This window comes from Ovis canadensis, chromosome 26 (assembly GCF_042477335.2).
Source record: "Ovis canadensis isolate MfBH-ARS-UI-01 breed Bighorn chromosome 26, ARS-UI_OviCan_v2, whole genome shotgun sequence".
NCBI lineage: Eukaryota > Metazoa > Chordata > Mammalia > Artiodactyla > Bovidae > Ovis > Ovis canadensis.
In genome coordinates, this window is record NC_091270.1 from 24102464 (window position 1) to 24174552 (window position 72089).

The 72089-nt window shown below is 41.6% G+C and overlaps 1 protein-coding gene and 1 pseudogene across 1 annotated transcript; both read right to left on the minus strand.

Annotated features, from left to right (window-relative positions):
• Window positions 1-3418: 3418 nt before the first annotated feature.
• On the minus strand, window positions 3419-15761 carry AGA (aspartylglucosaminidase). The gene is made up of 9 exons (XM_069573058.1): window positions 15521-15761; window positions 11971-12124; window positions 10820-10932; window positions 9815-9927; window positions 8251-8365; window positions 7545-7620; window positions 6620-6727; window positions 5779-5912; window positions 3419-4442 (listed from the first exon to the last, which is right to left on the minus strand). Exons 1-9 carry the CDS (start codon window positions 15645-15647, stop codon window positions 4342-4344), a joined length of 1041 nt encoding a protein of 346 aa, XP_069429159.1. The 5' UTR covers window positions 15648-15761; the 3' UTR covers window positions 3419-4341.
• Window positions 15762-26104: 10343 nt separating this feature from the next.
• Window positions 26105-26961, minus strand: LOC138431159 (ribonuclease H1 pseudogene; annotated as a pseudogene).
• Window positions 26962-72089: the final 45128 nt, after the last annotated feature.

The window sequence follows — 72089 nt, forward strand, 5'->3', positions numbered from 1 at the left end:
TGAGGGATATAGCATATCAAAGCTTGGAGTAACTCCATTTGCTGCCACTGATAACTATTTAGTTCTTAGTATATGATGTTACTTTTGCAAGATTTGATCATTTATGTTTATTTTCTTCAGTTGGGGGGAGTGGCAGTGGGAAATGAGGTCTGTGACGGGAATTGAGATCCATAGAATCACAGGATATTGGTGCTGCTGGAGAGAGTGGGCAAGGGCCAGGAATTAAAAGATGTTCCGTTTCTGTTGTATGCCAGACACTGTGGTAGATGTGTCATGATTTATGAGCAGCACATGTATTGATAGACGTAATTTGACAGATGTGGAAAAAGACTCGTCAAGGAATTTCTCCAGTAGACAATGTGGTGGCAGAAAAACAATTCCAGTTTTGTTGTTGTTGTTTAGTCCCATTTAGGGCTATCAAACCCCAGCATCGTGCTCTTTCTGATTCACAAGGCTAACTCCTCCAGGAGGAAACTTGGCATCCTCTGGCTCAGCGCTGCTAAATTCTAAATTGATATGAGTCAGTGAAGGTCTTGAGAGAATGTGGATTCTGAATCAGTAGGCCTGGGGTGGGGTCTGAGAACCTGCATTTTTAATTAGCTCCCAGATACAGCTGATAGCACTGGTTTGGCTTCCTGGTAAAAGGGTCTCCAATACAACACTGCTTTAGCATCATTAGAATCATTGTCTGACATTGTCAGACATTGCTGTCTGACATTTATTCTGAACTCTGGTTTAATTTTTAATCAGTCTTTATTACAATAAATGGAACAAGAGAGCAAGACAAGTGACACTGGTTTTATTTAGGAATGCAAAGAAGCCTTTTGACATTTTTGCACAAGTTAGAAAGAAATGGAGACAGATAGCTAGCAATTGAAAGGAACTTTGTTTTTCCACATCTACTGTAATATCTGATTTTCTCATAATATCATGTGTTGTCATCCACATTCTAGAAACCAAATTTTAATTAAAGAGAATACATGAACAACCACATCTAATGCACAGCATAGAAAGGTCACAAGTTTAAATCAGCTGACCAGTGCTTTAGTGCACTCTCCAGGCATTAGAATTGTATGACTTCCTGTCCCTTTAACTCAGATACAAATAGGTTGATAATGGCAGTTTTAACTTTCCCCATTATATCCAAGTTGAATGTGGCAGTGATTTTATCCTTCAAGTGGCTATGCTTTTTCAAAAACTGAAATATGGCATTTCTTTACTGGCTGACCCTGGATTGTGTAAGAAAAGATTTATCTTATAGCACCTATGGGGCACAGGCAATTCATAGACATGCAATTTTCATGGGCCGTGTCATCCTTTTAAGTTCCTAAGGGTCAAATATATACACATAAATAGCATAATACTCAAGAAAACAAGCAAAAAATTTAAATGTCTTTTTAGAAGCACTTTTAAAGGTCTAGGAATCTTTTTCAAAAAGACCAATAAAATGACATAAATAGGTCTTAATCTGTTTTCATAATTAGCATCCAATTAAGATATGTCATCAGTTTTTATTCAAATGAAGTTAATTAAATTATTAAGATACTGAGTTCAATTATGTCCTTAGCTCCAAATTCAGTCACCAAGTATCAGATATAATGACACTTTAATAAAAAGAACTTCTGCTTTTGAACTGTGGTGTTGGAGAGGACTCTTGAGAGTCCCTTGAACTGCAAGGAGATCCAACCAGTCCATCCTAAAGGAAATCAGTCCTAAATATTCATTGGAAGGACTGATGCTGAAGCTGAAACTGTAATACTTTGGCCATCTGATGTGAAGAGCTGACTCATTCGAAAAGACCCTGATGCTGGGAAAGATTGAGGGCAGGAGGAAAATGAGACAACAGAGGATGAGATGGTTGGATGGCATCACTGATTCAATGGACATGGGTTTGGGTGAACTCTGGGAGTTGATGATGGACAAGGAGGCCTGGCATGCTGCGGTTCATGGGGTCACAAAGAGTTGGACACGGCTGAGCGACTGAACTGAAAAAGAACTTCAACAATTAAAAATTATGAGCTTTAAAAGTATGTTACAGTCTATGTCAAGGCTATGGTTTTTCCAGTAGTCATGTATGGATGTGAGAGTTGGACTGTGAAGAAAGCTGAGCACCGAAGAATTGATGCTTTTGAACTGTGGTGTTGGAGAAGACTCCAACCAGTCCATTCTGAAGGAGATCAACCCTGGCATTTCTTTGGAAGGAATGATGCTAAAGCTGAAACTCCAGTACTTTGGCCACCTCATGCAAAGAGTTGACTCTGGAAAAGACTCTGATGCTGGGAGGGATTGGGGGCAGGAGGAGAAGGGGATGACAGGATGAGATGGCTGGATGGCATCACTGACTTGATGGACGTGAGTCTGAGTGAACTCCGGGAGTTGGTGATGGCAAGGGAGGCCTGGCGTGCTGCGATTCATGGGGTCACAAAGAGTCGGACATGATTGAGCGACTGAACTGACAGTCTATGTATGATATCTCAATTTAAAATGTCTTATACTTATTATTTGTCTTTTGAAACCAAAAGGAATAATTTGAGTGCTGGTATTAGAAATAGATCCCTTTTTATGTGCATATAGTGTACATATTGGAGAAGGCAATGGCACCCCACTCTAGTACTCTTGCCTGGAAAGTCCCATGGACGGAGGAGCCTGGCAGGCTGCAGTCCATGGTGTCGCAAGAGTCAGACATGACTGAGCGGCTTCACTTTCACTTTTTACTTTCATGCATTGGAGAAAGAAATGGCAACCCGCTTGTGTTCTTGCCTGGAGAATCCCAGGGACGGGGGAGCCTGTTGGGCTGCCGTCTATGGGGTCACAGTTGGACACGACTGAAGCGACTTAGCAGCAGTAGCCACAGCAGTGTACATGTACCTCTCTAACAACTTCAGGTCAGAGTTCTACAAGAGTAAATCAGGGTCAACTAATTTGCTAGGGAGTGACAGGCTGTGAAGATTTTCAAATATATTTTTCTGGTGGTACACGGTTACCTAACATGTTAACAGACGGCAAATAAGAAACACAGGCATTTCACCTTGATATAAACTCTGAGTTTCAATCTGGCTTCTTTCTCCCTGTTCCACAGTCCAGTAGATTTCAGCAAGCCATCACACGTCATGGGAACCCACAAAAGTAAGATTTTCCCTGCTGCTCTGAGTGTGAGGCTGCAGGATTATTTCCTTACTGGTTTTCAGGCCTCCATCAGCAGCTGCTGAGACCAGCTTTCAAGTTCCTCTTTGTGAAGACTGACTGGATCGGCCAGAGAGGGCGTCTGTAAGGAGGCACCCCAGTCATGATACGTGGTGAGGTCTGAGCACAGGTGACCCGAGAGCATTCTCCAAACTACAGCTTTCCCGCCCTAACTTACAAAGACCATGAAATATTAAGATGAGGGTAGGAAATAAACAGGGCAGATACACTGAAGGTGGGGACAATATTGTACATGCAGCTTTATTAATGACTCCTGATGTACAAGGTCATGAAGGCAGAGATGCTAATGAGCACACACATGTACATTTCAGGACGGCTGTCCACAGACGGCTGACTGAGTGCTCAGGAAAGCAAGGCGGACAAGAGGCACTGACTCACTGCTAGTCTCTGTACAGGAGATTCATAAAACCACAGTACAGATCAAGTTCTCTAAATCAACTTGCAGAAAAAATTATCAGTACTAAATACTTATAGCTAAAAATTTAGAGATTTTTGTGGCTAACAAACCTTCACAGGTTGAGAGCTCCATTAGATGAAAAAATCCAAGAAAATCAACACGGCTGCTCACCAGAAGATGCCCACATTTTCTAATATGTGCAAAACACAATGGACCTGTAATATTAACAGCATTCTTTCCTCTTCAGGCTAGAAGACCATACTATGTATAACTGATAATAAGTCATTAAGAGACATACTACTGTAAAGGTACTGAAATTCAGTTAAAGCGTATCATGGTGGGACTCATCATTATTCTTCCTTTGGGTCTAAATATCTTGGCTACTCTACCTATTTAAGTATCCAAATACAGATTTGTTTTGTGCCTTTACTATATTACTATGGAAATAAATCCCCAAAGTAGAAATTTCTTGAAACACTGAACAGAAATCCAGAGATCACTTAAAATTAAACATATACAAAATACACACATATTCATTTTCAGGGGATACATAAAGCTTAAGTAAAAACAAAAATTTTTTTTCCATATATAGAAAATGAAAATGCTGTTTCAGCATAAAATTTATTTTTGTGCTTATTTTACAGAGTTTAGAATACAGTAGGCACATTATTCGATGACAGTGAGTAGACTTTTCAGCTTCTGTTTCTTCTTTAAATATAGATGCTGACAGAAAAGATGGATTAGATGCAGTCTACTTTTTCCTCAGTTGGCTCACTTTTTAGAGGATTATAAACCATGAACTGAAACTGAGTAAATCTTGAAAGTTTATTGCAAGCAGCACCTGGGGCCAAGAAGAGAGAAAGCCGTTTGGTTAAATGTAGAATGCATGTATTTACAACCAGTACAGACACCGCTTCGGACAGTGGCCAATGTGTGCCTGCTGTTCAGGCAGGCCATACCAGTGTGAGTGTGTCTACCTTAGTACCCATCAGCTGACAGCCCATGAGACCTCATAATAAAGGCTGATGCTTTGCTCCTATACATATGCGGTCATTGCTACCATTATTTTAAAGTTTTCATACCCTTTTTGTAGCAGAAAATTTTCAGGTATGTTTCCTAGTCACTGGGCCATTCCCTGTATCCATCCATAATCTTCCCCTCCCCAGGCTCCCTGTTTGTTTCTACTCTTCTATGCCCATGGGTGGGGAGGCTAATTTGTCAAGATGGTCTCTGTCAGACAGAGACAATTTTTCCCCGGCTCAGACACCTGGAGGGCATCCTTTTATTGCCACTACTTTCAGCGTAAGGAGCTGGTCAATTTTAAATTCATCTACAATTATATAATTATCATTTTTACATCCTGTTAAGTGCAACTTTGAGCTTTCTAAGACTTATTTCCTAAGAGGGAATCGATGAAACAGACTTATTTTAGACATAAAGCCTTTTCCCCCATAACTTATATTGACTTTTGCATTTTTAGTACTTAAAAAAGCGTAAGGAATTCCTCCACCAAGTTTTCAAATACCAAACTGTGGGAAGTAAGAGATCAAAGCACAATAATAAGCAGTCTAACCTAATAAGTTGTATTGATCAGTAGGCCATGTATCTTCCCCATCTGAAATCTCACTAATGAGGAGCGGCCGTGGTTGATCTTGAAGTGCTTTGAAACTGTGATAGGTTCACATGAAAAGTAAATGAAGCAAATGATATGCCTCAAATACAGTGCAAAAATAATTCTGCTAACGCCTTTAGTTTACTAATTGGTAATACATTTTGTACCTGGGAACCCTGAGATCTAAATGACTGAGGCCTTTAAATAATGAATGGACAAGAAGCAGGGAAGATCATTTATCCCTAACTACTAACAAATAAAGGCATTTGACTTGATTAGCCCATCTCAGCATGCACTTGAGCTGAGGCTAAACTTTCCTTTGGACAGATGTCAAGGCTACAAGCTAAAAACCAAGGACTGGATCCTACCCACTGCCAGTCAACCAAGGAGGGTTTCAGGTGCATTTTTAACCCATTGGGGGTCTTGACACATCAGCAGTGAACATCTACTCAGTATAGCCCTGGTTTCTGCTGCAGAGGAATAAAATTTCTCACGGCATTTAAAAGTCTCTGTCCTCAGCAACATTTGCAGGTCCACACAAATATGAATTTCAAATCAAACCCACCATAACTTCCAGTCACGTTGGCACATATCACAGCCCCAAAGAATTTGGGAAAGTACTTCTGGATTCTTGAGATCACTTTTTCACACGCTGTGGTTGGATTTTCTCCTCTTCTCATATATTCTACAGCTTGATAGCTGATTTAAACAGAGGCAAAACTTTAGTATCACAGAATACACAAACTCCAAAGTTTGGTTACTTGAGGTTCCATGTGTAAAACCAACAAAATTGTCACATTTAATACAGTGCAGATAGGTGAACAGAGGCCCCTAACTTCTGTGGCAATATCAACAGAAAAGGAAGTAATTTGGGTGCCATTTCTGTCTTTTCAGCTCACCCACCCACTCATTTCAGATAAGAAGTAATGTTTTGGCTTTGGCTGAATAACTGTTATTTAGTAATATCAGCCTAAAGTCAGAAAGTATATAGTTTCTTTAAATAAGAAACAAGGCTACTGTCAATGGGGAGAAACACTAGGCATGAACAAAACAGCCACCTGTAAGGGTTATCTTTCGGTCATTAATGGTATATAGTGACTCCATTTTCTACTTTTGTTGTCAGTTTTCACGTTCTCTCCGTGGCCTTACACTTTATTTAAATAGATCCTAGGTATTTTCATCTGTGTAGCGCAGTGAGCGGCATTATTCCATTTCAGAGGACTATGACTGCTTCACTTGAAGGATTGTGACTGTTAAAGTGATGCTGTGAACAGCTGGTAGGCAAGGTTTCTAAAACGTTCTGCCACACACAGGTTCAGGTCACGTGGCACAGATGATTATGTTATCCTGACACACGGCATGGCCACCTGACTCTCTGGAGTCACAGAGGGAGGAGGGGGACACACCTTGGGACGAAGCGCATCAGGATGTCCCCGTCGCCTGTGGCTGCCGCGGCCCCCACCATGTCGTCAGCATAGGCCCCAGACCCAGGTATCGGTGAGTCTCCTATTCGGCTTTGGGAGGGCACAGCATGGTCATTCAGGGTGCAGAAAACTCTCTTAGATGTTTTTGCTTAGTCACTGATTATCATTTCAAGTAAATTCTTCATCGGAATACAGACAAGCAAGATTTTCCTTAGTTTTTCCACTTGGGTTTTCACAACCCTGCACTCCTTACAGGGAGATCAGCCAGCAGCCCGTCACACGCAGGGGGACCGCACAGGTTCACAGCGCCTGTCCCGACACCACCACCTGCATCGTCTTACGCGGGCTCGTCTCAACAGGTCCCAACCGCTTTTCCTCATCTCCAATCTGTTCCTGCTTTCCAGCTCACATGCCAGCATTTCAGCACGCTTTTCCTTGTGCTAATGATAAACCTTCCACGCTTTTCTGCTACTTTGAAATAAAAGTCCAGGAATCCTTAAAGACTCCCTCAAGTCCGGCTCTGGCCTTCCTTCCCTGCCCTTGACAGATGTGCAGTTCTGCTCTGGCCATCCTGAGCCCTGAACCCGGGCGTGTACTGCTTCGGGTTGGCTCGGGCCATGGCCTGGACATTCCCGTTCCCTAGCTCAGGCTCAGGGTCAGTGCCCGGCCTCGCTCTCTGGCCTCCCTGACTATCCTGGCCTAATCTGATCACCCCTGAACTCTGCAGCCCTGGATGAGACCCCTTCTCCTTTGTACTTAGCAGCTACTCATGTATGTTCTTTCACAGTGAACTCAGCTATGAGGGCAGGGCTGTGCTCTTAACGCTCTTCATCCCCCAAGGCACCTAGGACATATTGGCTGACACTCAATACATATTTTTGAGATCTGTTCTTTTAGAAACACTAACCCAGGTATTTTGAATTTTATACCATTTGTAGATGTACCAGCAGCAATATTTCCCATCTTATGGATGACAACCATGCCTAGAAATTTAAAAAAGAATATATCATTGTAGGTATCAACTCTAAAGTGTACCTCAAATAAAACCAAATAATTGAGCAATTGGCAATATAAACATCCTCTTCCATTAATTTCAGGTAGAAGACAATAGGAATCTTGGGGATTCTGAAAATTACACCAGTGGTATATAATCTGTGTGTTTTAATGACCTGGTTTCATGGCATCATTTTGTAGGCATCCCATTTCCTCACTTCAGACTGCTCACTTTTCAGTGCCGCTTCAACTGTTATGCCAAAGAGAATCACTGCTAGAGACTAATGGAAACTTCCAACATCACTGGAAATGACTGGATAGATCATTTGAATGTGGCAAACATAAAATTATTAAAGAACTAAATATCAAACAAAGATTTAAAAATCATCACGTGAATGATCATCAGATTTTTGTATAGGGTAATTGACCAAAATGTATACAGATGATATAAAAAGAATGTGTGTGTATACATATGTGTATATGTATGTTTTTTTCCTTAATTGGCAGTTAATCAAAATCACCTTCTGGTTCATGAATAAGAATAAAGAAATTTAAAACTACAAGGAAGCAATTAAAAATGGCTGGCTATAAGCATAAATACTGTAGAGAAGACAAATTACCAATAGTATCATGACTGTAACTGTGTGCTGGATCTTTGTAGGCGATACCATCTCGTTTTAAGATAGTAGGTGGTTTGTAGGGTCCACAGTATTTTGAAGAATCTGGTATAACATTCTGTAAATAATATTTAAGTTTTATTTTTTTTTAGAAAGGGTGATTTTAGAAATCAGCAAGTGGTTATGAATAATTACTAAACATTAGCAAGAAACCAAAAGGACATCTGGTAACTGAAAGGTAAGAATTAAAAGCCAAAGGTTAGCTAAGTCTTATGTGAACAGATGGATATAATTTTGCTAAATACCTAGTCGAATCTCAGAATTAACCCATATGGACTAGACAGCTATAATATCTGGAAGAGATCCCCACTTTTTCTCTGTATATGCCAAAATGTCTCAGCACAATGGCAAATATAAAGATTTTCTTTTTTAGATTAGATATGATTTTTAAGATTAGATTTTCTTTTTTTTTTTTTGATTCCTTAAAGAAATCAGATATACAACCTGATTTTTTCAATTTTAGAATCTGTTCCCTGGCCAAGGAAGAGTTATTCTGAGATTTAAAGCAAAATCTATTTTAAAACCTTCCAATTTTCAAAGCTAGGTTCATGTGAGCATATTCTAAGTTGTACTTTCAGGTTCTTTTATGAATCTGAGAGGCTTAAGAAAATAATCCAAATTCATAAATTCAGCTTGTGGACTTGGATTAGTATTAAAGCAAGAAGCCTACAACTCATGTCTTATCCATTTGTGCACAGGGTGCCTTCCATGACCTGGTGTCAAGCAGTGGTCTCTTTCAAGAGACTCCCTGGTTACTCAAAGGTAATTAGAATTTGGTGAAGAAGTGGATAAGAGATCAAGGTACTCCAGAGAAGGACTCTGCTGGGAACGAAAAACCGATTTAGGCTAAAGTCCTGGTGGCTCAGACTGTAAAGAATCCGCCTGCAAAGCAGGAGACCCAGGTTCAATCATCCCCTACAGAAGGGAATGGCTACCCACTCCAGTAATTCTGCCTGGAGAACCACATAGACGAGGAGCCCAGTGGGCTACAATCCATGGGGTCACTAGGAGTCGGACACGACTGAGGATTAACACTTTCTTTGCTTTTCCATTGATTTACAGACAAATTATCTTTCTAGTAACAGACACCTAATAGTATAAATCTTCAAGGTGAATAAGGGCAAAATATAGAGTATACTTCACATAGATAAACTATTAAGAAATACTTTAGATTAATGGTTTCCAAACTTTGGGTTTTTAACACATGGAACCTTTTGCTACAAAGAAACAGAGAAAGCAGTTGCAGTGAGGCAGCCCCTTACCCTACAGCAGAAACCTTTTAAGTCTGAAGCCACTGCCAGGGGCCAGGAGCTCCCCAACGGGGATGTGGATTGGATGCAGCTAGGGAGCTTTCGAGACCACCTGTGCCCAGAGCTGGCTTCAATCGCTGGTTCCAACGAGCAACCAGGGTTGCTAACTGATGCTGCAGGCAACAGGTGGATGACCGAAAGGGGAAGGACTGTCACTCAATATTTTCAAATAACTTTTAAAAATCATGCATACGTACCTTCCAGTAATTTGGTTGGCAATTCCGAGCAAGCCAGTCTGAATGAAGAGCCTGAGAAACGTTGGTGGATAAATCCTCATTGATAAAGCCCATGCTTTCAGCAAACTTAGTGGCTGGAGATTGGGAACAAAAATGTAAATGAGTTAAGTGTCTTCTTTTAAATAAAATGTATGTATAGGAAATGCTGTGGGTCAGCTGTCTCCTTTGTGGAGCACGAGGTGGGAAACACAGACGGTCCAGGGAGTGTTCAGACTCAAGGAGTGCTGTGGGCATCGGTTTCCAGGTCTCCGCTTCCCTACGCCCTTCCTGACGCTCCTCTACTGACACCCTGGTGTTGTGTGTGAGGACAGTTCTCCTTTCCCTCCAGATCTTGCTCCTTCTGCTTTACAAAAGGAAAGGGACACCCTGCAACAACAGTGACTCTGTGGCTCTAACTGGGGTGCAGTGCCTAGCATGTAAAGAAATGCTAAGACACCCAATAAAGGCACCACTGATTCCAAGAAGAGTAACAGCTCCTGGCTTTGTCGTCAAGAAAACTGAAGGATGCCTCCTGGAGTTGTTCACTACATCATTAAACGATGTAGCAAATGTGGTTTTTGACTATAGATTGCAGTATGATTTTGAGTATATACCTAGGAAGGTGTTCAAGGAAGTACCACTGTTGTAGCAAAACCCCTTCTGTTCCCACCTTCTCTCATCATATGTCTCTCAGGTCTTATACCCATATAAACGTAACACAAGAAGGGAAATGATGCTGAATCCTTGTTCTCCTTCAGTAATTACTCATTTATTGATAATAAACTGATTTCTAAAATATCCTCCATTAAAGATAAAGAAAGTGTGGTTTAGAAGTCAAGGAACTTGTCTGAAGTTAAACAGATGTTATGTGAAACAGCTGGACTTTGAACTTAGGTCTGCTTTCATGCACTATTTTACACTGAGCCCTTTTTTCAGAGTGAAGACTAGAGCCAAAAGACAGCATGATGGAGCACAGCTGCAACACACCTGCCTCGCCTGCTAACAGCGTGTGCGTCGTGTGTTCCAGGACTTTGCGTGCCACGCCAATGGCGTTTTTAATTCGTCTAAGATCTCCTACTGCTCCCACGTTCATGGTAGTGCTGCCAGAAACAAGCACGGTCAGATAGATTAATTCAGGTATTTTTATATGTTCACAAATTTTTTACTTCAACCTATAGTGTTTTGTAGGATTAAACTCCACCGTCTTACCACAGAAGTGACAACACGTTCACAAAGTTCATACAAATTCCCACATTCAGACATTTAAGGAAAAAAACCAGAAAATCAATTAGCCATGTACTCCCACAGCACTGGCCTTCTCAGTTTCCCACTGCTCTGGCTTTTGAAAGGGCCTTTAAGGCTTCAGGTCAGGGAAACCACAGGGTTCGTGGCTGGCAGGTAAACAATGGTTTCCCAGGTACACGTTTTTGTACTTTAAGGTTCTTTCTATTCTAAGGAGACCTACCTACCTCCATGTGATATTTCTGTTATGATAATGATTTTTCCTTTCAAAAAAATCTTAAATTAAGGTGTAGTTAATTTACAATGTTGCGTTAGTTTCAGGTGTACAACAAAGTGATTTGGATTCTTTTCCATTATAGGTTATTACAAGATATTGAGTATAGGTTATATTAAAATATATCAAAACTTATACATTGTGGGGAGATTGAGACTGACACATACACACTACTGTATATAAAATAAACAGCAAGGACCTACTGTACCGCACAGGGAACTCTACTGGATAGTCGGCAATGGGCTAAATGGGAAAAGAATACAAAGCAAAGTGTGTGACTGATCCGCTTTGCAGCACACCTGAAGCTAACACTACACTGCACATCAACTACACTCCAATAAAAAAATCAGAAAAACCACCGTATGTATTTGTGCATCTTGCTCTGGATATAAGACTGCTGCTGCTGCTGCTGCTAAGTCGCTTCAGTCGTGTCCAACTCTGTGCAGTCCCATAGATGGCAGCCCATCAGGCTCCTCCGTCCATGGGAGTTGCCAGGCAAAAGAGTACTGGAGCGGGTCGCCAGCGCCTTCTCCGGGGTATAAGACTAACCAACTGCAAATGTAACTCCACCTGCAGCAGAGCCGCGCAGAGAAGCACGGCTCTGTGTGCAGGGCGTCCCTACCCGTCCATGATCATGGCATCCAGCGTGGTCTCCCCCGACTCGTCCGGGCTGCCCCCGAAGCCCACGCTGCCGTCGCACTGCTGCTGCTCGCACGTCGCGCAGCCGCTCTCAACTGCGTCCAGGGCCGAACCTCCAGCCGCCAACGTCTTCCACGCTGGGAATCAAACCCAATAGTGGTGTAGATACTGATTTCCTTTTCCGTGCCAAAGGCAACAGACCAAAAATGGCACAAAAACGCCTATTTTAAAAATTGTTTGCACATTTACTCCAGTTAAGTTGAAATCTTCGTTTATCAAGTGCTACAAAGAAGTCAGAATGATATAGGCAGAATTATGTAAGACAGGTACTTACCATGAAGAATCCAAAGGCTTCGGCTATTGATGCAAAGTGAGGGTTTTTTCACTTGTATTAGTACCCATTTCTACTACGTGTGTGAAAAAAGAATACTTCTGTGATTCTGGGCCGTGTGACCCTGAGCTAACAACTTAACCTCTCGGCATCTGTTTCCTGCTATTTAAAATGGGGATACTAATTACACAATACCTGAATTAATAAATTAATCCACCTGAGCCCACATTGGAATTATCTGCTGTTATGGTACTGTTATGGACACTTGCTGTGATAGAGGCTACTTCAGTAGGTATATTTTAAATAATCTGATGTAGAAAAAAATCTTATGATGCTATATCATGAATTTTCAATTTGTCTTTTAGTAGCTTCAGTTGTAAGTTTTAAAACTGGAGAGAAACACCATATTAAATACTTATTTTGGTTCCAGTGGCCATGCTTTTAACACTAAACTATGTTCTCCAGAGGCCCACACATGGCAAAGGGGAGGAAGAAAAAAGGTCTTCAGCAGTCAGTTTCTTTACTAATAAAAACAGAATTCCTTGACGGGTTGGTGCTACTATTTGTAAATAATTTAAGTATTACTACTGAAAGAACAGGCTTCAAAGTACATTTAGAGAAGTTTCCCCCTTGAATTCAGGCAACACAGAGAACTGTTTCCTGCCTGGGGCCCTGAACTTTCTTTTCTGTCTCCTTGTAGCTGGCAATTTCTTGTAGCCTGTTTACACATTCTCTGAATCATATGTACTGCCTGTAACATACAAACTTAAGGCCATCAAATGCTAAAGCCAGTTCAGCACCAGAAAATTCTATTAGTAGCCCTAAATGGGGGAGAGGAGTAGGAGTAGAAGAAACTCCTCGGGCAGTACAAGTTGAAATGAATGGAACACAGTAAGAAAATGACAGAGCCATGATAGGTACAGGATGCTACAGGAGCACATAAGACAGGCACCTGACTGAGACTGGGTCTGAGGGTGCTAAATGAGGGAAAGCTTCCTAGAGGAGGTGATATCTTAGTCATTCTCAGTCCCAGATGGCTGCAAATCAACATCACTTAAGCAACTTGGAAAAAAGAAAGTCTCATTCAAGCAGTGGAATGAAAACCTCAAGAGTTGGGCCCAGGCATGTGTATTTTTTTAGAAGTTCTGAGGCAATTGCACTCATCTCACACACTAGTAAAGTAATGCTTAAAATTCTCCAAGCCAGGCTTCAGCAATACATGAACCATGAACTTCCAGATGTTCAAGCTAGTTTTACAAAAGGCAGAGGAACCAGAGATCCAGCTGCCAACATCTGCTGGATCATCGAAAAAGCAAGAGAGTTCCAGAAAAATATCTATTTCTGCTTTATTGAGTATGCCAAAGCCTTTGACTGTGTGGATCACAACAAACTGTGGAAAATTCTGAAAGAGATGGGAATACCAGACCACCTGACCTACCTCTTGAAAAACCTGTATGCAGGTCAGGAAGCAACAGTTAGAACTGGACATGGAACAACAGACTGGTTCCAAATAGCAAAAGGAGTAGGTCAAGGCTGTGCACTGTCACCCTGATTATTTAACTTATATGCAGAGTGCATCATGAAAAACGCTGGGCTGGATGAAGCACAAGCTGGAATCAAGATTGCCGGGAGAAATATCAATAACCTCAGATATGCAGATGCCACCACCCTTATGGCAGAAAGTGAAGAACTAAAGAGCCTCTTGATGAAAGTGAAAGAAGAGAGTGAAAAAGTTGGCTTAAAGCTCAACATTTAGAAAACTAAGATCATGGCATCCGGTCCCATGACTTCATGACAAATAGATGGGGAAACAGTGGAAACAGTAGCTGATTTTAGTTTTCTGGGCTCCAAAATCACCGTAAATGGTGATTGCAGCCATGAAATTAAAAGACGCTTATTCCTTGGAAGGAAAGTTATGACCAACCTAGACAGCATATTAAAAAGCAGAGACATTACTTTGCCAACAAAGTTCCATCTAGTCAAGGCAATGGTTTTTCCAGTGGTGATGTATGGATGTGAGAGTTAGACTATAAAAGCTGAGCACCGAAGAACTGATGCTTTTGAACTGTGGTGTTGCAGAAGACTGTTGAGAGTCCCTTGGACTGCAAGGAGATCCAACCAGTCCATCCTAGAGGAGATCAGTCCTGGGTGTTCATTGGAAGGACTGATGCTGAAGCTGAAACTCCAATACTTTGGCCACCTGATGCAAAGAGCTGACTCATTTGAAAAGACCCTGATGCTGGGAAACACTGAAGGGAGGAAAAGAGGACAACAGAAGATGAGATGGTTGGATGGCATCACCTACTCTATGGACATGGGTTTGGTCAGACTCTTCAGTCGTGTCCGACTCTGTGCGACCCCCATAGACGGCAGCCCACCAGGCTCTGCCGTCCCTGGGATTCTCCAGGCAAGGACACTGGAGTGGGTTGCCATTTCCTTCTCCAATGCGTGAAAGTGAAGTCGCTCAGTCGTGTCCAACTCTTTGTGACCCCATGGACTGTAGCCTACCAGGCCCCTACGTCCATGGGATTTTCCAGGCAAGACTACTGGAGTCGGGTGCCATTGCCTTCTCCGATTGGTTAGACTCGGGAGTTGGTAATGGACAGGGAGGCCTGGCGTGCTGCGGTTCATGGGGTTGCAGAGTCGGACACGACTGAGCGACTGAACTGAACTGAGGATGATGATAATGTATAATCAAGACTAGAACGGCGTATTTCTGATGACAGTTACGGCATGTCAGCATGTAGCACAGAAAATAAAGGTGAATAGATGATGCTTTATTTGGGAATTTGGTCGTTTGCCAAGCTTAAGTAGAGAGTTACTGCGGATACTTCAGGGGTTAGAAAGCAGAGGTGCTGAGGCAGACAAGGGACACAAGCCCAGAAAAAACAATAAAAGGCAAAAGAAGGTGCAGGGGCCCCTGGAAGTCTGGGCAGAGGCCATAAGTGCCGTAGGTCAGGGTGGAAAATAGTGACCGGCGTCCGAACAGGAGTCACCCCGCCGCTGAGGACCTAAAAATGCAGCTGTGGCGGGGAAAGGGGTGCGGCGCGGGAGACGCCGCGGCGCGGGGGGAGCGGGAGAGGCCGGAGGGGCGGCTGCGGAAGGTCTGCCAGCTCCCGGCTCCTGGCCCCCGGCCCCGGGTCAGCGGCGGCCCGCCCGCCCCGCCAGCTCGCGCAGCGCAGCCCCCGGCTCGGCCCCGCACCTGCCATGGTTGCATTCTTGAAAGGCCAAGTGTTGAGGATCAAGGGCAGCTGGCCGAAGCTGCGCGCCGGGGCTGGGCCGAGCAGCAACAGCAGCAACGGCAGGAGGAGGCCCGGCTTCCGTGGCATAGCTGCGCGCCCAGACCGACGCCAGAGGTCACTGCCTCTGCGGACCTGCGGCCCGTGAACCCGGAACTCGTGGTCCCGGCGCCCCGCCCATCGTCTCGCCCCGCCCACCCCTTTGGGCCTAGGGCCCAGCTCCTCAATTCTCGCGAGACGTGGTTTCCGCGGCCCCCTGGGAGTTTTCAGGTCACCGCGGTGTTGTCGGTTGGTGCCAGCGTCCTTCTGAGGTCTTATTTTTCTTTTTGTAAACTATTCAACCAAAAATTAGTATGAAATTGTTCGGCTTTGGCTTACACGATCCTGGGGACTTTTAAATTTGATTTCATTAGTCGAAGTTGGTCAGTTTGTGAAATTTACAGTGTGCTCCGTGCGGTTCCTTGACGCAGATACGGGGATGGTTATTGAGTGTTAGGTGAGCCGTGCTCGCCTATAAACCAGGTTTATTTTAGATTTCTCTCACCCTACCTGCAGTCGTCTCTCCGCTGCAGTGTTTGTAGGACGTCCTCTGGTTATAAATCCCTGAGCTGAAAGAAATGGGAGAAACTGGAGAAGCGGAAATTAACAACTGTCTACACAGCTCGCTGAGGTGTGCTTTGTTGTACTTCTAGGGCGAAAAGCTACCTCTATTCATTTCTGAATGTGTTTTACTTGTGCCTGGCAACATTAAGTGCTTAATAAATGTTTGAATACAAGCAGAATGGAGACTTTACTTTGTTGAAAGATGAGCTGAAGCGTATTAAAGATTCTGGGAACTATTTCTAAGTAGACCTACCGTAAAACATTCTCATTGAGCGTTCATGTAAAACCTTTTATTTATGTGTATCTAATTTACTTGTTCGTAACAATTAGATTTGCTTTTGGAAATTTCATGAAACATTAAACAGCTAATCATTTTAAGTTATGTTTCTTGCTGACAAATTCTGCAACTGAGGGAAGGAGCTTCTTTGACTTTGTAAACCGAGGTAGAATTAAAAATACTCTGTTTAATGCTAATAGCTTCAAAGATTGACCTGTTCTAATTAAGTAAACAGACAAATTAGGTTTTATTTATGAAGATTATCCTAGATCACATGAACTTGAAAAACAGTTTAGTTTCTATATTTCTGTGAGTATATTTTATTTACCGTTTGCCTTTAAACCAATTAAAATAGAGCTCTTTACAAATTAATAGTGCCAATACTACTGGGAAGCTTAAAAAATCATAACACATAGATACTATAAACGGACAGACGGATGCAAACAGTTTTTATAGCTTTTGTTTTAAAATTTTAGGCATGAGACGGGTATGATAATGCAAAACCCACTAGCTTATAAAAGATCATTGTGTCTCTGGCAGATGGAACAAATTAAGGTTACCTCTTCAGATAGCTTTTTACTAATATTTATGAAAGAGACTTTAGATTTTTTCATAGGCCTGGATTGCAAAATAGCCTTTTCTCTCTCTCTCTCTCCTGATAAGAATTACCTTGGTTTCTAGAGAAGACCAAATAGAACAGTTACATCTCAAAAGACAGTGAAAGAGTGCAAGTTCCACCAAGAAGGATACCGGTTTGTAAGTCCAAATAATTTACGAAATCTGAAAACATTTTGAGATGAATTGGGGAGGTTTGGGGATTGGTTAAAAAAAGAAAAAGGAAAAAAAGCAAAGGAATGAGTGTGCTGTGAATTGTTTCTAGAGGCATTTCTGTTCTTGTAAAGACTCTATCTGTAATACAAGTAAAATGTTTTTAATTCCTCAAATAATTGGACTGCAACCTGAATATTAAGAGACTGACTCAACTATCCAACCACTTATCCTCAATGTGTTTCTTTATGCCAGGGAGAAGATCTTCCACTAAGGTAAAAATCAGAAGATTTTATTGTTTCAGACTTAGAGTTCTGTGTCTTTGGAATATTTTAGTATATCCTTCCACAAAGGCTTCCTAATGTGTTTCTTTCCTTCTGGGTACAAAGTTTTAATTTTAGTTTAGAGGACAAAAGCTAAAAAAATCATTGCTCTCAGCCTTTTAAAATCAGCTTCCAATTTGACCAACTTCTAATAATAGAGCTACTTTAATATAAGTTTTAAAAAATCCTCTCAAATACTTTGTCAGGTTTCAGCTGTAACAGACAGTAAATATTCCTGACTATTAAACAACCCCATGGATGCAAAGGCTTCCCTTGTGTCTCAGCTGGTAAAGAATCTGCCTGCAATGTGGAAGACCTGGGTTCGATCCCTGGTTTGGGAAGATCTGGAGAAGGGAAATGCTACCCATTCCAGTATTCCGGCCTGGAGAATTCCGTAGACTGTATAGTCCATGGGGTTGCAAAGAGTCGGACATGACTGAGCCAGTTTCACTGGATGCAAGGGGCATTTCCCCAGGAGGGTACAAAAGATCCCGCTCCCCCAAGATCTGGCATCACCCGCAAGACAGCCAAAGCAAAGACTCAAGAGTTCTCCCAAGATCTGGCAGTCTCAGTGGGTTGCAACCCACGTGTCTTCCAGGCTATATTTGCAGACTCCAACCTGAGAACTGTCAAGCCAAGTTCTCAGTTCACAAATGAGACAAACCAGCAGGCATAGCTGTCCCTGGGAGAGAGAGTCACCACCAGTGAGCATCTAGAAATCTAAGTCATAAGTCACAACCCGAAGATCTAATTCTCACAAATGGGATTTGGAAACTGTTCTTCCTCTTGGCCAAGCCCCACAGTAGAGATCTGGGAGAGCTGCTGCTGCTGCTGCTAAGTCGCTTCAGTCGTGTCCGACTCTGTGCGACCCCATAGATGGCAGCACACCAGGCTACCCCGTCCCTGGGATTCTCCAGGCAAGAACACTGGAGTGGGTTGCCATTTCCTTCTCCAATGCGTGAAAAGTAAAAGTGAAGTCGCTCAGTTGTGTCGGACTCTTCACGACCCCATGGACTGCAGCCTACCAGGCTCCTCTGCCCATGGGATTTCCCAGGCAAGAGTACTGGAGTGGGGTGCCATTGCCTTCTCCGGCTGGGAGAGCTGACTTTGGTCAAAACCCCCACCCTTTGCCGGGTTCGCCAGTTTCCCCAGGATCCTGGCTGCAGGCCCTGGAGCTGGTAGGGTGTCCCAGCAGGTCTCATCCAGGTCCCCAGAGACTGTAGAGAAGGAAAGATAATGTTCCCTCTATCCTTTCTGGTGAGTGCTTGTCTGAGACCCTTTTTCTCTAGGGCACCTCCTGAGTGGTGGTGAAAAGCCCTCTATTAATGGCCTCAGTAGTTCAGGTTATCTTTGTGAGTTGAGTCTGCCTGTTGAGCCTAATAACAAAACTTGATTCACCTGTGGTGCCAGGCAGAGCCCGGTCCAGCTTACGGCAGTCCCCATCCACCCCAGACCCAGGCTGGCTTCTGTGCCAGATCCAGCCGGACTCCAGCCAGTTTCAGGACCCAGCACAGACAAAGGAATGCTCAGTTGAAGTCTGAAAGCTCAGACTAGGTTCCGGGGGGACTCATGACCTCCGGAGCCGGCAAGAAACTGTGAGCTTGGGGCACAGCAGGTACTTGCATTTGCTTGCTCTTTGCTGTTGTGTGTGGGGGTGGGGTGGGGTTTATTTCACTCTCTCTTCTGATGCTGGCACTGTTAAAGGATAAACTGAGTCATATTTATTTATTTGAGCAGAAATCAATTTGAATCATGTAGTAGCCAATGTAGAAAGTAGCAGCTTGAAGGAGCTGTACAAAATGAAAGATTTTGACAGGAGGAAGGGAATGCAAACAAGGTGGTTACACCAGCATCACCGTCCGCCCCCCCCCCCCAAAAAAAAGGCAGATTGGTTGGTTGAAGATTACTTTCCTTTAGGGCAACAGGGACCGTTTTTGTGCAAGACAATCTTTCCACGGACTGGGGGTGGGGTTTCGGGATGAGTCAAGCGCATTATATTTACTGTGCAGTTTATTTCTAATCTAATGCCACCACTGATCTGGCAGGAGATACCAGTCAGCGACTCACAGCTTGGAGACCCCTGCTTTAGGGGAGGACAGAGGGCTTCGTGAGCAGATTATCTAACTAGTACTGATCAGATGGTTCCTGATTGACTGGCTTACCTTTCCATTTCTGGAAGAACCAAAACTATTCTTGTAAGTCTTAGTTTGATGATGTGGAGCTAAATGATTCCATTTTGAGGGCTGTCCTCTTGTTTTCAACCATATGCATGGCTCGTTTTATTTAGCTCAGTTGTCTGGGGAGATGGCAGAGCATGAACCTTCAGGGGCTGGAATGCCTGCCTGATTGGGAAGGGAAGCCACATCACCAGATGATACAGAGGAGTGTCTACAAATCTGTCCAGACTTTTAAAATATTAACTTAGTAGCAGTTGTAAGGTTTACAGAAACTTCAAGGCTCTCACTGCTATGAAGTTAAGTATAGTTTAAACAGCCTAAGATAGCCTGGAAGAATTATCCTAAGATAAAGAAATGCTATTAAAAAGTTAGATGTAATTGAAGAGAAGTGTTACAAATTTCTGTTCAGGGTTTTTGGAGGAGGAATGAGTCATTTGTGCTCGGGTAATCAGGATAAATTAATGCCAGCTGAAATTTAGAAGAGGCGAAACAGGTTGAGAAAGCAAGGAAAACGTGCACTGTCTTTTCAATTAATTTTTGTTAGCACCTGCACTGAGCCTTCGTGTTCTTGATACACCCTTGGGGGCCAGGCCAAGCCTTCAGGAAAATAAGAAGCTGTATGTATGATACAGTACATGAAAAAACTGGTCTCTCTGCGCATTGCCCTCTATAGCTATCTCTGGTTCTTCTGTCTAAAAGAACAGAACTTTGTTGTGCATGCTCAATTGCTTCAGTCATGTCCAGCTCTTTGCAACCCCATGGACTGTAGCCCACCAGGCTCCTCTGTCCATGGAATTCTTCAGTCAAGATTACTAGAGTGAGTTGCCATTTCCTCCTCTAGGGAATCTTCCTGACCCAGGACTCAAACCCACATCTCCCTGTGTAATACTATGATAAGTCAAGACAGTTATATGTTGTTTTTATTTAAATTTAGAGTGCATTACACAGTTTTCTTTGGTCAAAAGCTTATTTTTCTAAATGGAACTTACTTGTGACTAGCAATACTGTGGGAGAGTTCTCAAGTTCCAGATTTTAAAACGTTTAGTTGATCAGTTGTGTCTGACTCTTACAACCCCTATGGACTGTAGCCCACCAGGCTCCTCTGTCTATAGGATTTCTCAGGCAAGAATACTGGAGTGGTTTGCCATTTTCTTCCTCCAGGGGAATCTTTCAGACCCAGGAATTGAATCCTCATTCCTGCATTGACAGGCAGATTCTTTACCGCGGAGTAACCAGGGAAGCCCCTTTTAAAACATAAGGCGACAACCTATCGGCATGATTAATTCATATAATCTTCCCTTGGCACACTTTTCATCTGTAAGATGGAGGAAAAAGAGTGTTATTTTTTATCTTAGAAAGTTTGGGGAATAAGTTAGGAGATGTGAGAGAATGGTAAAGTACTACGAGAATTCAGTTGTTTAATTGGCATTTGCCAAGCAATTGATGTCAGCGAGGAGGCAGCCCAGAAATCAGCAAAAAGAAATTTTGCCATTCAGAATTTTCTATAGGACTAATAAAGAGTTGGCTGGATACCTAGAAGGCATTCTGTAAAGTAAGCACTTTGATTTTCTTGACTGTCTTAAACGAGAATTAAAAAGAATGTTTTCCATTCTCTAAAATTTGGTTTAAATTCTTAAAAAGATGGTCCGTGGCAGGATTGTGAGATTTCCGGAATGTCTGAAAAGCAGCACCCTCCAGCCTTCCCCATGGAAGCTTAAACGATGTTACCAATAGAGCCTTCCTGTGTTGGGTGAGGAGGGGGCACAGGTGGCTGTAGGCGCCCCTCTTTGGCTCTAAACTTTACGGCTTTCAATTTATCAGTCTCCGAAGGATGACGAGTTGAGTCTCTCCTGATAGCATTTGAAGCTGTGGTTCCACAGAGGATTTAACGCTGTAGTTGCAGGGAGTCTGGGTATTTCAAATCTGAGGCTTAAAAAACTAAGCCATCCCCTCCGGCTTTTGCACTGATGCTGTGAAATCCATTTGAGAAACATGCTCGTGTTTTGCTACTCGTTCAAAGCTGTAAGCGTGACTTGGCATTGAAATAATAATTTCTTTTTTCAAAAGCTCCCTGCTGAACTACTACCAGGGTTATCTAAATATAGGTTATTTATTTGATTGGCATATGCTCTTGTCAGTTTTGCAGACAGTAAGTAGTGATGGCGGCTAATGTTACGACATTGTGGTACCGCGTTTCTCATTTCTGTCCAATTTTACACTCATCCTGGGACACCTGATGGTTCTACCTGATTGAATATTCTAGATGTAATTAGAGTCATTATATAGAAATGTGTTATCTTATTATTCTCTAAATGAGAAACCAAAGAATTCTTCCTTTCTGAAATATTTTTTCTGGTTCACGCCCTTGAACCCATTTGTCAAATCATAGGAGATTAAAATCCCGAACTTTTTTTTTTTTAACTTTTTAACCTTTAAAAATCATCTTGGTGACTTACAGGACCAAGATTGTGTAGTAGAAGATGGCCTGATTAAGTGACTTCAAGGTAAGTTATGGGAATGTGCTACAATAAAATTATAATAAGGATATAGTAGACGACTTTACGTAGTGGAATCTACTTTTATGACACTTGTTTACCCTGTTGTGATGTCTTCATGAACGTGATTCTTTACAGTAATAAAGGAGGGCACAGCAGAGCAAACTTCGTGGTATCTTCCTGTCAGTTTAAACATCACCTGGCACCACTAACTGGTGTCACAATTGGTTTTAATGAAGAAGTTTAACAATAAAAGCAAAATCATAAGAAAAAAATCAGTGATTCACAGGATTATGCTCACCATTTAAAATAATGCTCATCCAATGATCATGATTTAAGGAGAAAAATATTCTAATATGAACAAATGTATCCAAATAGTCTGTTCTTTCCCTATGGTTCATATAAACTTTGAAAAGGAAGGGTTATTATATACGTGACTTAGTGTTCATTTCTTAGAAACACATATGTGGTCAACAGTCTGTCAGTTACCAGTACTCTAGCCCTTATTGAAGATAAGGCATTCATATTTTGGTACACATCTGTTTGGTGAAAAATCTTGACAGTACATGCGCTGGTGTGTAAAGATATCTGCCTTTTAAGATACATGCCTTTTAAAGATATCTTTAGCCTCTTTGCATGTCACTAATATTCTTTTAGTCTTTTTGATTGTGAAATATAATGCAAATATAGAAAAGGACGTAAAGCAAAAAGATACAAAGAATTTTGCATAAAATGAACACTCATGTAATCACCACCCATGTCAACAAACAGAATATTTTGAGCACCCTAGAAAACCCTTAACCATTCATTCAACATGCTTTTCCTGGAAGTATGACATTCATTTATGTCTGACAGAGGTTTACTGCTTTCAACTGTCTTTTACATAGTGTAGATTTGGCCAGGAAGTTTGTTCAGGGTTTTTCTACATGCAAGAACCCCAAACAAACTTTTTGGCCAACCTAATAGGTGAGAGTGAAAGTCACTCAGTCGTGTCCAACTCTTTGCAACCCCATGGACTATACAGTCCATGGAATTCTCCAGGCTGGAATACTGGAGTCGCTAGCCATTGCCATCTCCAGGGGGTCTTCCCAAGCCAGGGATCGAACCCAGGTCTCCCACATTGCAAGTGGATTCTTTACCAGCTGAGCCACCAGGGAAACCCAAGAATACTGGAGTGGGTAGCCTATCCCTTTCCCAGTGGATCTTCCTGACCCAGGAATCAAACTGGGGTCTCCTGCATTGCAGGCGGATTCTTTACCAACTGAGCTATCAGGGAAGCTCAACCTAATAGGTATTTGTATATAAATCATTTTTCAGAATTAGCCTGTCAGTTAGTACACTGAACTTATATGATAGACTGTAGCAATTAAAATAGTATCATGCTAGCTCATGGGTGAAGGTCAACACCAGGAATTCAGGGCCCTTACATGGCTCAGGTGGGTGGGCAGTGTCTATTATTAATGGGTTTCTGAAGAGTCAGGACAGATTTGGAGTTTAGGCAGCTCTCCAAATTCAGGGCAGATTCAGAGAGTCAGGTGGCTAGAGGAAATGAGTTCTCATTCTGAGGAAGGGGCTTTTCTACCCATCTACCATCTTTATCATTTTCTCATCTCTTTCCACACCATCTTAGGGAGCTGTGAACTGGATAATTTTAATTACATCCCAAGGCCCTGATGGCATTCAGTAGTTTAGGTGCCCTAATTACCAGGCAGCCTTAACAGTAAACATTTAGGTCACACATATTTAAACTGTTTGAATTTCACAGGTTTAGGATTATGATGACTGTGATTTTGAAATTTTGTATTGGCATTAAGTGCTCTCAGTATCAAATAACAGAAAACTCAGTGAAGTTTTAAAGCGAAAAGGAATTTACTTTGTTGCACAAAACAAGAAGTAAAAAGGTGCTGGCCTTGGCTCAGTAGCTGGAAAATGGTAAAGCGTCTGCTTATAATGTGGGAGACCTGGGTTCGATTTTTGGGTGGGAAAGATCCTCTGGAAAAGGTAATGGCAACCCACTCTAGTACTCTTGCCTGGAAAATCCCATGGGCAGAGGAGTCTGGCGAGCTACAGTCCATGGGGTCGCAGAGTCGGACACAACTGAGACGACTTCACTTTCACTTTACTTGTCTTATAGTCACAAGAGAGCTACTGTTGCTCCACATATTGCATCTGCATTCAAACAATGGGGTGGAAGAAGGATCTGGTATTAGCCACACTGTCTTTGCCTTTGTATCAGGAAGGCAAAAGCATTCTCAGATGCACCCAGCAGAAACCACTTCATTCTCGTTGGTCAGAATGGTGTCACTTGGCCTTTTCAGTAAAAACCTTCATTCCATACTCACAACATTTTCTTTTTCTTTCCTTCTTTTTAAGGAAGAGTCTGGATGTCACTTTTGTGTCAGTGTAATACATAATAGGAAGAACATATACAGAAAGAGGTCAGATACTGAGGGGACCTTGAGAACTCAAGACTTTTGTAAGTTTCTGAAGTCTTTTTGAAAGATTTTTGGACTTCATCAGAGTATAAATTTGGAGTCTGAGCCCCTGTTATTTAGATCTCAGGGATCAGAAGAACCTGATTCAAAATCAGAATGATGACCTTGGTGCTCAGGTTGAAAGGAACAGGGCCATTCTCCCTCTGCAATAGAAAGATGATAAGATGATTATTTTTGAGAATAAGAGATTAAAGGAAAACAGGGGACTTTGTACCTGATAATCTTGATCTTCTCTGGGAGTCATAAAAATGGCCTGCCAAGATTATAGTGAGTGTGAAATGGTGACTAGAAACTGGTGAGGGATTTTAGAAGTTTCATTATTTCAAGTATTCATAAAGGTGGGCAGTAATTGAACAGAACAGATGGTGGAGCAGGAAGGCAGATCCCCATTTGACATCAAGTTGCCTGATGTTGCCGAATCCTAAATAATCACCGTCTTTGCTTTTCTCCAGTATCATTTTAAGTGACCTGACTTATAATGTAAAAAGTGATAATCATCCTGTACTTGGTTGGTGGGAAGTTTGTTGGTTTTGCTCATAGTGGCAACATCCAGACTGAATGGTGTGTGTGTGTATGTGTGTTTAATGAAGAGTCAGTAGCCCGGGGAATAGAGAGCCGGAGAGCGAGGTGGCTGTGATAAACAGCAACAGCCCTCTTCACCTATGAGGACTGCTGTGTCCTAGGCTTCAGAGTCTGTCCTCAAATTGAGGAGGAGGAGTCTTGCCCTGTGGGCTGGACTTTGCCTTAAAAACCGCAGGAGCCATTTTGCTTTTCTTCATCCCTTACCTCCTCTCTCTCTAGCCCTTCCTCCTCCACCTTCTTCCTGCCCTCCCGTCTTCTCTCCTGGTCCTCTCCTCTCCTTCTTCCCTTTCTTCTTTTCAAAAGTAGTTTATTGGTTGCTCATTACGTGTCAGGGATATTTTTATGTGGTATAGATACAGCGGTGACCAAATCAGAGAAATTCCTACCTGATGGAGCTGATCTAAACCTCTGAAATAGGTAGTATATTAGGGAGCAGTGGGAGCCCGGGAGGAAGGTGAGGCGGCAGGAGGGGGCTGCCTGCCGTGGATGCTTCTGGTGCCGGTGACGAGAGATGGCAAGATTCTAGCTGGGTTTTTTTTTTTTTAATGTTAAAAGTTTTTAATTTTCAAGGTGCTTTTAACAAAAATAACCAGACACTTTTACAGCATTCATTTACAACCGCAGTCTTCAGACGCCGGTGACTGCTGCTATCTGGTGGGCATGCAGCCGGGACTGCCAGGGCCAGGCGCCCCGCCTTGTGCCCAGCGGGTGCAGCCACGTCCCCCCGGCTAAGCATGGGTCCTGGGTAGGGGTGGGGGGCGCACCTTCCTCCAACCCCGCGAAGGCACTGGTCCACCTGAGAGTCCTGCCTCCATCCTGCCAACTGCTCAGCCTGCGGGCTGCTTCGCACCTTCTCTCGCTAGTCTGTCCCCCTCTTCGTTGCCTCTAAATCCCGAATGGCCAGGAGCATGCATCCACTGAATGTCCATGCCCCGCGCCAGCCGCTCCAGCTCCGCAAAGTCCTCCTTATTGGTCACCTCCTCCGGGTGCTGGTCCTCCAGCCATTCTGCTTCCAGCCCTTCACCCAGGTGGTGATGCCATTGATGGTAAACATGCTGTCCGTGTAAAGAACCAGCTTAGTGATGTCCTGAGCCTTAGCTTGCTCGATGGCTTTGCAGGCTGCATGAATCTCCGCCCTTTGGTTTGTTTGTTGCCCAGGAAGTCTAATTCCTACATTTAAGGGATGGCCTGGTCTCCAGTACACGCTGATTCCTGCGCGAGCCCTCTTGCGCCCGTTACTGGAGCAGCAGCCGTCAGTGTAGACAACCACAGAGTCCCCCATGTAAGAAGAGGTGTCTTTGCTAACTGGAGGTGGTGGCTCTGTGCTCTGTCTCACGTGCTTTGCACACAGCTCTGCATTTTCACCCTCATCCAAGGGCTCACGGAGTCGCTTGCTTGCTTTCACTTGTGGTTCTTCTACGTGTTTAGTTTTTTGCCCTTCTGAATGACTGGGGCTTGCAGCCCTGCTGACAGAGGCCCAGGCTTCCTCCTCTGTGGCACACTTCTTAAATCTGGCTGCAGGAAACCGGTGCCCCTGCGCTCTGCATTCATCTCACGTCCGGAAGACCCCGGTCTTGCGGCCCCTCCTCACGGCATAGAACATGGCAAGGCTGCGGCAGCTCGGGCTATTGCAGCTCACAGTGGCCAAAGCCACTCTGTGCCCCACGCCCAGAAGCCGGGTCATCGCTCACTCCCGGCCGCCGCCGAGCACCTCAGCTCCCGGCCGAGGGCCGCCGTCACAGAGCCCCTCCAGCTGGGTTTTAAAGGAAAGGCCTGTAGACTCCCTGATGGCTAGGACGCGGGGTGTAAGAGGCCCAGGTGAAGGAGACAACTCGGGACGTGAGTAGACACAACCCAGGACGAGACATGGGACAAAGAGTAAATTTTCGGCTTTGGGAATGGAGTGAGCTTGGCGATGATTTCAGTAGTGTCCTGCTCTGACAGGTTTCTGCGTCTTAGGAGGGCAGAGACTGTGTTTCTTGCAGTGGCCTCAGCGGGTGCTCACTGGAGCGCTCACCAGGCTTGAGGGAGGTGCTTCCTCCGGCGAGTCACTGCAGGACTCGCCTGCTGACTGTAGCGCCTTTTCTCAAAGAGGGGAGTCGCTCGGAAAGGCAGGCCCAGGCTCTCTCCTGTTTCGTTCGACTCCTTCTCCAGTTCAGGCTGGTAGTGAGCCCTTGGCCTTTCCAGTCTGGGCTCTGTGTGATAAGTCAGGGAAGATGACACTGAGCGGACTCACCGTGACGTCTGAAGCCGAAGCTCCCCACAGGGACGGACTCACCACCCTGCCCTGCGCTCTGTGTTCCTGACCCAGGGAAGCTGGCTGGTTCTGGGTCTCGTGGGATGAAGACCATCTGCTTGGTGGTGAAGTGCTGTCCTCCGACTCGACCTTGGTTTTTTCTGAAAGTGCTCATCAGACCTCGGTTTGTCCCTCCTGTATTCTGTCTTGCAGTTTACTCATAACCCTGGCTCAGGAAAGGCCTCCTGAGGGTGGAATCCCCTGGGGAGATACAGCTGCGTTGGTCACGTCGCCTTCCGCCTTCCATTTTTCACAGTGATTTACAGACATAGTCCCATGCACATCATCTGTGGCTCCCACTGTGCACGTGGAGGGATGGGAGTTTTTAGCAGGTCATTGACACAACCAAAGTCATTGTTACCAAGAGTAGCAGCGAGATGCTATATCTAGGTCTCCTCAGTACTAAACATAATGTTTTTCCCCTTATATCCATGATGACTTTGGACATATATTAAGGGTGAGTTTTCTTTGAGTCCTTGGGGGTGATGTGCACATTCATCAAAGTCTGAGCAGCAGCATAGGGAACCTCTGTAAAAAGCGTGAAAATAGAAAACTCTCCACTATATATTTTATTAGTCAAAACCCTGTACATTTGTTCATCCATCTCCTGTTTGAAGTATGTCAAATTTTTCATTCGAACCTGAAATGTATCCAAATATATTTTCTTTGAGAGTTGCCTTTCATAGTTTTTTTTTTTTTAAGTGCTGAATTTTTGTATAAATTTTGTTATGTTTTTTGATCGGGTGGTATTTGTGACTGTATTGGGAAATGAAGAATAACATCCCCAAACTGTCGAAGAATTTCTATAATAGCTGCTTTCTCCTGAGTACTTCTGAATGCTACCATCTTGGCAGAATGCAATATCTATTAATTATCGCAAAATCTTAAAAGTCTCCAGCTTCAAAATGGAAACTATGTTGCACTTATTTTTATGGGAAAGAAAATCTATCATGGTGTGTGCCCAGGAGAGTTATGACGGCAGATAAAGCATGATGCAAATGGCACTGGGCAGGTTCCAGGTGGCAGTAACTCTTATCCACAGCCAAGACCATCAGCACAAATAGGACGAATGTGGGAATCGGCCACCGAGGCAGTGTGTTTACTTCCAAGAGCAACTGTGCCATCTCATTTCCAAGACCTGAGCCACCCAAACACATTGTTCTGTGTTACATAATGCTACCATTTAAACGCTGTCATTCCAACATGAAGACCAGCTGTGCACATCAGGGCCCAGCTGCGGGGTTGAGGTACCGATGAGCCATCTGGCTCCTGGTTCTGGGTGGTTAAATTCCAGCCGGGCTTTTCACTCCATATCCAGCTGTGATAAAGTCAATTGAAGGCTGCATATTATTCCTCAGAAATCACTCCTCGGGGACATTCCTCAGAAATAAATTTCCACCAGAGGTGTCATTGATTGGTTCTATACTTTCAATGACAGCATTTGCCAAAATAAAACCAAACAGAGAATCATTCGGTCATTTTACTGTCTTTGTGTGAAACAAAGCAGTTAAAGAGAATGAAGCTTTTCGGTCATTCTGCAGATTATTTGTGTACAGGGGCAACCTGCAGTATAGCTGCCTGGCTTCCCTCATCTCTCTGAGAGGAACAGTCAGGTGCTCCATAAAGGCTCAAACAGCAAAGGCGATAATTAGCCTGATTTCCAGAATCATTCTGTCCGCAGGTATGTGAGACAGCAGACTTGCCTCTCCCTCAATACCAAATGTTCTCAAGGGAAGGATCTGAAAATGCTGCCTTAAGGTTTTATACTCGGAGAGAAAGAGACCTTGAAAAATTAGACTTAACATTTCAGCATTTTCGGTAATTTCTGTTGCGTTACTGAAACCATGCACCTCAGATTTGAACTTGAACCCACCGTCTTTTCACTGAGATCACACACCTGGTCTTAGGACTTAGTGAGGCTCAAGCGCTTGATGTCTCACTGCAGAAAAAAATCAGTGAGAGAAAGAGCGATAGGTAAGAAGTGGATTTTTATTTAGAAACACACTATGAGACAGAGTGTGGACCATCTGAGGAGGCGAGAGCGACCCCAGGGTACGAGGTGGTCAGTTTTTATAGGGATCGGTCATTTCCTAGGCTGATGTGTGGAGGAGTCGCCCAGCTCTTTTGGGGAAGTGGTGGGGGTTTCCCGGGACTGGGCCACAGCCCACTTTTTGGCCTTGGAACTGTCCTGGAGACCATGGCTGTGTCATTTAGTGTGCTGATGTGTTAGGAGAGAAGGCTGAGGCTCAGGTTCTAGTGGGAGTCAACGTGGATCTGTTTGGTTCCAATCAGTTCATGTCAGGTCCTCAGGCTGTGTCATTCTTTCAAAGGTTGTGCCCTGCACCCTTCCTTCCTGTTTTATAAGGATATGGAACTATGGACTTAATCTTTATTATGTTTTAGCGTCTTCAAAGGAGCCGACTTTTCTTATAACTTATTACAATGTTTCACTTAGTGATGCTCTAAAGAGAATTTTAGCTTAAGCAAACAGCCCTAGGATATATTAATTACTGAGAATAGAGTTATGCTATATATTAGTGTATGTTAGCTGTCAAATACAGTGAGCTTGAAATAAAATAGTTTTCTTTTTCCTTAAAATTAAATTTACTTTGTTCTGTGATTTCTGATTGGAAAAGCTAACCATTTATCCCTAGATGGAACCTTCTTTTGGGAGCTGCAATTGCTAATTTAAACACACAAAAAGTGAATATATGTGCAGAGAAAGTATTCAGTAAAGATAAATAAATTATCTTTTCGGAGTGTTTAGAGAAACTCTTGTGTGGGGATTATATGAGTAACCAAAACACAGATAAGCACAGTAATGCAAACTTCCAATGCATGTGTATCAGGGTTCCCCAGAGAAGCAGAGTCAATAGCATCCATATAAATAGGTAGATATAAGAGGAGATTTATTAGAGGAATTGTCTCATGAGGCTGTGGGCGCTGAGAAGTCCCACAGTTTCTTGTCTGAAAGCTGGAGAATGAGACAGTCCAGTGGTGTAATTCAGTCTAAATCTGAAGGTCTGAAAGCCAGAAGCTCTGAGGTCAGAGGCAGGAGAAATTGGGTATCCCAGCTGAAGGAGAGAGAGAATTTGCCGTTCCCCTACCTTTGTGTTCCACCTGGGCCTTCAAGGGATGGGATAGTACCACCCGCATAGGTGAGGGTCTCCTGAATCAAATGCTGGTCTCTTCCAGACACACCAGCACAATAGGCCCAGAAGTAATGTTTTACCAGCATCTGGGCATCCTTGAGGCCAGTCAAGGTGACACAGAGAATTTACCACCACAGAGTACATTCAAGTTGGGTGGTTTGTTTTCTTTTCAATTCTAAATGCAGAAATTCTTAAGGAACACTTTCACTTTTATTACTATGGGTTTAAGTTCAGGGCTTGTTTCTCAGCTTCTGAGTGGTCTAAATTAAACCAGTGAGTGTATTATGACAATTTATAGTCTCTTTGCATATGTTTGAAAGAGAATTTAAACAGAGAAGATTTTTAGAGTTGATACCAGGGTTACATATGCATTGTAATTTCTCCAAAATATATATTTTAGAACCCCACTAATACTTTGAATACAAAATAGAGAAGTCTAACCCTTACACTTTATAGGTGCCCATATCCTACACCCGAATCCCAGGACTGACTGGAGCTTATAGTCATAGTTGGAGTAACTCCACAGAGCACGAAGGGGCAGGCCTTGAGGTCATAGAAATCACGAGACAAAACTAAGAGACAGCAAGGAAAAACAAAAGACGTTAACAAAATTTTTAAATTTACAAAGATTTGAAACATGCACTGCACCTCTTATTTTCAGATTTAAACTTCGGACTGTTGTTAAATTTTAGACTAATTTACTTTTTGTTCTTTTTGTTTTAAATACCTTAAAAGTTTTATTACATGCTTTTGTACCTCAAAGTGTAGACAAGCAAAAAACTGAAAATTACTGCTATTTGATGTTAGAAGTTCCATTATTTGACTTAGAAAATTGATTTTATCGAAGTCACCAGACTGCCCATCCGTGGTAGCAAGCATTCTTTCTTTACAACAAGAAGATGACAGACAGGTGGGAAAAGTGTAAGGGAAACTCACTTGCAGTGACTTTGGCTCTTTACCTTATGTGAATTATTTCTTTTGAAAATGAGAGATGGGAAGGCATCTCCTAATCAGTGAATTTTAAAAATACTTGCAATAATAATGGATATTTATATAATCCCTGTGTTATATTGTGAAACAAAGGAACTGGTAAATTACCCAAGTAAATCTGATATTACTATGAAGGGACAGGTTGTAAAGTCAGACCTTCTACCAAAGAAGGGATTTGTGGTGTTTGCAGTGTTTCCTGTGTGTGCACGCTAAGTTTCTCAGCTGTGTCTGACTCTTTGCTACCCTATAGACTGTGTAGCCTACCAGTTTCCTCTGTCCAAGGGCTTCTCCAGGCAAGAATACTGGAGTGGGTTGTCATGGCCTCCTCCAGGGTATCTTCCCAACCCAGGGATTGAACCCAAGTCTCTTACATGTCCTACATTTCCAGGTGGATTCTTTAGCACTAGTGCCACTGGGAATGGTTTCCAATCAGGAAATGACTCGGAGCTGTGATAACGATGGTGCACAAATATATCGATATGTTACTTTATGTATGCGAAAATGACCGTGATGATCAGCAGCCACCATTTGTTATACATTTCCTATTAGCCTAGCACTGTTATAAATGCTTCATGTGCTAATTTATTGAATCTTCTCAACACTATTATTATCCAAACACTGTATAGGTAAGTTCTGAGTTTAACCAGAGACATTAAAAAACTTGTCCAAATCCTTGAAGCTTGTAAAAGGTAAAGCCAGAATCCAAATTCGTAATATGTGACTACAGAAACCACATTCTTTTATGGTAAATGATACTGCCTCCAAAGTATTAGCTTGTGTTAGGGCATTTTATATAATAATATCTGATTGTGATCATGTAAACAACCAGGACTCAGAATGTACAAACACACATAACACATACACATGTGGACTCTTTTCCTCTCAAACAACCAACCAAAGAAATGTTTGTTTAGAATATGTTAAATATGCTAAAATAATTAATTCTCTAGTTGCTTTCAAATCAAAGCCTGTTACATTTTGCAAATAATTTGAGGAGAGCAATTTGGAAGAAAAAGATAACAGGATCACTTAGCTATGAACATGGGCAATGGAATTCAGAGTACAGAAGTGGCTTTGATTGGAGGAAGGTTACCTAAATGAAACTCAAATACATTAAAAATAATTCCTCAATAAAGAAGGACAGCCTCCACATCTTTATATACCCTGAAGACAGGGTATAAAAGACATAAAAGAAAATGGATTTTGCTCACAGAAAGGCAGGCTTGGATTAGACTTGAATAAACCTTTCCAAGATGATTTGAAAAAAACTGGTCATAGGGACTAACTTGGTTCTGCTCATGATGACTCATGTACATATGTTACTGGATTACTAAAATTCCTTATACCTCTATGAATGAATCTGTTGAACTTGACCAAGTTCAGTTCAGTTCAGTCTCTCAGTCATGTCTGACTCTGTGACCCCATGAACTGCCGCACGCCAGGCTTCCCTGTCCATCACCAACACCCAGAGCTGACTCAAACTCATGTCCATCAAGATGATGATGCCATCAAACCATCTCATCTTCTGTCGTCCCCGTCTCCTCCTGCCTTCAATCTTTCCAGCAACAGGACTTTTCCAAAGAGTCAGTTCTTTGCATCAGGTGGCCTAAGTATTGGAATTTCAGCTTCAGCATCAGTCCTTCCAATGAAAATTCAGGACTGATTTCCTTTAGAATGGACTGGTTGGATCTCCTTGCAGTCCAAGGGACTCTCAAGAGTCTTCTTCAGCAGCACAGTTCAAAAGCATTATGCTCAACTTTCTTTATATTCCAACTCTCACATCCATGCATGACTACTGAAAAAAACCATAGCTTTGACTAGACAGACTTTTGTTGGCAAAGTAATGACTCTGCTTTTTAATATGCTGTCTAGGTTTGTCATAGCTTTTCTTCCAAGGACTAAGCATCTTTTAATTTCATGGCTGCAGTCACCATTTGCAGTGATTTTAGAGCTTCCCCCCCCCCCGCCCCCGCCCAAAATAAAGTCTCTTACTGTTTCCATTGTTTCCTCATCTATTTGACATGAAGTGATGGGACCAGATGCCATGATCTTAGTTTTCTAAATGTCGTGTTTTAAGCCGACTTTTTCACTCTCTTCTTTCACTTTCATCAAGAGGCTCTTTAGTTCTTCACTTTCTGCCATAAGGGTGGTGTCATCTGCATATCTGAGGTTATTGATATTTCTCCCAGCAATCTTGATTCCAGCTTGTGCTTCCTCCAGCCTGATGTTTTCCATGATGTACTTTGCATATAAGTTAAATAAACAGGGTGACAATGTACAGCCTTGATGTACTCCTTTCCCGATTTGGAACCAGTCTGTTGTTCCATGTCCAGTTCTAACTGTTGCTTCTTGACCTGAAACAGATTTCGCAGGAAGCAGGTCAGGTGGTCTGGTATTCCCATCTCTTTCAGAATTTTCCATAGTTTGTTGTGATTCACACAGTCAAAGGTTTAGCATAGTCAATAAAGCAGAAGTAGATGTTTTTCTGGAACTCTTGTGTTTTTTGATAATCCAACAGATGTTGGTAATTTGATCTCTGGTTCCTCTGCCTTTTCTAAAATCAGCTTGAACATCTACAACTTCACAATTCACATACTATTAAAGGCTGGCTTGGAGAAATTTGAGCATTACTTTACTAGCGTGTGAGATGAGTGCAATTGTGCGGTAGTTTGAGCATTCTTTGGCATTGCCTTTCTTTGGGATTGGAATGAAAACTGACCTTTTCCAGGCCTGTGGCCACTGCTGAGTTTTCCAAATTTGCTGGCACCTTGAGTGCAGCATTTTCACAGCATCATCTTTTAGGATTTGAAATAGCTCAATTGGAATTCCATCACCTCCACTAGCTTTGTTTCTAGTGATGCTTCCTAAGGCCCACTTGACTTCACATTCCAGGATGTCTGGCTCTAGGTGAGTGATCACACCATCATTGTTATCTGGCTCATGAAAAGTTTTTTTGTGTAGTTCTTCTGTGTATTCTTGCCACCTCTTCTTAATATCTTCTACTTCTGTTAGGTCCATATCATTTCTGTCCTTAATTGTGCCCATCTTTGCATGAATTGTTCCCTTGGTATCTCTAATTTTCTTGAAGAAATCTCTAGCTTTTCCCATTCTATTGTTTTCCTCTATTTCTTTGTATTGATCACTTAGGAAGCCTTTCTTATCTCTCCTTGTTCTTCTTTGGAACTCTGCATTCAAATGGGTATATTTTTCCTTTTTTCCTTTGCCTTTTGCTTCTCTTCCATTTTGCCTTTCTGCAGTTCTTTCCTTGGGAATGGTCTTGATCACTGCCTCCTGTACAATGTCAGGTACCTCTGTCCATAGTTCTTCAGGCACTCTATCAGATCTAATCCCTTGAATCTACTTGTCACTTCCACTGTATAATCATAAGGAATTTGATATAGGTCATACCACAATGGTCTAGTGATTTTCTCTACTTTCTTCATATTAAGTCTGAATTTAGCAATAAGGAGTTCATTATCTGAGCCACAGTCAGCTCCAAGTCTTGTTTTTACTGACCGTATAGAGCTTCTCCATCTTTGGCTGCAGAGAATATAATCAGTCTGATTTCAGTATTGATCATCTGGTGATGTCCATGTGTAGAGTCTTCTCTTGTGTTGTTGGAAGAGGGTGTTTGCTATGACCAGTGCGTTCTCTTGGCAAAAGTCTGTTAGCATTTGCCCTGCTTCATTTTGTACTCCAAGGCCAAATTTGCTTGTTACTCCAGGTATTTCTTGACTTCCTACTTTTGTATTCCAGTCCCATATAATGAAAAGGATATATTTTTGGGGTGTTAGTTCTAGAAGGTTTTGTAGGTCTTCATAGAACTGTTCAACTTCAGCTTCTTCAGCATTATTGGTCAGGGCATAGACTTGGATTGTTGTAATATTGAATGGTTTGCCTTGGAAATGAACAGAGATAATTCTGTCATTTTTGAGATTGCATCCAAGTATCACGTTTTGGACTCTTTTGTTGACTGTGATGGCTACTCCATTTCTTCTAAAGAATTCTTGCCCACAGTAGTAGATATAATGATCATCTGAGTTAAATTCACCCATTCCAGTCCATTTTAGTTCACTGATTCCTGAAATGTTGACGTTCACTCTTGCCATCTTCTGTTTGACCACTTCCAATTTGCCTTGATTTATGGACCTAACATTTCAGGTTCCTGTGCAATATTGTTCTGTACAGCATTAGACTTTACTTCCGTTACCAGTCACATCCACAACTGGGTGTTGTTTTTGCTTTGACTCTGTCTCTTCATTCTTTCTGGAGTTGTTTCTCTACTGATCTCCAGTAGCATATTGGGCACCTACTGACCTGGGGAGTTCATCTTTCAGTGTCCTATATTCTTGCCTTTTCATACTGTTCATGGGGTTCTCAAGGCAAGAATGCTGAAGTGATTTGCCATTCCCTTTCCCAGTGGACCACATTTTGTCAGAACTCTCCACCATGACCTATTTGTCTTGGGTGGCCCTACCCAAGGGCCATGGCTTGGCTCATCGTTTCATTGAGTTAGACAAGGCTGTCATCCATGTTATCAGTTTGATTAGTTTTCTGTGATTGTGGTTTTTCATTCTATTGGCCCACTGATGAATAAGGGTAAGAAGCTTCCTGATGGGAATGACTGACTGAAGGGGAAACTGGGAGGTTGACCAAGGGTAGTGCCATATTTCTTTACCACCTCACTAACTTGATTGTAAAGGTTGTGATTATTGTTGTTCAGTTGCTAAGTTGTGTCTGACTCTTTCTGACCACATAGACTGTAGTGTGCCAGGCTCCCCTGTCCTTCTCTATCTGTCAGAGTTTGCTCAAATTCATGTGCATTGAGTTGGTGATGCCATCCAACCATCTCATCTTCTGCCACCATCTTCTCATTTGCTTTTAATCTTTCCCAGTATCAGGACACAGCCTTGTTGGGGCAAAGGGGCTTTTGTAACTGAGTGAAGCTATGAGACATACTGTTCAGGGCTACTTGAAACGGTTGGGTCATAGTGAAGAATTCTGAAAAAATATGGTCCACTGGAGGAGGAAATGGCAACCCACTCCAGTATTCTTGCCTCCAGAGCCCCATGAACAGTATTAAAATGGCTGTGATATGTATAAATAGAAACTAAAGTTTACTGCATAGTTATTCGGAAAATGTAAAAATAACAGTATTATTACCAAACTATAAGAGTTCCAAAGAATAGCAAGGAGAGATAAGAAAGCCTTCCTCAGCAATCAATGCAAAGAAATAAGGAAAACAATAGAATGGGAAAGACTAGAGATCTTTTCAAGAAAATTAGAAATACCAAGGGAACATTTCATGCAAAGACGGGCTCGGTAAAGGACAGAAATGGTATGAACCTAACAGAAGCAGAAGATATTAAGAAGAGGTGGCAAGAATACACAGAAGAACTGTACAAAAAAGATCTTCACCACCAAGATAATCATGATGGTGTGATCACTCACCTAGAGCCAGACATCCTGGAATGTGAAGTCAAGTGGGCCTTAGAAAGCATCCCTACGAACAAAGCTAGTGGAGGTGATGGAATTCCAGTAGAGCTATTTCAAATCCTGAAATATGATGCTGTGAAAGTGCTGCACTCAAGATGCCAACAAATTTGGAAAACTCAGCAGTGGCCACAGGCCTGGAAAAGGTCAGTTTTCATTCCAATCCCAAAGAAAGGCAATGCCAAAGAATGCTCAAACTACTGCAAAATTGCATTCATCTCACATACTAGTAAAGTAATGCTCAAAATTCTCCAAGCCAGGCATCAGCAATACATGAACCACGAACTTCCAGATGTTCAAGCTGGTATTAGAAAAGGTAGAGGAACCAGAGATCAAATTGCCAACATCCGCTGGATCATCAAAAAAGGAAGTGAGTTCCAGAAAACCATCTATTTTTCCTTTATTGACTATGCCAAAGCCTTTGACTGTGTGGATCACAATAAACTGTGGAAGATTCTGAAAGAGATGGGAATACCAGACCACCTGACCTGCCTCTTGAGAAACCTATATGCAGGTCAGGAAACAACAGTTAGAACTGGACATGGAACAACAGACTGGTTCCAAACAGGAAAAGGAGTATGTCAAGGCTGTATATTGTCACCCTGCTTATTTAACTCATATGCAGAGTACATTATGAAAAACACTGGGCTGGAAGAAGCACAAGCTGGAATCAAGATTGCCAGAAGAAATATCAATAACCTCAGATATGCAGATGATACCACTCTTGTGGCAGAAAGTGAAGAAGAACTAAAAAGTCTCCTGATGAAAGTGAAAGAGGAGAGTGAAAAAGCTGGCTTAAAGCTCAATATTCAGAAAACTGTGATCATGGCATCTGGTCCCATCACTTCATGGGAAATAGATGGGGAAACAGTGGAAACAGTGTCAGACTTTATATTTTTGGGCTCCAAAATCACTGCAGATGGCGACTGCAGCCATGAAATTAAAAGATGCTTAGTCCTTGGAAGGAAAGTTATGACTGACATAGACAGCATATTCAAAAGCAGAGACATTACTTTGCCAACAAACTTCCGTCTAGTCAAGGCTATGGTTTTTCCTGTGGTCATGTATTGATGTGAGAGTTGGACTGTGAAGAAAGCTGAGCACTGAAGAATTGATGCTTTTGAACTCTGGTGTTGGAGAAGACTGTCGAGAGTCCCTTGGACTGCAGGGAGATCCCACCAGTCCATTTTAAAGGAGATCAGTCCTGGGTGTTCATTGGAAGGACTGATGCTGAAGCTGAAACTCCAATACTTTGACCACCTCATGGGAAGAGTTGATTCATTGGAAAAGACTGATGCTGGGAGGGGTTGGGGGCAGGAGGAGAAGGGGACGACAGAGGATGAGATGGCTGAATAGCATCACTGACTCAATGGGCATGAGTTTGGGTGAACTCCAGGAGATGGTGATGGACAGGGAGGCCTGGCGTGCTGTGATTCATGGGGTCGCAAAGAGGAGGACACGACTGAGCAACTGAACTGAACTGAACTGAAGTTATTCATGAGTTAGAAACCTCTAGCCAAGTTTGTCATTTAGGTTAAGTAAAAACACTTATTCTTCCCAGGAAAGATTGTAATCACCAAGATTATAACCTAAGAAAAGACATAATCTCCTATGAAGTAAAGATTTTAAGCTAGAAATTTTTAATACAAAATACAGGCAGTCATTTCACCAGATTTAGTTTTTTGGAAGAATCACAACAGAAAATTTTCTTTGGGAGCAATACTAAATTATCTTAAATTGTTATTTGACCTTACTACCAATAATATGTTTCAGGGAGCATTCATTAAACTTAGAAGTGACAGTATATGTTTTACTAATCTTATAAGCATCATAATTGGGCTTCTCAGGTGGCTCACTGGTAGAAAAGTCTGCCTGCAAAGCAGGAGACACAGATTTGATGCTGGGGTTGGGAAGATCCCCTGGAAAAGAAAATGGCTAGCCACTCCAGTATTCTTGCCGGGAAAATCCCATGGGCAGAGGAGCCTGGGTACAGTCCATGGGGTTGCAGAGAGTTGGGTATTACTTAGTGACTAAACAACAATAATTATCATAATACTGTTATCAGAACTAGCCACATTTTCTAGGCCACTGTTAGTTTTGAGACCACCACTATTGGTTAACTAAGGCTCTGAGGAGCATAAAGGATTTTTGTTCCTCATTTTGCTTATTTTTTTAAAATATAAAGATATGGATTTGCAACACTATGATCTCTGTTCTATCAGGTTATAATCTTACATGTATACAACTTGTTCAGTCTTAAATTTTTAAAAAATGTTCTCATATCTTCACTAATTTATTCTAGGTCACTGGAATAAATTTCATCCCATCTTCCAAAGTCTTTCACCCCTTTAAACAGCTTTGGTGACATTTCAAGGTCTGTAACTATTGAGGATAAATTGAAAGAAAATCCAGTTAAGATGAGGCCTAAAGGATTAGGTTATTTAAACATAAGACATTTCTTGACAATGAGGTTATTAGATATTAAAATAGAAATTACCCTCTTTGGTCTGTTGGCTATAAACATTCTCATTTATTTGACAGGAAGTAAATGTAATAATTTCAGAAGTCTTGGGAACAGAAAAGATGGCCTTAAAAACTCATTCCGTGAATATAGGTGTGACATGTATGATATTGAGCATGAAGTAATTAAATGGTATCTATTCCCAGGGTGGAAGAGATTGTGTGATGATGACAAATAGGAAGTGTCATGACATCCCAAGTCTGTCCAGTGGAAGAGTTGTAGGTGATGCTTCCTATCAGAGTGATTTTAACAGCCTAAATATCCCATCATTCCATCCAGAAAAGTGCAGTGCCTTCCCTGGTGGCTCAGATGGTGAAGAATCTGCCTGCAGTGTAGCAGACCGGGTTCAATCCCTGAATCTGGACGATCCCCTGGAGAAGGAAATGGCAATCCACTCCAGTATCCTTGCCTTGAAAGTCCTGTGAACAGATGAGCCTGGCAGGCTACAGTCCATGGGGTCACAAAAGAGTCAGACATGACTGAGTGACTAATACTTTTTCACTTGAGAAATTGAAGGCATGCAGGACTAAGGCTGGAAATACAGAGCTGAAGAACGCTGTGCTCACACCCAGAGCCTATTAGAAACACAAAGCTTTTATGCATATTTGCTGATTTAGATTCATGCTTAAAAAATCCATTTTGAGCAAGTGCCAGCCGAGGCTAAGGGTGACCCAGATTCTTATTCCTGGTATCATGATGCATCAGAAGCACAAACGAGTGGCTAAGATTTTGGGTTGTGGAGTCAGCCTACGTGTAAATGAACCCACTATACAAGCTTTGTGGTTTGTTATGTAAAACTACATATTACTGATTGTAGATTGCATTTCTGCGGAGGAGCTCCATCTTTTTTAGTGGATCCTTTTATCATCTTCGTGAAAGGCAGAGTAGACGCTTCGGGCAGGCATTTCTCTCATAATAACTGCTGTTCGTTCTGAATAGTCCAGGTATCCATTCTGATTAACGAGTGCTGATGCATCAGAATTAAATAGCTTGAGTACAACTCCTGGGGCTAAAGATTATTGTGTAGGCATTTGGATTTGGTTCATATATGTCTATGATGAGAGATTATCAGGAAAATGTACATGGAACCAGAACTTCCTGGCCCTGGCTTTATAAATAGCTTTTCTTCTAATAAGAACTTGGTTCCTCATGGCCATTATAATTATTTTCAGTTTATTTACTCTTATTGAGGTATGTAAAGTGCACTCTATCCGTACAGCTATTTCTGGTGAAGATATTTAAGTATATCTTGCATGTGTATGTGTAAATGCACAAATATTAGTTAAATAACTTGATGGATTTTTTACATATAGAAATATTTCCACAGCACCACCACCCATAGAGCAAGATTCGGAACTTTTCCAACAGCTGTACTTAGCTGTTTTCCATCCCATTCCAAAAATAAGCCCTAATGTGACCTTTATTACTGTAGAATAGTTTGCTTGTTCTTGAACTTTATATAAATGAAGCCAAATAGTTCATATCTTTTATGTCCAGCTAGTTTTTCCCCCAATACTGTGTGTTTGACATTCATTTACATCATTGCATAGAACCATGGTTCTTTCTTTGTCACTGGTGCATAACATACTGTTCTACAATTTATTTACCCACTGTAGCATTAATTGAATGCATTGTGCCCAGTTTGGAACCTATACGCTTATATATGTTCTTGGGTAGACTTCAGCACTTATTTCTGTAGTGTGACTTTGTTGCTCTTAAGCAAGGTATGCCAAAGAAGTAGCTTTCTCACTATAGACATCTGCCTGAAGGGAGATTAACTAGCATTAGAAAATCATCCACTTCAAGTCTCTTTGTGTAGGAATTCTATTTCATCGTTCATCTGATATGTTACTTTATCTCCGCAATAAAGCCTCCATCTTACCAAGAAAGCAAAACCAAGTTGTAGAGATGGCCCATGCGTTGGTCTCCAATGAGACTTACTCAAGACGACTATCAGTATTATGCCATTGACAGAGATTATGAAAAAAAAAAAAAAAAGAAAATCACAAAGCTCCCAGCTCAGCCTGAATGGCGCTGATCCAAAAAATGTAATACAAATAGTTCAGAATCTCTCTGACATAACTTGCAGCAAATTCCAGCCCTTCCCTGCAAAAAAAACCCTGAGCAGTGTGCAAATCTTCTTTGTCATACAACAGTCTTGATCACTGAGAGAGACCACAGCTCTGTTCTGGGTCTCAGGATCTTTATCTGCAGGCAGAGGAAGCAAACACAGTGGCAATTACGTCTCCATAAGCTGAGGAATATCACTGGGCGCATAATGAGGTAGAAACATTTTTTGTTGTTGCTGTTTGGTCTCAGACTCAGAATTAATCTAGCTCCACATGTAGAAGACCCTGAAACCAGACTCTGTGACACCATCTTTCTCCAGCTGCTCAGACTAGAAACCTCGAATTCACCCTTGATTTTCTTTCCTCAGGTCCATCTCCAATCCATCATCAGCAAATCCTACTGAGTCTTAATAAAACCATCCAAGTGCAAACAGTTCTCTGCTTCCCAGTGCCTCTCTCTCAGCTAGGCTACAGCAGCCCACCCTCAGACACCTCTGTGTCCACACGGGCTTTGCTGTTTTGACCTGTTCCTACAGTCTACTGTCCCTGCTGCAAATAGCATTTTTGTTTGTTTGTTTGGGTTTTTGTTTGTTTACAAATATAAGCAAGATAATGACATTCCACTGTTAAAAGAACAAAAACAAAACAAAACAAGAACTTCCTCTGACTTCCCATCACACTTGGACCAAAATCCTTTTTGGCCAAGAAAGCTCTAGAATCTTAAACTTGACCGCACATTGAGAACCACCTGGAAAGGTTAAGAATACTAACTGAGCTGTGTCCGTGGTATCTGACGGCCTCTGGGCATGCCAGGTTCACCCTGCTTCTCTATGGTCCCTCCTCCCAGTCTGCTTTCCCTGTCTTTCTGCACTCCAACCCCAAGTGCCTTCTTGCAGTTTTTAAAAAATATTCTCAGCTCATTTCTATCCCCAAGCATGGGTTGCTCTTCTCTCAGATCTTCAGCTAATCTGTTCTTCCACAGATATCCATTTCTGTTCACATGTTAACTTTATTAAAACATTTTCCTTGACAAACCTACTTAACCACCCCTATTTCTTTACCCTGTGTGTTTTCAGCATTTATGGGAAATTGCTGTTTTCTTCCTTTCCTGTTTATGACTGATGTTCCTCATGAGAGGAGAGGCTTCAGGAAGAGGGCCATTCTGTCTTATTTACTAAAATCTCTTAAGCCTGGTATATATTATGCGTGCATGCTTAATTGTGCCTAACCCTTTGTGACCCCATGGACTGCAGCCTGCCAGCCTCCTTTGTCCATGGGATTTTTCAGACAAGAATACTGTCCGAAGTGTCTGGAGTGGGTTGCATTTGCAGGCAGAGTCTTTTACCACTGAGCCACCTGGGAAGCCTTAGTATATATTATGCCTGGTACTTATTCTGTAATTCCTCCATTTTGAGTGGAGAAAAGGATTAATCAGGATTCTGGGATCAAGAGTTGCTATGACTAGGCAATGGTGGCGTATGGAATTCTTTATTCAGAAGACTTAGGCTGTTGTTTTACTTACAGTCTTAGACTTTCCTTCTGGAAATAGTCAAGGAGATCGTTGCTCGTATTTGCTTGACTGTGTTGCTTGGTTTTTATGTTCCACTTCCTTCCTGACATACAGACTGTCTGGCTGGACTCTGCAGTGAGTTGGGTGCTCCCAGATTGGGAATCTTGGCTCCATTCCTCTCTGTTGAAGGCGTGAGATCCACCTCTCCTCTTGGGAGATGCTATGGGTGGGAAACCCTACCCTTATGCTGAAGGTGTCAACACGCTTTGTCTTTATTCACGTGTCCCCCTTTCACCTTTTGATGAAACAGTCCCCTCCCTGACACAGTGGGATACATCTCCAGGGGACGGAAACCTCCTTGCATCTGCAGCCCATGACCTGGGTCTGGGGTCCTGGTTGCTCACAAAGAGTCTTATGTTGGCTGCATCTCCAAGGCAGACGCTTCCAGTCTCTGTCCCGAGTCAGAACTTGAATGACAGCCTTCAGGGATGTGTGGCTTGTCAGGAGGAGCCTGAAGTATATACTAGTTATTTGACCGCAAAGCAGTGCACTCTGTATTTTACATTGTTTTGCAAAGATTGAGATAGAATATACTAGGAGACTGAGAGAGCTGAGAGGAACCTGGAGAAACTCTAAAACCAAGAGGAAGAAAGAATAAAAAGCAGAGAGAGAGGGGGAGAGATTTTCTTTTGGGTTGGTGAAGAGAACCCAATCTATTTTAAGTGGAAGGGTAGTTAATATAGTAAATTAAGTGCCAATAAAGGCATAGATCGGGCTTCCCTGGTGACTCAGTGATAAAGGACTTCCCTGTCAATGCAGGAGATGCAGATTTGATCCCTGGGTCAGGAAAATCCCCTGGAGAAGGAAATGGCAACCCATGCCATATTTTTCTCTGGAAAACTCCATGGACAGAGGAACTTGGTAGGCTGCAATCCATAGGGTCACAAAGAGTCAGACATGAGTGGGCGACTAAACCACCACCTCCACCACCAGAACATAGGTATGATGACAAAGAAAGTGGGAACAATAATTTTCTTTAAAAAAATTGAAAGTGATGAGAAAAAACAGAGATGTACTGAGCTTATGTTGGCAACATACTTTTTTGGTAAGAATGGTTCTGAGACACAAAATGTGAATTCAGTGACATATAAACAACAGAGAATAGGAAAACGATTGAGAAAGGAAAACAGCAAAGACAAAAACAGAACACCTTGACCATGTATCATGTATAGAAACTCAACATGAAATGAGGTCATGCATATAAAGTTCTTAGAACAGTTTCTGCATGTAGTGAACAGTCAGTAAGTACTAGCTCAGACAAACCAGAGACTGACCATCATGTTGAAGGTGCCGAGTAACAAAATTTATGTTGCAAGATGCAGGGAGCTCACTATTTTCAAAACGCATTCTGTTCTTCCACCGTCCAAGCCAGTGGCAAGACAGCTGACCGTGGAGGTCACCAGAATCTACATTTGGTGTGATTCTGAGAACATCTGAAAGGTGTTAAGGTTGGTGGTGCCTACCTCAGCAGATTCTCTGTTTTTCCTCCATTGCTGCTACTGCTGCTACTAAGTCACTTCAGTCATGTCCGACTCTGTGCGACCCCATAGACGGCAGCCCACCAGGCTCCCCCGTCCCTGGGATTCTCCAGGCAAGAACACTGGAGTGGGTTGCCATTTCCTTCTCCAATGCGTGAAAAGTGAAAGTGAAGTCGCTCAGTCGTGTCCGACTCTTAGCGACCCCAATGGCACCCCACTCCAGTACTCTTGCCTGGAAAATCCCATGGACGGAGGAGCCTGGTAGGCTGCAGTCCATGGGGTTGCTAGGAGTTGGACACATCTGAGCGACTTCACTTTGACTTTTCACTTTCATGCATTGGAGAAGGAAATGGCAACCCACTCCAGCCTGGTGGGCTGCTGTCTATGGGGTTGCACAGAGTCGGACATGACTGGAGCGACTTAGCAGCGGCAGCAGCAGACTGCAGCCCACCAGGCTCCTCCATCCATGGGATTTTCAGGCAAGAGTACTGGAGTGGGTTGCCATTGCCATTAGATACCCTTAAAAAAAAATCGCAAAAGTGACATATACACGTGATATCACATCAAACAACAGAATGGTATAAAGTTGAGAAAAGCAGGTGGCTCAGATGGTAAAGCATCTGTCTAAAATGCAGGAGACCTGGGTTCTATCCCTGGGTTGGGAAGATCCCCTGGAGAAGGAAATGGCAATCCACTCCAGTACTATTGCCTAGAAAATCTCATGAACAGAGGAGCTTAGTAGGCTACAGTCCATGGGGTCACAAATAGTCGGACATGACTGAGCGACTTCACTGAATTTCCCTAACTCTGTTAACCAATGTTAATGGCACTGCTATGTCAATCAACACATTTTAAATTCAGATAATATTTGTTTATTTTGGGGAAAAGTTATGAAGTAGAAACTGAAGTAGAATAGCATGCTTTCAAAAGAAGGTCATTTCAGAGGATTATTGGGGGAAATACAAAGAAAGTAAACTTAAATCCTTAATGGAGTTATGAACAAAAGAATTTGGAGCAACCAAGTTACCTTTTTGATATTTTGTTAGTTAATTCTAAAACTAAATTCTTACTGGTATTATTCTGGGGGAAAAATGCTTATTAAGCAAGACTGTGAGCTCCTTAAGGATTAGTATTATCACAAAACCCTGCAAAGAACCTCACACGTGGTGAATGTTTTCTAAGTGTTAAAATAGGAAAAAAGAACATATAGCTCTTTAAAAATGTGAGGTCTCTTTTTCATAATACCAACAGAGTTCTCATTTTACCCATCATAATAATCACTTTTCTCCACTACAATCATTCAAATAACACATAAAATGTTTATATTCAATTTATTAATTTGCTTCATTTAATTATGACTATTACACGATTTAGGAAAAAGCCTACACATTTAAGAGCTTAATATATTTTCTCTTTGTTTTATTTTGTGATGATTGAATAGTTTTTAAAATGTGTTTTGCTAACCTCCAATATTCCTTTCATATCATAGTTTTCATTAGCTTGTAGCTGGTTTTTTATTAGCTGGTTTCCTCCTTCTTGCTGTCTTTTCTTTCCTCTTAGGAGAACTTTAGTCCTTGTGTTCATCAGAAAATCAAGGCCCTCTGTGAGAGGGCTGGGGTATAGTTAGTGAGATGGGGTATCCACCCTACTCCTTATGGAGCCTATGACTTAAATAATGACCAAATCCACAGCTCAAGGGGTTGCAAAGAGTCAGACACAACTGAGCACCTGAACTGAACTGAACTGAACTGAACTGAAGGAATAGGATTCTTGTGCATCATTAGCTATGGAAAGGTTAGGGAAGAGAAACTGGGAAGTGAGAGTTAAAAGATATGTAAGATTGAAATCTTCTCCTGTTGCTTTCTAAAAGAGAGTTTGTTAGTAACAAGAAAGAGCTAAATTATCTTGATCTGAAAACTAGAGCTTTAGTTAAAGAACGTTACTTTCTTGTCCTGGAAGAAAATAAAACCATGTCATTGAATACTGTCTTACATGAATGGGTTGAGAGGCTGTAATAAAGATTGGCATATTACTAACACTTCCTTTTTGTATTCATTAAAAAAGTAAAACTGATGGATTGTAGTTATTGTAACATACTACTAAATATATCAATAATATACATTTTTATTGGCTGCTCTCTAGTGAATGCTGCATGACATATAACATGCTTCTAATTAGATTAATTTATTTAGGGGGAAATGGACCTCATTAGCCAATTTTTCTAATGTTTCAATGACATTTCTTATTTTTTTTTTAGTTTTATGAACTAGAAATTTATTGTCAATGTTTGGTAAATAGCACTATGAATTAACACTTGCAAGAGATGACAGTGAATAGTGACTGCCTGAGTCAAGTCCTAAAGTTGCCACTTCTTTAATGTGTGACTTTAGGCAAATTGTTTGACTTTTCTTTCCTTTCTGTAAAGTGTCTCTGTTTACACTAAATCAGCAGTAAGAATAATTTTTTCTGAGGACTGAGTTAACTCCTATATAGCATTTATAACTCAAAACGTGTAACAGGGGTGTTTATTTTTCTGCTCAACAGAAGTGATATATACTTTGAGCCAGTCCTTTTCCCGAGCAGACATAGTCAATCAAACCGGAAACTCCTCCCGCCTGCACCCAAGGGTAGAGTGTATATTCTGGGAACTCGGAGAATAACAGGGCTTTGGAGGGGCGCTGAGGCCACAGATCCGACCCAGGGTCTTTGCTCACACCCTTGTCTGCCGAGAATAGCTATCATCACCCTGCGCAGGCTTCCCCATTCAGCTCACTTCTGATCCACGTCCGATATGCCCACTTTCCACCTGGTCACAGAGAAACTGCAGCGCTGTCTCAGCCCTGTCTGCCCAGGCTCTCTGTGCCGTGGTTCCTGACCTTCTAGCGCCCTGGACTCTCCCTTGGGTGTGGACCTCAGGCTTCCAGCCTTCTCTGACTCCACAGAGCTATCTGACAGTTTGCATGTGTAGATAAGAGGAACTCTGGGAAAAATTTAGAAGCACAGAAACATAAGTATCTACGAGATTTATAAAATTATTATTATTCTTCAAAGTTCCATTTTTCTTTTTCCTTTTGAAGGGAGAAAGAGGATTAGAGACAGTAGTTAGAATGTGCAGAGACATTACCAAGGATTCTGGGCTCTCACTCCCACTGAGCTCTGGCCAGGGGACTCCCCTGGACTCTTGATCAGTTGACATTCTGACCATTAAACTCGAGAAGCCGGTGTAAAAAGTGGTGACTCTAAGGAGGGAGTTTGTACAGTCACGGTTTGGTACAGTAACAGAGTGTTAGGAGGGACAGGTCAGTTCTGGTTAGTGACTCACAGAAAGGGGAGAGTACGGAGGAGAAGGTATTTGATTCAGGTCTGGGAAGATACGTGGGCTGTTAAGCCAAAATATATGTTGCAGAGAAAACCTGTTCTTGCCCTTTTGTTCCCAAAGCTTATATTTTTTCATCCTCCAGTTTAATGTGTAGAAGAGTGTTTTGTGGAGGAAAGCATGTAGACTTTGGAGCCGTCGGGCTCAGCGGTGTCACTAAGTAGCTGGATGACCTGGGAAAATCAATGGCTGAGTGTCTGTACGATGACCATGACCTCGTCCTTCCAGGCAGAGGGAATTAAGTGCTGAAACATACATGGCACACCCAAGTTCCAGGCCCAGCTCCTGTAACAGCTCAACAAATACCGTTTCTTTCCCCGCTTTTGACTCCAGAGGTTTAGTGTAAACTTTATTTAGTGTGTACTAGGAACTTGGGCAAAACTCCCTTTAGGAACTGTGTTCCGTAAATAAGTATTTATAGTCATGGTCTATTTTCTCCTGGGAGGATCTGTAAAATGCTAGGTATCATTGATACCTAGCCCCAATTTTTATAATCATAAAATGGAGCAAAACAATGGGTGATATACAGAGCGTAAAGTGAGAGATTGACTTGATTTATACATTTTTTAGCTACTAAATTCTACAGAGAGCTATTTTAAAAGGAAATACATCTGAAAAGCTAACATACAAAATTTTACAAGTAGTTGTATTTAGCAGAAAACATGTTTTTCTGCCAGTTGATCCCTTGAGAATTACGTCACCGGGTATACTCTGTTCCTCCTAATTGGACTTTGATAACATCTAATTGGACAAGTCTGTTTCTTTGTTAGATCTTTTTGGTCTTACTATATAGAAGTTTATCCCAACTCAAGAAGATTATGGCAGCTACCCTAGAGTGCAGCAGGAGGCCTCACAGGTTTGAGCAATGGGGAAGGGAACCAAGAACTAGCTTTCTCAGCTAAGTAGGCTAAACTTGAAGGTACAGATTCACAAATATCCAAATAAAATTTCTTTATTGACATAGAGGAGAATTTCCAGCCTTTGTACTGCTGGGTGTGGGTTTGGGGAGCGGAAAATGAAAGAAAACCCAACTATAAATGGAGATGAAATCAAAATACTAGTCTATGAAAAGTCTGGTTTTAATTTGCACTAAGGTAAAGCCCTTTATAAGCTTCCCTGGTAGCTCGGCTGGAAAAGAATCCACCAGCAATGCAGGAGACCCCCGTTCGATTCCTGGGTCAGGAAGATCTCCTGGAGGAGGGCATGGCAATCCACTCCAGTATTCTTACCTGAAGAATCCCCATGGACAGAGGAGCCTGGCAGGATACAGTCCACGGGGTCACAAAGAGTTAGACATGACTGAGCAACTAAGCACAGCACAAAACCCTTTATAATTATTCTATGCAACCACACGCTTGAAGTGTTTGAAAACACAAAATGGCAAAATTTATGAGTGAAAATAATCTTATATTAGTCCTAAATAGGGATATTCTAATAGAGCAAATAATCCATCTGAAAAAACTACTCATTATTCATGTCTGCACAGCACAGCAGAATATCAGCAAAAATAGGTATGTCTCAGAAAGAAAACTGTGGGTATACTGACATTTGACTTAGCTGCTATCTTGAAGAATTCAAATCCATTCTCTTCTGCAGGATTCCTCTGGGCAGCATCAGCCATCCAGCTCACTCTGTGCTGTCTGACCTGGCTCCTGTCTCGTGCGTTTTTGTGTGACTGAAGTTTTTTGCTTAAACCTGCCACGTGTGGTATTTGGTGGAAGCTATAGGTGCTCTCTTGCCTGGAAAATCCCATGGACAGAGGAGCCTGATAGGCTACAGTCCATGGGGGTTGCAAAGAGTTGGACATGACTGAGCGACTTCACTCACTCACTCACTCATAGGTGCGTCCTGATAGTTTGTAGATTACAAAACAATTTATGAGTACCACTGAGAGTCAGTCCATTCATTTTGGTGTGAACGTTTTTTCCACTGGTTTGCCTTTCATTTTGCCAACATCAGTTACTCCGACACTACTATAATATCCACTGCTTGCTGAGAGCAGTGGGCTCAGGCATCGTCTCCTGTGATGCTGTAGATTTCATTTGGTGTCCTGCTCTGTCTGCTTCCTCTTCTTTGTCATGACATTTTTTTTCTTTTGTTTTCATATTTGGCCGGCAGTTTCTGGTACTCGTAGAATTTTACCAGAACTTTAGTTGTTTAATAGTGGTTTTAAAGGCAGCACACCACTTTTGTGCTTACAATAAATTCATAAAAGAAATGTCACTATTAGAATTTTTCCTGAAAAAATTTTCAATTGTTAATAAATGGCATTTGGTAAGAAAAATACATGAACACTGCAACTTGCTCTTAGTTGCCAGGAAACTATTTTATCTAGTAAGTGTATGTTTAGGGCCTATTGGTGATGAGAAAATAGGCCTTCTCCCCTCTTCTTCCTCCCACCACACCTACTATAAATAGCTTGAGAATAACTCTCTAAATATATACAGGAAATAAAACATGCTGCAAGTGTGGCCCCAGATGCTCTAAGAATCCAGAGTGGAAGGAAATTTCAGTCTGTGTGGGATAATCATTGGGGAGTTAGCAGATGAATGGGTTCTTGGGAGACTTGTGATGGGTAAAGATTGAGGATGAGCAATTCAAGGAGAAAGAATGGCAGGACTAAGTCCACAATAGCAGCAGATATGAGATGTTTTTAGAGAATGATAACACTTTATCAAAGAAAAAATTATAAAGTGGAGTAAAGGGAGTAAGTCTCCAAGTTTAAATAAAACTGCATTGCAGATAGCCTGAAATAAAGTTCACGTGGTGTATTTTGTTGTTTAAAATCTGTTCGGATTCAATGTGGAGTGAATGTAAAGCACTAAAATAAAAATTCACAGCAATTCTCATATGAAATACACCCAAACTCCATTAAGCATCAGTACTTAAAGTGTGGTGACCTGCACATTCTCCGTAGGCCTGTTGGTGGCATTTCCTGGGCTGGGGAGACGTTCTGTTAGCCAGAGTGTATCATCATGGTGCTGCCGCAGCTCTCAGTGTCTTGGCCAAAGAACAGGAACGTGAGGAGTCCAGGCCTTCATCTGGGTGGTTAGAAGGAAATGTCCCTTTACAGAAGGTGCAAAGCATGCGTCTCTAAGGCTTGTTATCACTCGCCCAATTTGGTCATTGATTATAATTGTCATTTTCTAGTCATGGATTAATTGGCATATACACACTGTGCTGTGCCAGGCAAGAATACTGGAGTGGATTGCCATGCCCTCCTCCAGGACATCTTCCAAGCCCAGGAATCAAACCCAGGGCTCCTGTCTTGCACTAGTGTGTATAAAATGGATAACTAATGAGAACCTTGGAGTAGGAAATAGCAACCCACTCCAGTATTCTTGCCTGGAAATTTCCACGGACAGAGGAGTCTGGTGGGCTACCGGAGTCGCAAAGAGTGAGCACGCATACAATGAGAGCCTGCCGTATAGTACAGGGAGCTGTGCTCAGTGTACTGCGGTGACCGAAATGGGAAGGAAATCTAAAAACAGAGGATATAGGCACATGCAGGCGACTCACTTTGCTCTACTGCAGAAATGAACACAACACTGTAAAGCAGCTATACTCCAATTAAAGAAATAGGGATTTTGGAAAAAACACATTAGATTTAGTGATATAACGGCAAACTACCTAGTTTGAATTAGACTAGATTTATATGTCTCAAAAATTTCATAAATAAGATATGAGTTGATAAAACAGAAAAAAATAATACATATATACAACATTAATTTGAGGATTTCTGAAGCCAGAAGAGCAAACACTTTGGAGCAGAGACTTAGATATCAGCATTATATTACACTCATTATCCGTCATTATCAAATTTCAAATGATCAAATCCATCAAATTTATTTTTATAATATTATAAAATAATCTTTTTTGTACATAGGATTCTCCAAAGCTCAGTCTGCAATCACCAAGATAGCTTGTACCTTTATGAAATAGTAACTTCTTTTGCTCTGGGGTGATGATAAAATTGGAAAGGTTTTGTCATAATAAAGAAAAAAAAGAGGAAAGAAATATTACCTATGCAGCATCATTTAGGCAATGACATGTTTAGTCAATTTTAGAAAAGCAAAGCTGTACTGAAGACAAAAAGTGCTTATCAGGTTACTTTTATGGGAAAAATTTAAATTTTCTGAGTAGTTGGGTCAAATCCCAAAATACCATACGACTTTGTAACACAAAAATGAAAAGCATCTATTGTATTCAAACCATGTGTTCAGGCTAAAAGGTAACGTTAACTGGATTTCCCAAATCCAGCCTGGAAACTTTGATATCCTTCTGGGCCACGTGGGGCTTAGAAGCCTCTGCCTATGGAGGATCAGACTGTCTTTTATCAGCCTGTCTGCCCCTGATCCAGTCATGTTTCTATTAAGTTCTGCTGTAACCCCTCCTGGTACAGGGACGGAAGTTGGCCATTCTTTTCTTTCTCTTTTTTTACAGCAATGTGACTCAATCTGTGCCTGAGCTTTTCAGGAATAAGTAGATATTATGAACTAAGAAAAGAATAAGAACAGTAGTGAAGTTGACCAAACTATTAGAGAATATTTTCCCTATTGAACACCGGCTTCAATCTCGTAGGATATTGGAGGCCGAGCTTTGGGGTCTTCAGACATCCTGAAATATTATTCAGATAATATGAAAAAGATACAGACGAAAGCTCCTGAAACTCAGTGCCTGCAGATTTTCATCTCTTCCTGTTACAAAGCGAAAACGATCACCGTTCTCTTACCTGGGCACCAGGCGTGAACATTAACTGATGGCTGTTCTTCCTGAATTACATTTGGTCTGTTGGGGAAAACCCATAAGTAATCAGTTTAGAAATACAGTGAGTTTAAATATAATGTCACAGATGGGCAGTGAAACTTTAATTCATGCTTTTATGATCTCCAACTTGGATTACAGTCATTCTCTGCCTCCAGGTCTCCTTCAGGGGTCCCACCGGACAAAGACAAGATAGCTTGTACAAGTATGTGGCCCCAGAGATTTTAATCATGCAGAGTCTGGTCAATGTGTATGTCTGTCTGGAGAGCTGGGTTCTGGCTGCTGGTTTGCCCGATTGATGGTAAGAGGTCCTGGGGATGTGTTTTTGAAACACGGTGTGAATCCAAATGAGTTTCAGGTTCCCTATTGTCCAAGCCCAATTTTGCTCAACTGTGAAAACGTGGGGTTTTCATTTCTTCAGAAACGCTGTTATAAATCATGATGCCCCATAGCTTTTTCAAGTAGTTGTGGAATATATTTTTCCCAGACAGATTCAGAATATCAGACCTGTCGTCGAATTTAGGTCAAAGCTAAAGTGACTTGTTTAATTTTCTTTTATTTTTCTTTTTTTCCCAACAGTACAGTATTCTTTCTGTGCCTTCCATGTAGATTTGCCATAATTTTTAAAAATTCCTCTAAGATCTTAGCATTGTAATACTTACCATGTTTAAAATAAACACCATTGAAATCTTATTTTAAAATATGCTCATGTACAACAAACATGGTTACCAGAGGACAAGGGTTAGGGAAAGGGATAATTTGTGATGGACATGTACACACGGCTATATTTAAAATGAATAACCAATAAGGACCTCCTTTATAGTACAGTGAACTCTGCTAAATGGTTTATAACAACCTAAATGGGAAAAGACCGAATAGATACATGTATATGTACAATTGAATCACTTTGCTGTATACCTGAAACTAACATAACATTGTTAATTGACTATGCTCCAACTTAAATTAATTAAAAAATAAAAAAATTAAAAGTTAAAAAATAAAGTATGCTCATGTATAGGCATGGTCTGCTGTGCATGGTGACACCATTGGCGAGACCCCTGCCACTTCCTTGTTGATGGCAGAGAAAAATCAAACATAGTTTATTTCCCTATAATTCTATTGTATAGGATATTTTATAAACATACTTTATCATTTTTCCCAGGTATTATTTTTATCCTGATTTCCCAAGTCGTCTTATTTGTGTCAACATTAATTGAAAGTAAATCATTAAAATGCATTTTCTTTTTTTTTGCTATCTGAAAATGGAAATGGCCGTAAGGGCTTTTATTTCTGAATGAAATTGCATAATTAGGTTTCTTTATCTACTGACATTTCCCCGTTTCTTTTAAACATATTTCTTCTGCTATCTAGACGCACGTTTGTCGTATGTATTGAAGTCGGTGTAATTACTCTCTCTTTTAACTTATTGGTCATATTTTGATATGATAGCAGTTTTCTGGGAATTGGGCTTCGCTGATAGCTCACTTGGTAAAGAATCCACCTGCAATGCAGGAGACCCCGGTTTAATTTCTGGGTCAGGAAGATCTTCTGGAGAAGGGATAGGCTACCCACTCCAGTATTCTGGCCTGGAGAATTCCAAGGGAGTTGGAAGGAGTTGGATTGAGTGACTTTCACTTTCTTTATGGGAATTAGATGCCAGGAATACCTGCTTTAAGGAAGGGATATATTATTAGTGACTAGCTACCTTGATTTGATTCTTCCTGAGCATGGCATATTCCTCAGTGCTGTAATTATAGACAGAGGCACTGAGAAACACAAATGAGATTTGATAGTGAAAAATCTGATATTCACAGAAAAACCACTTTTCCTTTTGAGTGTCTTTTCTCATCAAAGCCTTAGTTATAGTTCACATCTCACACAGCTTTTGTTAGGAGTGAAAGAAATATGAAAGCACTTCAAAACGTAGAAGACTATTTGCAAATATCAGTCATTTTTAATATTGCTCTAGTGGAGGAGAGCTTTTATGGACAAGAAGCAAAGTATTTAGCAGCTAAATTCAGTATTTAATTCTGAAGCACAGAATTTCTTCTATTAACAGCTAAACCTCTCCCTCCTGCTTTTTTGCTGTATATTGTCTACCTCTTTGGGTTTTTTTTTAACTAGTATAAAACAATGCATATGTGTTATGCATTTGTCTTTTAGTAAATCTAAGTTGTATTTTAGTAAAAATCAGATAATAAATAAAGGTTTTGAATATGTGAAAAAATATAGCCGTAAATATGGAAAGTGAAAATATACTCTAATAAGGCCCTTTTGAAATATTTCATTCTGGTTAACTTCACAATAATAAAAATAGTTGTGTTTTCAAACAGTCACAAAATATACTGATACTTATGTTGGCATTAACACATATTCTATTTTTATATTTTTAACACACACTCCACTTCTATATTTTTCTCCAGTGTTTCTTTAGTATTAACTAAATGTTGGATTGTTCTTTTTCAGTTCATTAAAGAACCATTTCTGAACTTATCTCTGAGCTTTTCCTGGTTTGGGGAACTTGAAGTTCAAATGCCAGTGTGTGCAAATAGTACCAAGTGGATTGGGATGGGGAATCTGATCTCATTCTCCTCTTGGTCCTCTCATCCCTCCTCTGTTTTGTGAAATTGCCCTCTTTTCTCTGAGACAGGAAGAATTCATATCTGCAGCTTTTCTTAGGGAATCACAAATGAGCTCCTGTAATTCTGTGGACCAGGTCCCTTTGCAGTTACCATAGAGACCCAGATCCAAACAATAGGCCATCTTTTCAACTGTTTTAAGCTCATAGGCTTCTTGGCTTCGTGTTTCATTGTGTTTTCTCCCTGAACATTTCACTACTGAATTTTTTCTTCTTTCTTTTGTATTCCATTCTAGCCAAACTTACATATATTAATTCTTTTAAAAAGATATTTATAAGTGGGGAGACTTGTCTCAGAAATGAACCAGTAATTTATGCATGTCTGTGTAATGCTCACTCTCATGCGTGCTTAGTCACTCAGTCGTGTCTGACTCTGTGACCCAAGGACTGTAGCCCACCAGGCTCCTCTGTTCCCAGGGATTCTCCAGGCAAGAATACTGGAATGGGTCGCCATTTCCTTCTCCAGAGAATCTTCCCGAACCAGGGATTGAACCTGGGTCTCCTGCATTGTAGGCAGATTCTTTACCATCTGAGCCACCAGGGAAGCCCCAGTGCTCACTCTACTTGTCAGTAATTTTATGTATTAACTATGAAACAGTCTCATAAGGCTTCATCAAGGACCAATTCACTTAGCTTTAAAAGTGAATGCAGGAGGTATGATGATACAGGACCTCTAACAGCACAGTAAGGTCTCCCAACACCCGGGGGGAGTGTCCAGTGTCTCTACACCACTTCCAATGTTCATACATTACTTAGTCATTGACCAGCTGATAAACTTTACTTCCAACTGGTACAAGATGAAAGTAAAGAGAAACAGCTAGAAGAATGCATCTAAGCAAATGCATGGTTGGGCTTCCTTTTACAGACTGCGTTGAAATAATTACAGGGAATATAATTAGCAGTAAATGTAGCTCTGGGATGTGTCATTTCACATAGGATGAATTCTTCTCTGCACAACCCTACTGCAGTCCCATCCGCTAAGTCAATATTTTCCAACCAACATTTTCTGCACATATGCCACGTGACTGGTACTTTGGTAGAAGTTGGACATAGACATAGAATTCTTGGCTTGAAGAACTCATGAACTACTTATTTGACTAGAATGTTTCAGTCACAAGGATTTTATTTGGGGGGAGGTTTCTGTTTAAGTAGTGACAAAAGTAATAAGCGTTCACTTTCTTGTGGAGATGGCAGATCATTATAGTTAAAATGTGGACTCTAAATGTTGCCTTTCAAAATGCCAAATGTTGGAAAGGTGCGTTTAATCTCAGCAATCTCTGATATTTGTTTCTTCATCTACAAATAAATAAATAACAACAGAATCTAACTCGTAGGATCCTTGTAAGGCTTAAGTGAGTTAGTATTCACACAGTACTTAGAATAGTGCCTGGGTTCAAATCCTTCAAAACATAATGGCTTCTTTGTCCTCAAGGCCCCAAAAGGATGATTCATAGAGTATTTTTACCCTTATGAGAAACTACATTATGTTTTAAATCTTTCACTTAGAATTAAACAATGAAGATGAATAACAAAGTGATGGTAAGAAAACTGCTTGTTGAATTCAATATGGATAATCAACCTGTACCACTCAAGGCAAAAGAGAGAAATAATGTTCTAAAACAAGGAGTGCTGCAATTTTATTTGGTCTTGAAGCATACAGGTATATTCTTTGTCACCCCAATCATTTCCTTCAAACATACATAATTGAGATTCTGTTGCCAACTGGCTCAAGTTGTGTGGACTTAGAAAATTCTCCTTGAACTGTAGGCTTCATGTGAACTCTTGCTGAAGTGTATTTGGAACAGACAATTTTTTTTATGTGTTTCAATTAGAATTCCGGTGCATATATTGCATCTGACCTCTTTGAAAACCTTAATTTAAACGAGGAGCAAAGAATTCAGTATTCTCTTGCAAGGTCCATTCTAGCTGCAGCATTCTTCAATTTTGGGTTTCCAAAAGGTGCAGAGTTGCTCTGAATTGTGATGAGAGTGACAATGAACTCTTGTCTCCCAGAATGTGGATGGTAAGGCACAATCTCCTGACATGCTTGTAACAACAAAATTATGCTTCTATACTGGTGCCTCAGACTGTAAAGCGTCTGTGTACAATGCGGGAGACCCAGGTTCGATCCCTGAGGCGGGAAGATCCCCTGGGGAAGGAAATGGCAATCCACTCCAGTAATGTTGCCTGAAAAATCTCATGGACAGAGGAGACTGGTAGGCTACAGTTCATGGAGTTGCAAAGAGTTGGACGCAACTGAGTGACTCACTTTCACTTTCATACTTTTTTCTGATGAACAGAGAGAGTAGAGCAACTCAGTCGTGAGAGATTTCTTGGTTAAATTAATGTTTTAAACCTATACAGGAAATGATTTCTTATTGGAAGAAATCATTATTTCTCTGGTGTCTGATCAGACCATCTGCATAACCTCAGCTTTTCATCCTAGTTTTTTCCCTATTAGTTCTGAGCCCTTCTTGATTAATGGTCCTCTTTTTCAACTTCATCTTCAATTCCTCCCTCCCCACTAGCCTCTTTCCTTTGTCTATAAGACAGAGTAGAAGTTTTCCTTTGGTCACGCTATTTCCTTGGGGAACTAACTTCTGATGTGCCTTTTAAATAAACAGAACTTTTGGAAAGATAACATTTGTCTACCTTCAAACAATCAACTTCTGCTGCAGCCTCTCCTTTGTTAACCCTCCGCAATCTGCTTTCCACTGCGAGTCCATAACAACACACTTGAAGGTCACATGTGGTTCTATAATGACATAAACAGTGGTTCTTTTCCAGTTGTCATCCTTTTTGATAAGCCCTTGACATTGAAATCAATGCCCTTATCCCTTTTGCAGAAAACTGTTACCCTAGCTTTCCTGACACAGAATTGGATAGTCTTCCTATCTCTGACTGCTTTATCTGTGACTATTGATTTTCCTCCTTCTGTTATTCCAAAAATTCCACCCTGAGCCATCTTGTCTATTTCTGATGCCTTCTCTTGGGTCTTCTCGCCACTCTCCTAACTTGAATCATTTCAGATTGAAGGCAAGAGGAGAAGAGGGTAACAGGGGATGAGATGGTTGGATGGCATCACTGACGCAATGGACATGAATTTGAGCAAACTCTGGGAGACAGTAGAGAGCAGAGGAGTGTGGCATGATATAGTCCATGGGGTTGTAAAGTGTCAGACGTGACTTAGTGACTGAACAAATCTTTCTCCTGAATTCTACATCTTATGCTTTTGTTTTAGAGAAATTTTGGCATTTAAAATATCTTCATCATCTTGATTACTTATTCAAGTAAATTGTCCAAAAGAGGAGATGGTAATAGAAAGTCACAGTATTATTATAAAGCCACTTGCTTGTCTCTACTTGAGTACTCCACTAACTGGGCTGTTTAAAAGCAGAAATGAATCTTAAGCTCTTATGGCATCAAGAAAACTGAAGTTTTGAGTTAAGCATTCTCCATCTAAGTGGCTGTCAGAGGAAAGTGATGCCTCAGCCACCACCAGCAAGCTGCCACTTCCGACTTCAAAAACCAAGCCATGTCTGCCCAAATCAGGGAGTTGTCCAATAGGACACCCGTTTGCTGAATCCACCTGACACGTAAATGAATCAGGGTTTATTCTCTGTGGGTAACTCAGCTTTTCCTGATCATAGTAGAATTTGGGAGGCAACCCAGAGGAGCCCCAGTTTTCCAGAGATTTGCTTTTTTATCTTCCCAATAGAGCGGCTACTCTATTTCCCCTTTACCTGTGTGAATCACCCTAGTAAATGCAGAAACTCCTCCTTTCCTCTTGGTGAGTCTAGTGACACGTGGACCCTCAGTGACCAGACCTCACCTGCTAGTGCAGAGGGCCATTTCCATTTTCCCCACTGAGAGCATCTGTCCCTTGGGTACTATTTAAGGTACCATGCAGGCTAACCTGCTGTAATGAAGCAAGCGCCAAACAGAGTAGCTCAAACAAGATGATTATTTTCCCCTCAAACAAGTTCTGAGTTGGCTGGTGGTTTTAGGCACAGAGGTATCATTGCTTAATAAGATTATCAACCTTGTTCTGTCTTGTTGCTCTGTAATGCCTCAGAGTCTCACTGCATAGTGAACTCTGGCTCATCTGCATCACACATGTAGATTCTAGCCCACACACATGTGGGAACAAAGGAAGGAAGCTCTAGCATTTTGCTCATTAAAGGATTTGACCTTGAAGTTGCTTGTGTCATTCTGCCTGCCTCCCATGAGCTGGAACTGTAGCACATAACTCTATATAGAGGCAGTGGAAAGCTGGAACTTGTTTAACTGGGAAGACATTCATTGAACAAATATTCAAGGTGTTCTCCTTTTAACATGCAAAAGGAGATCGTTGGTCGTGGGAAAGTTATCAGTCTATGCTATGGTACTAAAACCTTTAAAAATCAAGATAGCAAAGTTTCAGGGATGAGAGGCAAACATATTATGAGAGGGACACTAGGTATAACAGTAAGAGATGCTACTTTCCTCTTTGGTTCCAGGCCTGCGTATTCTGTCTGTGGCACTTGACGTCAAATATCAGATGATGGATTGAGGCATATATCACATCCTGAAGGACAGTTCCCCAACCACACCAAAATTGGTGCCCCTGGAAGGAAGAATCTTTCCTGCTTTTCATCACGGCTCCCCTGATGGTCCTGAAATGCGGTATCAGTCTGCATGGTTGTAATGCATTGCTTTAGGAAACCAAGGTCAAAAGTTTTCTTCCCCATCATGTGGCAGAGTGCATGCATTCATGCTAAGTCACTTCAGTCCTGTCTGACTCTTTGTGATGCTAGGAACTGTCACCTGCCAGGCTCTTCTGTCCGTGGAATTCTCCAGGCAAGAATACTGGAGTGGGTTGCCATGCCCTCCTCCAGGGGATCTTCCTAATCCAGGGATCCAATCCGTGACTGTTTGGTCTCCTACATTGGCAGGTGGGCTCTTTACCACTAGCGCCACCTGGAAAGCCCATCTGACATTGTACTTCTCATAAGATTCTTTGAAGGAGAGGAGACAGTACAGTATGTATAGAGATGGTGAGAATTTTCTGTTCAAGCCAGCTTACTCTTATCCACAGATAACAGCACTGTTTAAGAATAGAGGTAACACTTCATCTCACTAATGTATTTCTTGGTGTTTGATAAAGGGATTCTTAGAGGACAGAGTTAATGGATGGCTAAGTGGTTGCTCATTAAAAAATCTAGCAGAATTATTAATATTTATTCTCCCTATTCTTGCTCTTTTTTTCACATTACTCAGAAAAAAAAGTGCTGGCCTCTTGAGTTCACCCTCCTGGGCGGTGACTGAATCCAGGTTTCAACTAACTAATCAAGTAGACAATCAGAACTTCAGCAGGTACTTGATGAGCTAAACCAATCCCCAGATTTGGTTTCTCATTCTCTGATATAGTTTAGTTCAGTTCAGTTGCTCAGTGGTGTCTGACTTTGCGACCCCATGAATCGCAGCACACCAGGCCTCCCTGTCCATCATCATTTCCCAGAGTTCACTCAAACTCATGTCCATTGAGTCCATGATGCCATCCAGCCATCTCATCCTCTGTCATCCCCTTCTCCTCCTGCCCCCAATCCCTCCCAGCATCAAAGTCTTTTCCAATGAGTCAACTCTTCCCATGAGGTGGCCAAAGTACTGGAGTTTCTGCTTCAGCATTATTCCTTCCAAAGAACACCCAGGGCTGATCTCCACTAGAATGGACTGGTTGGATCTCCTTGCAGTCCAAGGGACTTTCAAGAGTCTTCTCCAACACCACAGTTCAAACGCATCAATTCTTCAGCACTAGGCGTTCTCCACAGTCCAACTCTCGCATCCATACATGACCACTGGAAAAACCACAGCCTTGACTAGATGGACCTTTGTTGGCAAAGTAATGTCTCTGCTTTTCAATATGCTATCTAGGTTGGTTATAACTTTTCTTCCAAGGAGTGTCTTTTAATTTCATGGCTGCAGTCACCATCTTCAGTGATTTTAGAGCCCCCCAAAATAAAGTCTGACACTGTTTCCACTGTTTCCCCATCTATTTCCCATGAAGTGATGGGACCAGATGCCATGATGTTCATTTTCTGAATGTTGATCTTTAAGCCAACTTTTTCACTCTCCTCTTTCACTTTCATCAAGAGGCTTTTTAGTTCCTCTTCACTTTCTGCCATAAGGGTGGTGTTATCTGCATATCTGAGGTTATTGATATTTCTGTCAGCAATCTTGATCCCAGCTTGCGCTTCTTCCAGCCCAGCGTTTCTCATGATGTACTCTGCATAGAAGTTAAATAAGCAAGGTGACAATATACAGCCTTGATGTACTCCTTTTCCTTTTTGGAACCAGTCTGTTGTTCCATGTCCAGTTCTAACTGTTGCTTCCTGACCTGCATATAGGTTTCTCAAGACGCAGGTCAGGTGGCCTGGTATTCCCATCTTTTTCAGAATTTTCCACAGTTTATTATGATCTACACAGTCAAAGGCTTTGGCATAGTCAATAAAGCAAAAATAGATGTTTTTCTGGAACTCTCTTGCTTTTTCGATGATCCATCAGATGTGGGTAATTTGATCTCTGGTTCCTCTGCCTTTTCTAAAACCAGCTTGAACATCTGGAAGTTCACAGTTCATGTATTGCTGAAGCCTGGCTTGGAGAATTTTGAGCATTACTTTACTAGCGTGTGAGATGAGTGCAATTGTGTAGTAGTTTGAGCATTCTTTGGCATTGCCTTTCTTTGGGATTGGAATGAAAACTGACCTTTTCCAGTCCTGTGGCCACTGCTGAGTTTTCCAAATTTGCTGGCATATTGAGTGTAGCACTTTCACAGTATCATCTTTCAGGATTTGAAATAGCTCAACTGGAATTCCATCACCTCCACTAGCTTTGTTCGTAGTGATGCTTTCTAAGGCCCTCTTGACTTCACATTCCAGGATGTCTGATTCTAGATGAGTGATCACACTATCGTGATTATCTTGGTCATGAAAATCATTTTTGTACAGTTCTTCTGTGTATTCTTGCCACCTTTTCTTAATGTCTTCTGCTTCTGTTAGGTCCAGAGCATTTCTGTCCTTTATAGAGCCCATCTTTGCATGAAATGTTCCCTTGGTATCTCTAATTTTCTTGAAGAGATCTCTAGTCTTTCCCATTCTGTTGTTTTCCTCTATTTCTTTGCATTGATAGCTGAAGAAGGCTTTCTTATTTCTTCTTGCTATTCTTTGGAACTCTGCATTCAGATGCTTCTATCTTTCCTTTTCTCCTTTGCTTTTCGCTTCTCTTCTTTTCACAGCTATTTGCAAGGCCTCCCCAGACAGCCATTTTGCTTTTTTGCATTTCTTTTCCATGGGGATGGCCTTGATCCCTGTCTTCTGTACAGTGTCTCAAACCTCAGTCTGTAGTTCATCAGGCACTCTGTCTATCAGATCTAGTCCCTTAAATCTATTTCTCACTTCCACTGTATAATCATAAGGGATTTGATTTAGGTCATACCTGAATGGCCTAGTGGTTTTCCCTACTTTCTTCAATTTAAGTCTGAATTTGGCAATAAGGAGCTCATGATCTGAGCCACAGTCAGCTCCCAGTCTTGTTTCTACTGATTGTATAGAGCTTCTCCATCTTTGGCTGCAAAGAATATAATCAATCTGATTTCGGTGTTGACCATCTAGTGATGTCCACGTGCAGAGTCTTCTCTTGTGTTGTTGGAATAGAGTGTTTGCTATGACCACTGCATTCTCTTGGCAAAGTTCTATTAGCCTTTGCCCTGCTTCATTCTCTATTCCAAGACCAAAATTACCTGTTATTCCAGGTGTTTCTTGACTTCCTACTTTTTCATTCCAGTCCCCTATAATGAAAAGGACGTCTTTTTTGGGTGTTAGTTCTAAAAGGTCTTGGAGGTTTTCATAGAACCATTCAACTTCAGCTTCGTCAGCGTTACTGGTTGGGACATAGACTTGGATTACTGTGATATTGAATGGTTTGCCTTGGAAACGAACAGATAATTCTATCATTTTTGAGACTGCATCCAAGTACTGCATTCCGGACTCTTTTGTTGACCATCATGGTTACTCCATTTATTCTAAGGGATTCCTGCCCGCAGTAGTAGATACAATGGTCATCTGAGTTAAAATCACCCATTCCAGTCCATTTTAGTTCTCTGATTCCTAGAATGTCGATGTTTGCTCTTGCCATCTCCTGTTTGACCACTTCCAATTTGCCTTGGTTCATTCTCTGATTTAAAACCCTCAGGATTTTCAAGAGTGTGTTTTCCCAGCCAGAGTGTTTAGTATCGAATCCTGGTTTTAGACTGACTAGCTGTGTGATCTTGGATAAGCTGCTCACCTCCACATACCTTGGTTTCCTTATTTGTAAAGGAGATATAGTACATGCTCATGGGTTAATTATGGATACATTTAAAGAGGTTGTATATATACAGTATATGTGTGTGTGTATATGAAACAAAGTCTATGTTGAATCAATGATAGCTCTTTTTTTTTTTCGTTGAGCATAGGTCACTATTCCTAGTTTGCCAGTAAAAGTCCCTCCTCTTTTTGTTATAATCTTTACTTCTACTCATTATTTTACACCAACCATGTGTTTCATTTTTATGAAGCTGGACTAAATCCTGTTTCTTTACAAGTCTCTCACTTCTGTATTTGACATCTCTTCCTGACAAGTCCTTTCATGGAACGCTGCTTATTGGATTTCACCTACTTGTGATGCTCACATAGGGTGCTGCTGCCACTGTGAAATCTTTCTTGCTATTTTTCTGTCTGAAGATAAGCTTTCCTCACAAACATCTTCATTGTGAATCAGTTTTTTTTTTTTCCAGGACACCTCATTAATTAACTAACTGATTAGACACTTCTTAAGTGATGTTTAAGGAGACTTTTTCACTCTGTGAGAGGAACTTGCAAATTTCTGGGAGAAACAGACATATAAATAGATATTTCCAATATAGTGGTTGGTTGGATATTAACAAGAATCACGGTTTGAGTTACCTAAGCATTCAGAAGACAGGTTACTTAGCTCCAAACTGGGAAGCAGTGAAACCTTCCTGAAGGAAGGGAATGCTTCCCAGAGGAAGTGATGCCAGAAATGAGCTGGGAAAAAAGTTATAAAAACTGTTATGAAGTTCACATGGGGCTGCAGTGGAGAAATACCAGAAAGGCAGACACTGAAAAGGTACCATCCCAAAGGATCATGTATGAGAGTAAGGAGTTAGGACATATTTTTCAGTGCCATTGAAGGCTTTTCAGCAGATTTCAAATTTAGAGAATTCATCTTAGCAGTAGTATGGAGGTGGGGCTTTGGGGCCAAAAAAAGACTAGTTAAATGGTATTGCCATCATCTAGGTGAGAGACAAGAAGGACAGGAATAGTAGGACTGCATGGAAAAGATGGAATAACTGGAAAATTATTCCTGAGAAAAATTAGAAGGATTTTTATCACCAGTTAATTCTGGGAGATGAGGAAGTAGCAGGAGGTAATACATATACCTCTTAGGTTCTAATAGGGGTAACAGGGAGGTTGGTGATGCTAAATTACATCACCTGAATCTGAAACTCACATAGTGTGGAGGACGAAGGAGCAGTATGTCTAGCTGTCTAGCTAGTGCGTATGGCGATGCTCTCCTGACTTTTTCAGATCTGCTGATTCACAGAGATACCACTCTCTGGGGTAGAAACTTGAATATGAAAGACAAAGGCGTCTAAATCTTTGTATAATCATGTCCCACAAAGTCTTTGTCTGTACACCTACCAATGAGTCACATCATCTGATTTGCTGTTGATGGGGAAAATTGCTAAGGTAGAAAAAATTCCACAATCTCAAACACAGAGAGGAAAGGGAGAAAAAGGAGAAAGAAAGAATGAATGAAAGGAAAAAGAAAACATCCATGTGGCAACTGAATGTATTTGAATGTAGAATTTGATAAGAAATTAAAACTGGTAAGTATGATCACAGATGAGCAGATACCTAATTAGATAATGAAAAATTACTTTTCATTTAAAATCCACTAATCTCTACCCTCTTTTTTTTTAAAGTATGTATGTAAATATTTGGAACAGTAGATGTTCTAAATGGAAACATTAGAGGCGGATTGAAGACAGGAGACGTACTGGACTGGAAACCCAGAAAGCTGGGTCCCAGCTCCGCTGCTGCTGTTGCTGCTGCTAAGTCGCTTCAGTCGTGTCTGACTCTGTGCTATCCCATAGACGGCAGCCCACCAGGCTCCCCCGTCCCTGGGATTCTCCAGGCAAGAACACTGGAGTGGGTTGGCATTTCCTTCTCCAATGCATGAAAGTGAAAAGTGAAAGTGATGCCGCTCAGTAGTGTCCGACTCTTCGCAACCCCATGGACTGCAGCCCACCAGGCTCCTCTGTCCTTGGGATTCTCCAGGCAAGAGTACTGGAGTGGGGTGCCATCACCTTCTCCGGGGTCCTGGCTCTATCTTCTCCTAAACTTGGCTACAGAAGAGATTGAGGCTCTTTAATCTCTTCAGAAAAGTCACCCTCTTGCTGAAATCTTTTGACTTCTATAATCTGATGGGGATTGTGACATAATTCATTGTGGCTCAGAAATATTTGATGTCTTCCTCAAAAATGCCTGTGAAAAGAGAAGCAGCACATGGGGACTGGACTCGGGCATGACTGCCCAAGAAACACTCTAATCAATCATGACTAACATAAAACGATGTAATAATATAAATTAAGGCTCTGGCGTGAATAATTTTCATTTCCATCTCTGCTCACACTGAAGCGATTATAGGGATAAAGAATGGCTATCACTCAATTAACAGTCCATTAAGGCATCTCATTAGCAGGTTAAAGGGTTAAGACTGGTTAAAAAAAATGCAGCAGTCGGGTTCAAGGGACAGAAGGAAATGAAATGGAAACAGGTTACTAGGTTACTGTAATTAGAAAGCATTTCACAGAGTAGGCATTTTATAAGTTGAATAAGTATATGAAAGAGCCTGAGGTCTTGGCTTACTTTTTGCGCTAAATTAGTATTAAACTTTCATATTATTATCAATGTTCTTCTTCACATGTGAATAGTATCTGCTTTTAGCAGTAGAGTAATCCGTATTTGCTGAGCCTCATCTGTAATTGACATGCAAAGAATTAAACCTCTGTGTGTGTGTGTGATTATAGGTGCATGGAGAGGCTGATGGTGTTCAGTTTTTACCTGTTTCTAACAAGCTCAAACTGTTGATTGAAGAGAATAATTTTCAGTTGATTTTACACTACATGAGAATGTTGAGTGGTACTAGACTTAAAAGTTTTTGAAAAGAGGAAATCCAGTCTTTCTAGAGGAAGTTTATATTCACCAAGATGAAAACAGCAGTTATACTACTATATTGGCACAGCATAAAACAGTTACAATGAAGACATTTCTTGAAAATTTGTGGCTCCTATAACTGGCTTTCAGAATTCATTCAGTGGCACATTAACCAAAGTAAAAATGAATAGAGGCATCATCCAAAGAAGAAATGATGCAGAAACGGGTTGGCAGAATTTTGAGGGTAGAGTTTTACCCATAGTCTCTACAGATGCAAGGGAGGAAATAGGTTGTTCATGAAACTTAAATTCAGCGGAGGAACCAATTCAATTTTTGAATTTATGTTTAGTTCCTAAACAACTTTCCTTTTTCCAGATCACCGTGTCCTTGAAAAGTTAATTTTGTTTTTATCTCTGGATCCAAGAGGCTTCGCATGACAGTGGAAGTTGAAAGCTTCCCAGGTAAAGATCCTTCAAAGAATAAGGGACTCATGATAGGGAAGGATAAAAGTCAACAGTTTATACCACCCGATCGCTTTTAAGATTTTCATCAAACACATCCCCTGCAGTAGAAACTTACCAGAGCAGCTTCCCAGCAGAGCTAAAATCATAAAACAATGACATTGTTCTCTTTGTTTCCCTGAGCCTTCACACAGGAAAGACAGCAACTGAACTGTGTATCAACTTACTTTCTTCCCCTTTTGGTGTTTTGAAAAAAAAAAATTGTCTTACCCTGAGGTACCTGGTAATAACCACAGTTTAAGCAAAACGTGGCTTCGTTTTTTGTTATCGGCGAGAAAAATGCAACTTTATTCTAAGAGTGTTTGTATTTTATGGATTCTGGTGTGAATGTGCCATGGACTTAGTCAAGGACAAAATCTGTCGAAACACAGAAAAAGGAGTTCGCTGCAATTTTAAAAATAAATATTAACTTGTGACTGAAAAAAAAAGTGTTTACCCAGGATTTTATTTTTTTAAATGTGTATATATTTTATGACAGTGATGACAGCTTATTTAAAAATCAGCAGTTGTAACAATGAAGGGGGCTGCATGTTCTTATTTCTGGGATGTTGCAAATTTGTGACCTCATGCTGATGTTTGCTCTGGAGGCTGCCATATGCAAGGGAATGACTCCCTCCTTGCCCACTTGTGTCTCCTTTCTTCCCTCCTGGGAACAAAGCCATCAAGGGACCAGTGTCCTCAAAATGCCAAGTACAGTTTTGAGTTGAGATGCTTTCTTAAAATCTACTTTGTAGCTGCTTCACCAAAAGATACAGAATGCCCTACAAGTTTTTTATTGTGTGTGTGTGTGTTACCACTCAGTTGTGTCTGACCCTTTGCGACCCCATGAACAATAGCTCACCAGACTCCTCTGCCCATGGGATTTTCCAGGCAAGAATACTGTGGTGGGTTAACATGCGCTTTTCCAGGGGATCGTCCCGATCCAAGGATTGAAACCTGGTCTTCTGCATTGAAGGCAGGTTCTTTACTGTCTGAGCCACCATGGAAGCCCTTGTGTTGTACTGCAAGCTAATAAAAGTTGAAATTAGTTCTCCTAGATATTCATTCGGAGAAGGCAATGGCACCCGACTCCAGTGTTCTTGCTTGGAGAATCCCAGGGACGGGGGAGCCTGTTGGGCTGCTGTCTGTGGGGTGGCACAGAGTTGGACACGACTGAAGTGACTTAGCAGCAGATATTCATTGAGTAGCAGCTTTGCTATTGAATTGCATCTTTGAGATTTAATTAAAAAAAAAATTCCTCCATGTTGGCACTGAAAAGATGGTGCCAGAATGTTCCTGGGACAGACTATATGAATCTGGCTACATTTCAGCTGGGTTCATTGCTTTTTGCCTACTTGATTTTTTTCTGGATATGATCTTTCTCTTTATTCATGTGAATGTCATAGTTTGCTGACTGACATTGAACACCTGTTACCCTTCATTTTTTTAAAATTTCTGAATTTTTGAAGCTGTTACCACATCAGTTTCTGTGTAAATGGTTTTGTTTAGTCCAGGGGATGCTAGTGGTAAAGAACCTACCTACCAATGCAGGAGACGTAAGAGACGCAGATTGGATCCCTGGGTCAGGAAGATCCCCTGGAGGAGGGCATGGCAACCCACTCCAGTATTCTTGCATGGAGAATCCCATGGACAGAGGAGCCGGGCAGGCTACATCCCATGGGGTTGCAAAGAGTCGGACACAACTGAAGTGACTTAGCATGCACAGGTTTAGAATAAATTATTATGGTGTTCTATCATAGTCCCTATAATATGAATAAATACATCCAAGACAGGTATACTCTACTACAACTGAAGCCATAGTTTAAAAATTTCATGATGAGAAAGCAATACATTTGGCAGTGGTACTGAAGAACATATAATTTGATTTTTGCCTCAGTATTTCAGCCCCCAAAACTCCTAAGGAAAGCTCACATTTGAGAAAGCTGGCCTATTACTCTACAAAAAGGTAAAAGATTCATCAGGTTGCTGAACGAACCCATCAGTTCTTTTCATTGTCTTCTGTGGAAATCAGAATATTGCTTGGACTTTTATAGTTACTAGGATGGCTTCAAAATTTAGCTTAATTCTTGATGACCTTTTATCCCCTGGTAGATGCTCACCACACCCCTCAATTTCTCCCCTTCAGCAATGTCACTAGAGTGTCAGGTCCAATGATTGCTTTCCACATTTCTTCACTAACTTTTATAAACCTTTTTTTATACGGAGAACCCAAACTCACGTGACTTCCAGCTCAGCTCCTACATTTCCTGGCAGTTCACTGTTAACTGGGCACAGGGCAGGGAGCTCCCCCGTTCCCTCCCCCATGTCCCTATCAGCTCTCAAGTTACCTGCGAAATGATGAAGGAAATTGACACTTTTAGAGCATAAGGTAAAATGTGCCTGCAGGCATCTTTGGACTTTGCCTTTGCTTTTGATGTGTAACATGTGAACAACATAGAAACAGTGTGTCTGCTTCTAATTTTAACCTCAAGGCAAATCCCCTAGCCCCTTTCCCAGTAAGCCTGCCGCCCTTCAGCCCACCCTGCGATCGGAAAGTTCTCTAGCCTGGTGCAGCTCCCAGGACATCAGCAAAGGGAGTCAGAGCAGAAACTGTCAGGGTGGGTCTCAGATGCTAACATGAGATGTCCTCCAAGACCCTGAAAGTGGGGAGAGACTTTGAGCTAATGGAGTGCTGTGTGCCAGGCAGATGTGAAGAAAACAAAAGACAGTGATCTGAATTATTATGAATAGCATTAACTATTGTGTAAGTAGCTCCTGCCACTGACATTCTGAGTTACCTGTAAGGACACCTGAGATGAGAAGCATCGTCAAGGTAAGAGGGATGCTCAGGGATATCAATTTTTTTTCCAGAATTTTCTGGAGGGCTGCTTAACACAAAGGAAAAATCCATCAGATGTTACAGAAAACCTAAATGAACTTTTGGCTGATCCAATACAATAATCAGTTTAAAGACTTCAAAGAATTTTCGTGCTTGGAGGGGCACTTTCCACTCTTCCACTTGGTTCCTGTGGACAGGCAAATCGGTCTCTTCTGCTCCTAAAGGGACCTGGCTGAGACATTTGAGAAGCTCAGGATCCCATATCTCCACAGGAGCCCTGAGACATTGATCCAGCAGGGCTGACCAACGGCGACTCAGAGAATTCCAGCAATTTGTGGGCTTTGGATAATTGAGCTCAGCTCCAGCTCCTGCTCTGACCTGCAGTCTGAGAAGGAATTTCATCTCCTTATTGTTGTTGTTCAGTCACTCAGTTGTGTCTGACTCTTTGTGACCCCGCGGACTACAGCACGCCAGGCCTCCCTGTCCTTCACCATCTCCTGGAGTTTGCCCAGGTTCATGTCCATTGAGTCGGTGATACCGTCTAACCGTTTCATCCTCTGCAGCCCTCTTCTCTTCTTTCCTCTTCTTCCACCTCCCTGAAAGGGAAAGTGCAAGAGAAAGAGCAAGTCGCTCAGTCCTGTCTGCCGACTCTTTGTGACACCACGGATTCTACAGTCCATGGGATCCTCCAGACCAGAATATTGGAGTGGGTAGCCCTTCTCTTCTCCAGGGGATCTTCCCAACCCAGGGATCGAACCCAGATCTCCCACATTGCAAGGGGGTTCTTTACCAGCTGAGCCACAAGGTAAGCTCAAGAATACTGGAGTCCTCCTCTCTAAATCTGCTTAAATCTCCCAAGGACTGCTGAGTAGGTATTACTGGAGTGGGTTGCCATTTCCTTCTCCAGAGGATCTTCCCGACCAAGAGATTGAACCCACATCTCCTACATCAGGAGGCAGATTCTGAGCCACCCGGGCTTGTTTAAATTTCATAAGAACTCCTGAGTAGGTATTATAATCATTTTATAAGAGGGAAACCAAGGCTTGGGGATGAGTAACCTCCTCAGAGAGGTAGCAGGTGCCAGACATAAGTCAAACTCAGGTTTCTGGATTCCCAGGATGAGGATTTTTCTACTTCACTCTGTAGCCACCTAGACCTGACACCAACTACAGCTTCTTCAGTGCTCAGCCTGGAGACACAGATCCTTGTCAATTGATCAGACATAATTCTCATGTTAGTAGTCATAATAATGAATATCAGTAGGGTGCTTTACATTTTGCAAAATTCTTTTTTGTGTCTATTTGTTCATTCAATCTCCCCAATAACCTCTGGCAAAATATTTCTATGAACCCATTTAAGAAATAGTTGGAGGAATTAACCTCTATTTGGCTTCTGCTGGGCACCAGTACTAACCTCTTATGATATATCACCTCATTTTATATTCATAATCTCATCACATTGTCATTATGATTGTCATCTTTTGAGAAAATTGAGACTCAAAGGAGTTTATCATCATCTGTGGATCTAGGAAATGTAGTAAAACTAAAATCTAGTAAGAAGGAGGAAAACTGTAAAGCAGTGATTAATGTCTTTCTTATTAAATGTCATTGTTGTTGTTTAGTCTCCAAGCAGTGTCTGACTCTGTGAGTCCCATGGACTGTAGCCCATTAGGCTCTTCTGTCCATGGAGTTCTCTAGGGACGAATACTGGGTATACCTTCTCCAGGGTATCTTCCCAACTCAGGGACTGGACCCACATCTCCTGCATTGAGGGCAGATTCTTTTCCACGGAGCCACCAGGGAAGCCCGTTCTTACTCTATGCTTGTCTCACAGTAGGGTTCTGGTGAAGCCTATTCCTCTGCCTTGCT

What these genes read in the sequence shown, in the direction of transcription:
- AGA (XM_069573058.1), bottom strand. Translation starts at nt 15,647, where the DNA reads ATGCCACGGAAGCCGGGCCTCCTCCTGCCGTTGCTGCTGTTGCTGCTC. An exon ending in GCCAACCAAATTACTGGAAG is followed by an intron (nt 8,366 to 9,814) that starts GTACGTATGCAT and finishes TATTATTTACAG; the next exon opens with AATGTTATACCAGATTCTTC. An exon ending in ATAAAATTCAAAATACCTGG is followed by an intron (nt 6,728 to 7,544) that starts GTTAGTGTTTCT and finishes GCCCTCCCAAAG; the next exon opens with CCGAATAGGAGACTCACCGA.